At 47.8% G+C, this 70,511-nt stretch overlaps 2 protein-coding genes across 2 annotated transcripts; both read right to left on the bottom strand.

The window, feature by feature from the left end:
* Positions 1-14,479: 14,479 nt before the first annotated feature.
* Positions 14,480-15,016, bottom strand: NEUROG1 (neurogenin 1). The gene has a single exon (XM_049829835.1). It carries the CDS (start codon positions 15,014-15,016, stop codon positions 14,480-14,482), a length of 537 nt encoding a protein of 178 aa, XP_049685792.1.
* Positions 15,017-33,486: 18,470 nt separating this feature from the next.
* CXCL14 (C-X-C motif chemokine ligand 14) lies at positions 33,487-42,725 on the bottom strand. Its single transcript, XM_049829836.1, has 4 exons — positions 42,461-42,725; positions 41,481-41,586; positions 36,829-36,939; positions 33,487-34,594 (listed from the first exon to the last, which is right to left on the bottom strand). Exons 1-4 carry the CDS (start codon positions 42,522-42,524, stop codon positions 34,579-34,581), a joined length of 297 nt encoding a protein of 98 aa, XP_049685793.1. The 5' UTR covers positions 42,525-42,725; the 3' UTR covers positions 33,487-34,578.
* Positions 42,726-70,511: the final 27,786 nt, after the last annotated feature.

The raw sequence follows: 70,511 nt of genomic DNA, 5'->3' as shown, positions 1-70,511 counted from the left end.
GCGATGGGCATCCATCTCGGCTGCCTGCGCTTCCTGTAAGGGTCAAAATAAGGATCAGCAGTTGAAAACTTTAAGAAGAATATGGCAATCAAAAAAGGGAGCTGTATTCTTGTTGTCGAGGCAGCCCAGAAACTGTTGAAGAGCCACTGGAAAAGCCATTGAGCTTTTGTCTAATAACTCCTGTGATAATAATTAGCTCAGCCAAGGCAGATTTTAAAGGGCTTTAAAATTCTTGTTCAGTGGCTTGAAAGAAAAAAGGCAACCAGAGGCTCCTCTCATCTGAACATCAATGTGAATCCCACAAAATCCCATTATTCCTCTTTTAGATCAGCAGTTTGATCAGTTCAGCCTTTTCCCTCCCCAAGGCAACAACTTTCTCCTTCTGTGCATGTTTTCCCCCTCGAGATCTGAGCGCCTCACCGTGCACGCAGGCGATGCCGCAGAGCCTGGTCCCCATCTCCCCCGAACCCTTGCAAGTGGCAGTGACTTGCTGTCCCCACCATGCCAGCAAGGGTGGCAGAAAATGAAGGGTTGGAGGTAGAGGAGGGAATTCTGTTTGCAGGAGCACCCACATTCACCAGGCTATTTTTTCTTAACTGAAGAAGAAAGAATTTGTTGCATTTCAAAGCCTGCTGATGCTCTCAGGCTTTGCTTTCAAGATGTCAGCGAAGCTTTAGCACCTGACAGCTGGAGGCAAAACTTGATGCTCTAAAACTCACGTCTTCATCCAGAGCTAGGTCTAGCTACAGTGGACGGTAAAATTCTCCTAAAAATCAATGGTTTGAGTGATTTTTTTGAGTGAGCCAACCACAGAGGAGCAGGAGAAGAAATGCTGACACCAACCCAGATCTCCCAGATAACCGGAGCCCTTGCTGTGCTTTGCCTCTGCTGGAGGCTTCCCACATGTCCCCCTTCCCAGGTTCACTGACATTTAGAGCAGTTCGTGGGCAGCTCTAACTTGTGCTCACCAGGATTAAGCAGGGACCTCTGGCCACAGGACTCCTCCACCCTCAGAGCCGACGCACTGGAGAAGCCAGCTCACCGCGATGTGTGTCTACTGGGAACGTGCCAAGTTGGCTGCACTTAAAGACAGGGACTTAGAGGCGACCTGCTGCTCTTTTTGGACTTCCAGGGGACACTAAGGCAGCTTTCTCAGGAAAAAAATCTGTAAATCTGCAAAGATCCACAACTACCAAAAGCTCTATCAGCACAGCTGGATGCTAAGGGGTATTTCAGCAAGATCTGATGGACGAGAAGGGATGGGGAAAGGACGCTGACTTTCAGTTGGGAGATGGACGCACAACCCCTGGGTAGCTGATTTTCCCCCTGGCTGAGTACCACCTGAATACATCCATCCCGTGCAGATTTTACACCAGACCCTCATTCCAATTCAACACAACCTTGGGCAAGAATTATAGAGGCAAAACAGGTCACGAAGCAGTTAGAGGAGGGGCGACACTGCGGTGCTCAACAGTTTTACACCGTGTGCCACGGTGTAAAAGTCTTTCCAGGCTGGGAACTGGTGCTTCAGGTGTCCCACTGGCTGTAGAGCCCCAGCCAAGCCATGGTCCTGCTCGCCAAAGAGGCTTCCCAGGTTTAAAACCAACGCAAAGAACAAGAGTTTGGAGCTGAGCAATAGCCCCTCCAGCAGGGAATACAAACCCTCCCCCGGGCTGGAGCAGCTCAGGTTGCAACGCCACAAGAAAGGGCGAGTTCAAATAAAAACAAATCCCATTTTCTTTGCAAAATTTTCTCTTTTGAGTTGACTAGAAGTGCCGTTGAGCTGAAAGCAAGTTTTGCTAGTAAAATATACTAATAAACTGCTTTGGAGTCTCATAAACTGTGTTGGGTTTTTTTAAAGCGCAAATAATAAAGGAGTCTAATAAACTGTTGGTTTTTTTTAATGGCAATTTTTAAGCGGCTGGAGCAGAGATCAGGAGTTCAGCCTCTTTCCTTGTTCTGTTTGTGGTATATTTATCTTCATGAAGAGAATGGTAGCAGGGGGATTTATTTTTCTGAATGGATGTCTCTAAGCCCCCCATACCTCCAGGGCTTATAGTAAGGTTGGATCCAGTGACAGGAGAGTCAACATTATAAGCCCTTAGAGAGGGCTGAGTGCCTTGTAGATAGTCTCAAGTGGATGCGCTTTCAGTGCGCCGTTACCCCGGCTTACATTAGCGGCTGAAGAGACTTTGTCTGTCCCCGATGCCCTCGGGTGACCCGCGACCCCTGCGACTTCGCTCCGCTGAGATCTGACGCTCGCGCGAGCCCCCGGCCGAGGAAATGGAGAGGTGCATTGTGCCGCGGAGAAAGAGCAACACAAACACGGGGTGTTCTCAAAGGAAACAAAAACCCAGTGGAAAAAACCCTCCCCAAACTGGCAGCGAGGGCCAGCCGGGGAGAAAAGCGCAGGCACACGCGCTGGCGGGCAAAGCCACCCTGGAAAATTCGCTGCTGGGGGGTTTGTGGAGTTCCTCGGGCTCCTTGTGCCGTAGGGTCTCTGCTGGGTTTAGGTGTGACTGAGCAAGCTGGGCGGGGGGGGATGGAAAGTGGATTTCTCTGTGGGTTCTGCATTTCTAAATATAAAAAGAAAATAGGCTTGTTTTGCTTTCGGGGAGCACTTGATGAATGTGGAGGCAGAGATGCAGCGTGGAGATTACATGCCCCAAAGGAAAAAAGCAGAGCTAAACCCTCCTTGTGTCTCTGCAGAAAATGCCGAAACTTCTTTCAGAGTTTCAAATGTCAAAAAAAAAAAAAAGGCTGGAGCAGCCTAAGCCCCTGCGCCGCGGAGGATGCCAAGCCCTGACCTGACCCCCCCCGGGGGACGCAATCACCCACGCGTGGGTCAGACGGCCGGGCTGGCACTGTCCCTTGGGCTGGCACTCTCTCTGGGGCCAGGGCAGGTAGGATGGGGCAGGGGTCCGTAAGCGAACCCGGGTCACTACCGTTGTGGTTATGCAGAGCCAGTGCCTCCCTTTGAACAGCTCTTAATGCCCAAGAGAGGCCACCCTGTCCCAACCAGTGGCTCCCCGCGGGGAGGGATGCTTGTGCAAACAGCCACATCCCTCCCAGGGACCTCTGGGCTGATTTGGGGTGTTGAGGGTCATCACCTCGCCTGGCCCCAAGCCCGTGCCCAGCTGCTGCTTTCAGCCTAAGCGAGACAGCGACATCTTCATACAGCCTCTGGCTCCTGCACAGAGAGCCCCAAAGAGTGTGAGGTCTGCCTTAAGTCACACGCTGGCAGCGACGGCATCGTGTTCCCATCTCCTCTCGTGAAATCTGGGCTTCCCCTACCTGTGTCCTCCAGCCCCGCTTGGCTTCAGGCCTTGCTGTTTTGGCTTCAGGCTGAGATCCTGCACTTTGCAGCACCTCTGAGAGGGCATAGGACCTGTCCTCCCTCTTTAAATAGGTGCTGCAGTGGGGTGGGCGCAGCCGTGGTACCCAGCGGGGCAGGGATGGGGAGGAGGTGACGGCGCAGCATCTTCCCCATCGCCTTGGAGAGGTGGGACGTGTCCTCTCCCAGCCCACCCAGCGGATCCAAGCCTGGCGCACGCATGGGAACATTTTCCAGATGCCAGTGTGAGTTTGAAGGTTAAAAAGATGAGTGGCAAAGCCCATGTCATGGGTGCCTGAGCTAGCAGGAGAATTTCACCGGCATGGGGGAGCGTATTGTCCCCGGAGTGGCGGAATGGATTTGCACGCTCGATTCCTGCTAAGCACTTTTGGAGGAGTAATCTGATAAAATCTTCGACCTGCTGATAGCATAACCCTTAACGGGGTGTCCCTCGGACTTCCAGCTCCCAAACAAACGTGCAACCCACTACCAAGGGATCTGTTCACCCGTCGTGGCCGGGCTGGGTGGGTGCCCAGGCCAGAAGCCAGCGCTCGCAGGGCGCTGGTGGGGCAAGAGCAGCGCAGCCCCTCGGAGGACAGACGGAGGAGAAGACGACTTTTATCCCATTGTTTTTCCCTATGATTAATCCATCTAAAGTGCTCCTCCGAGCGTAGCCAAGGGCAATGTAAGAAAGAAGCAGTTTGAGCTTTGTGGGGCTTTTTTTTTCTCTCCCCCTCCCTTTCCAAGTGTGCTTTACAAACATCCTCTCTGCTCGCCCTCTGTATTTGCAAAACCGTCTCCTTCTGGCCATGGCTCCTGATGAAGTCCTTGCAGAGCTCCTTGTCCACCTCCAGTCTTTTCAGCACGTATTCAAATTAACCCTTTTGTCCCATTCACACCCCCTTTCTTTGGCGGATATTGTGGCTTTGCCAGCAGCGATCCAGCAGCGGCTATTCTAATGTAATTGCATTCTGGCAATGCCTTGAGAACCTGATCAAGATCATCCCGCAAGTTTAATCCCTCCAAATTACAAAATGTTTACTATCAATCACCTTTATGCAGCTTTATTTCGTGGGCTTTCTTCAAGGAGCGAGCGGGACGTGTGTGTTGCCAGAGATGCCCCTTCACGTCTCCAGCTGATCACCTCAATGGGACCAGAGTCAAATGGTCAAGGCCATATGCGTATGAAAGCCCGGGCTGCTCTGCCAGCTATTCTCTCTAGCTCTGCATGGATTTCACACTTTCTATCCTGTTAGGGTGCCGAGCATTTACTTTAGCGTCGAAGTTTTTTCCATTTCTGCGTCCTGTGTCATCTGGATTTAATCTAGTTAGCAGATTTTATGCCTAAAATTGCATGGTTAAAGGGAATTGTTTAAATAGGGACCGGGGGAGAACCCTGAAACCCTTGAAACCGGGGTGTCCCCCCACCCAGCTCCGACAGCACATACCTCGAGTGCTGCGGCCCTTGGCTGGGTGCGGAGGGGCTCGGAGGTGGCTTTGCTTTCTTGAAAGCATCCACTGCTATTTTCAGAAGCACAAACAGATGCAAATGTCTCCGCAAACATTGCACAATGAGATGCAGGGAGAGGACAGCCTTTCAAAATCTCTGAATAGCCCTTCAAAGCAAGTCTAATTAGGGTAAGTAGAGGTAATAGGCCCACTTGCGTTTTTTACACTCGCATTTTTTCCCCCCTCAAAGCCTGCAAGGCTCTTTTTCCCCTATGGCTGGGGGGGGGGGGGCGGGGGGGGAGGTATATACCCTCGCTCGTTTGTTTGCGCTGACAAATGTAGGGATGGAAAGAAGGGGGAGAGGTGGGGAGGGGGCAGAAAAATCAATCATTTGAAAAGTCTCCTCTGTTAGTTTTTTTTGTTTTTTTTTTTTTTTTTTTTTTTTTTGTGTGTGGCTTTTCCTGGTGAGATAGATAGCGGCCGAGACAGCAGCATCCCGGCTGGGGCCGGGGTGTGGGGCAGGCACCGCAGCGGAGGCTGCAGCTCGTGTCATGTGGAACTTCAGTAAGTGAAAAAGAAAAGCAGAAGGTATGGGCTGAATACTTGGGTAAATCAGTAATAGAGCTAAAGGGCATATGCCTGTAGGGAATATGTTGGCATAAAAGAGCTTTAAGAGGGGCCATTCATACTGACAAAGGGAGATTTGAATTGCTGCCTTCACAATAGCATGAAAGGATGGGCTTGGGGTGTTCTGAAACAAAGTGGAAATCATACTGCCCTGAACGGCTCTAATAAGCTTTTAACTATTTTACATTATGGCATTACCTCTTTTTTTTTTCTTCTTCTTCTTCTTGTGAGCCGAGTGCCAGGCCCACTTAAAAGTGTGATTTATACTTTTTTGCTTCATGGTAACTTTGGAGGAAAATAGATGGCGACTCAAAGGCAGTAATTCAGCTTTTGCAAGATGAGGAGGGGGAAATGCCATCATTTCTGAACGGCCCAGAAAGCACACCCGTGCGCTGAGCTCCCTCACCGCAGCCGGCAGCACCCTCGCCGCCTCGCTCGCCTGGGCCGTGGACGCTGCCTCCTTGCACCCACCACCCATCCCACATCTCCCATTTACTTGTGCTCATTAGCAGCCACGCAATCAGGCAGATATCGCCGTTCGCCGCCACTTGCGTTACTTCACTGCACGACTCAGGTGGCCTTCAGCGTGCACTCCAAAAAAATGCAGGAATTGCTTGGCAAAAGCCCCGCTTTTCACCGTCAGCAGAGGTTCAGCATCTCGGCTCGTTTTTTGGGGGGACTCGGGGAGCTCCCGCTCCCACTGCCTGCCTGGGAAGGAGGCAGTTGCCTGGCCTGCGTGTCGAGAAACGCACGCTGGCTTTGTGTGTGCTGGGGCTCCCTCCCCGAGCTCCCCCCAGATGGTGCGATCGCACGACTGCACTGTTAAAATAGAGCTCGTATAGACAATTAGCCAATTACTCACTCTGTCATTGCACTTTCTTCTTGTAACTGAGATGCAAACTGGACTATGTCTTCTTTGGTAGCTTCATTCATTGGCAGCATTATTTAATGACACTTTTGTCAGCTTTGGGTCTGCCCAAAGATTTCTGAACGTAGCTTTATGAACCTAGAAAGGGCGCCCCGTGGAGTGAAAGCGGACTTTGAACCTACAGACGATGCTAAAGACAATGAATTTCCCAAAGTCAGGGAAAGAAATCCAGAGCGTGGCTACCACAGGGCATGTGGCTCAGCCCCTCATTGTCAGCAGCAGTGGCTAGGGAGAGAATAGCCCAGTAGCCAAAAGGGCTTGAGCGTATGGATGCACGGGCCACTTTCTCAGCTAAAATATCTCAGGAAAAATACTACTACAAGTGCTGCTGGGCCCTTTTTAAGATGGGAAGGTTGGGTGGCTGGAACAGCCATCCTGGACCAGTATCTCACCCAAGATCCTCTCTGAGAGTGGCCAAAATTAAGTTTCCTTTGCTTTGATGGGTGTTTGTCTCGGCCGCAGTTTAGCTTCGGTACAGCTGTGCGGAGCTGCAGCCGGCGGGACTAATGTAGTGGAAACCGTGTGAGAGAGGGGTTCGGTTTTGCTCCTGGCATTTTTCAGGGAAGAACAAAAACTCGCCTACTGCCTAATGAAGGAAACTCCATCCTTCTACGTATGTTTCTCTGAAACGGGCTAATGCTTTTATTGTTCATAACTTTTGGCACCAAGCATCATTAGCGTTTCTTATTCACCACTGACGTTCGGCCCCATACAGGTGCAAGGATGGCTCCTGAGTTATCTTTACATACACTTGCAAAAAAAACCCCAACAAAACCCAGAAAGAAAGAAATCCCATCTGTTTCCTTCTGGAGGGTAGAGTTTCTGTGAGATTTACCTCGTGGCTCCTCTGAGCTTGGTTAGCGTGAAGCATGCGTCGGACACACGCGCACACTCACACCCCAATCTGGAGCGTGCACAGCCGTCACCACCTTCCCTCAGCTGACAATTCCCTTCCCTGCATCCCATATGGCTCCACGGATCTCCCGGCATCCCAACAAGTGCTTCCCGGGAGAGTGGCGCAGGTGACAGCCACGGCGGGTCAGGTAGCCCGGGCCCTCCTTCCCTGGGACCACAGACCTCATTAGCTGCCACTTGATTTATCAAGAGGGCATTATGGCTTTGGAAGTTGACATCTTTTTGGATTGCAAATAGGAGAGGAGGAAACTGTACCCTGTGAAAAGATTGATTAAATACTAATTAACCTCTTTTCTTAGATAATGAAAGCACTTCAGTGAGCTGGATAAACACGATGCGCATCAGTTGCTCTCCTGGCGAAGCAAGGGGTAATTGAGAGAGCAATATCCATTACTGATGTTGTGACAGGCAAGGTTTTCCTTTCAGATTACAAAAGGCTTGCTGCAGGAGAGATGGTACTCAAATAGGAAAAGAAAAAAAGCTATACTCTTTTATCTCAGGAGTTAAATCCATTCGGTTTGAATACTCCTACCAGTGGACTAGAGAAACAACTTGTGCATTTATATCTAGGGATAGCCATGTGGGAAAAAAAAAAGTAAATCAAGTTACTTAGGCTTTGGAAGGAGGGATTGACTCAGCTGCATATAGTTGCTGGTCTTTACTGGTAAGGCCTCTAGCATTTCCAGGTTCTGGGCAAAATAATCTATAAATATTGCTTGTTTCCCATGAATCCCAGAGACCAAACTGGAAAATCACAGGGGAAGAAGAGATGCTTTTTCTGGTCCATGTTAAGATTTACATCCTCAGGCCATGTGCCATTCTTCCACAAGGAGAGCAGCCTTGCCAAGGAGGACGTTTGCTTTCTCAAAAGTAGGTATTTGCAAGGAGAAATTTAGGTGGGAAAGGACTGTTTAGTGCAGTTTGTTCAACTTTTACCTGCCGCTAGTGATTTTCATTCTTTCTGATCCTGCCTTTGAGACTCTCTTTTCAGTGCATTATCCTGCAGATGAACATGGGGAATCCAATGTGAATATGACCATGCTGGGAGTTTCATCTTCCTCCCTTTTCTTTCTAACATTTGCCTTCTCTGTATGGCCTCATTTATGTAAACTGAAGGGTTCATCAAGGACCCCTTAATCTCTTCGTCCCCACGGTAGGGACAGGGACAAACTACTGAGTCCACAGCATCCCTTGGGCTATACGTCCCCTCTGCTGCCACCTTCAAAAGTGGACTAACACCACCTTAGGCATGGGATTTTGTATTTGCATCTTTCGTATTTGCAAATGTTGTGTTTCTTCAGGCTTCTCATCTCAACGGAAACCTGCAAGTTGGAGAAGCACGATGATCTGCCAGGTTTGCGCTGGGCTACAGGTGCCAAATGCTGCTGTAGACGGTCCTGCTGGAGATACTGCCGGCTATGATTTTATAAAGACTGCTGACATCTGCCATACAGAGAGGAGCAGAACAAGTTGTTTGTTTGTAGAAATAAGTCCAATTAACTCCTACAGATGGAACTTAATCCGTTATTTGTGCAACAAACCATTATGGTGCGTAATCACTTTGGACTGCCATTAGACAGCTTTAAATGCTTTCCTAGAAGGCAATTTTGTGAAATCTTCAGGTTAGAAAAAAGATTATCCTGGAATGCGCAGAATGTAATAATCCAAGAAAGAGACAGTGAAGTCCTGAGCACTCTGCCAAATCCCTGTTTGGGAAATAGAGGCATCAGTCCCCTCACATGCTCCAATTCGTAATTAAGCACATCTCACGGGCATGAAGCAAGAGTGGAAAGGAGGCCGTGTGCTGACACAGGCTGGTCTTTCCCTGAAGCACAACGAATCTCCTGGGTGGAAAGCAAGGGAGCAGGGGGGTGAATAGTGCAACTAAATGAACGAGCTCAGAGCAGGGATGTCAGTGAGACGCTCTAAGCATTTTCTTTCCAGTTACAGCCTTAGAAACGCCACTTTCTGAACTCGATGTCGACGCTTCCGTTGGCACAGTGCATGCAAGGCCGTGTCCGTGAACCCTTACTCACTATTACTCAAAGAATAAAGCTAATCTCTTTTCTAAAAGTCTTGCTTCAGCAAGTTTTTACTCTATGCAGAAGTATGCTGCGCACTCCGTCCTACCGACCCTTGCCAAAGTCCCATTGACGGTCCACGAGTCAAACAAATGGGGTAGGAGCCGAGGGAGCACGATTTCTTGCACCTACGGCGTCATGCACATGGCAGAGAGAAGGGTGGCACCTCTGTCCCAGCCTCTCTAATGTGATATTCTTTTTCCTTTTCGAACCGTCAGAGTTTCATAAGATTTTCAAACAGCGAGATGGGAAATACTAACAGCTGCTGCTGCAGGTACAGTCAAATAGAGGCAAAAGTGGGAGACCTGAATAACAACGAGTGCTGTGCCGCCAGCATTTCCACGCTGACAGAGAAGAGCATTATCCACTGGGAGGAGTCTATTCACTCTTGTCTAGTGGATCTTAAACTGGAGGGTTGACAACTGAATAATATTAATATTAACAGTAACAGTAATATTATTATTATTATTAATAATCATAGTAATAGAGGAGCATTGCTCGGTGTGCAGAGCCTTGGTTTGGCACCAACAATGCTTCGTGTGAACCGTTTGCCACCTCTCCCGAGAGGACAGTAACCCCAGCAGAGAGGCGGTGGGGAGGAAAACCCTATTTCCAGGGGGTACAGCTAGCTCACCCCTTCAGCTCAGCCTTACGCTCCTCATTGCCCTGGTGATTAATAATGGGCCTGGGTCCCACAGGCCTTTTCAAAGGATCTGTTACTTTGCCATGGCTCTAGGACATCTGTGATGTCTTTGGTATTATTTTCATATTGATCATTATGCCTTTTGGTTGAGGAGGAAGAGAGAAAAGGCATTAGTTGATCATGAGCGCTATTACCGGGCTACTGGGCATAAAACTGGTTTTAGCAAGTCAGTTAATTTGTCAATCTGGATTAAGAAATGCTTCAGTAATGTCCTTTGAAGACTATAAAAGTAAAAGTTTAGCAAAGTATCAGCTGCAAGTATTTTATGCAGTATTTTGGCATCTCCATTCTGCAGTGCTCACGTACAGTACAGTCAGTAAATCTCCTTGGTCCTTAGCAGCTCTGCTCCTCCAGATGATTTCTTTTAATTGCATATGCCACTAGTAAAAGAGCTCCGGCAAATTAGTTCTCACCTGCTTCTGCTCTGATAATCTCTACCTACTATACAAATCAGTCTTAATGGAGCATTTGAGCCCCAGAGATCTATAATTATAGTATTAAGTTTCATGTGCTCACAGGTAGTAGGGCAGACTGTATTTTACAGACCATCTACAGAGTAAAATCAGAATCTACACCAGACTGACACCCAATAATGAAAATCCTTCCGAGGATGCTCTTGTTAATAACTAAACCCCAAGCGTTGTTTGTGCCTCGCTCCAGCAGGGACGACAGTAAGTAGGGCACCACATGGCACGGAAATCGCAGAAAATCCTTGTTATCTAAAACACATCCAGAATTTTGGATTCGCAGCTATTTGCTCATTTTTCGAGCCCAGGTAATCGACAGAGACTCTCTAGAGCTTCAAATCAGTTGGAAAAGGCTGGAACAGAGTAGTTCCAGTGCTGTGAGGCTGCTGTGGGCCTTGTCACCAGAGCAGACGAGCATCTTGTAGTTAGTAGCAGACTGTTTCCCCACGGTAAATCTCAGCAGAGCGAAAGTGGGATAATCTCAGCTGTGTTTTGAGAAAGTCTGGGCTGGAAGCACGTTTCCCAGCTAGCAGGGATGCCCTATCTATGGGGCCATCTCAGACTTTCTCTCCTAACTAAAAGGGGAATTAAGTGAGACCTAAGGACTTGCAGAACCTCCTGGCAGAGGGTCCCTAATGCTCGCATGTCCCGGAGGTGGCTGTTTGGATCCAGCAAGAATAAAGGATTACCAACACCTATCAGCAGACATATGCAAAAATGCATATACATATACGCATATATACATATATGTGATGTGGTGCCAAGATTCAAATTCAAGCTATTTCAGTTATTTCTGAAGTCAGTAAGGGTCTTGCCGCTGATTTCAGTGGGACTGAGATTGGTGTCTGTTTATGGAATTTTTTTACCCCATAACTATCTGGTATGTCCAAAGAATTTGCCAATGATTTCAGCAGTCCTAGCATCCGATTCACCTATTTTTTCTTCCCCTGGGCTAGCGCAAGGAGATGATTGTAGTGCAATTAAAAAAAGCCGCCTGTTTGCAATCGGGGTAGCCTGTTCCAGCTCCCTGTCAATTCACCAAACTGTTCCTTTGATAAAAATAAATACAAACCCTGTTGTTGTAAATGGGGGTGCAGGTTGGTACTGCAGCCTCTGAATGTAGGCATTCCATCTGTCCCGGCGGCAGATTTGTTCAACTATGTCTGAACCTATCACTGCTCGGGGGAAAAACTGTTCTCTGACTCATGTTAATGTATGAATCTAATTGTACCCTCACGCAGTTTGCAGCTTTCATTGCCCGTTAGGAACATTAACATCATACACTGAGTCCTGGTAGATGTATGGTCTTTATATACTGCATAATGTCCACAGATCTCTGCTCGCAGCTAAGAAAACACAAAAGAATAGAGGATATTTTGAAGTTTTGTGGAGTTTTTTTTTTTTTTTTTCTTTGAGATTGAAGTCCAGTGTCTTGGGACCCAGTGACTTTAGATGACCTTCCGTCTCCATGGACTGTACTAAATTTCAGCCCCTGGAGGCTACTCCATACAAAACCTTCTGGCTTTCAAGGGCAGGTGCAAGCAAAGCTTCACTGCGTCACAGATCAAGACCTGTTACTGCCAGAATTAGATTTCACAAATCTCTTTTATTTAACAGGACATCATTAAGGAGCTGGCCTATACTGGTTGCCGGTGCCTTTAATGAGTGTAAGTATTATGCTGCTATTAAGATTTCCAAGCAATAATATTTCCTTTTCAGCACTTATACTTGCTGAGAAACAGAGCTGGATGTATGTGTATAAACAAGCATATGAAAACCGTGTTAAAGAAATGTAAGGATTGCAGACTCAGGCACTCAAAAAGGAGGAAATGCTGACACTGAGGTGTCTGTGTAATCTTAATTTAGCGCCTCTCCTTCCAATTTTTGTGGAAATTATATGTCCCCATGTTAAATTTTTGATAATACATCCACCTTCTTCGTTACATAGGAGGGTTGATTTTCAGGCATAGATTTTGCCTGTGTGATGAGCGGCTTCTCGGCGTTTTGCCCGATGCTCTCCCTGTTTGCCCCCTGCCTTTTTCCCTGCACAGTGTATGATCATGTCCTGAAGACTGACTTTCTTCTTGGGCTTCTACAGCAGTCCCGAGCATCTGAGCGCTCTGAAAGCTCTGCTTAATGAAATCATTAAATTCACTGATTATATGAGGGGATGGTGGGACCCCAATTTTACAGATGGGAAACTGAGGCATAGAAAAATGAAAGCCAATTCATTCCACTAACCCCGGGCTGTCCCATCTGAGATGTGTAGGAGCTGACTTTTTTGGGCTTGTACAACACCATATACCCAAGCATGCACCTCCTTTCCCCACAAACACCATTAACTGCCCATACAGCTCTGATTCACCCGTGTTTTGGAGCTGGCTGGAGAGACATGGCTGAGCTGCCTCATTCCTCCCATAAAACAGGGCAAAGAAGATAAAACTGTTGCTTTTAAGGGTGTCTGTGTGTGCCTAGTGCGATGTGGGAGTGTTGAGCAATGCTGAAGGGGCGGAGGATGGAGACACGAAGCGTAGAAGCAAGGTACCTTCAGCAAGGTAGGATTTGGGGCGTCAGGGGGCTCCCCCATCGCACACAAACGCAGCAGAAAGGAAAGGTTGGGGTTTCCCAACAGTGGGGCAGATTTCGTGGAGGCGAGGGCCCCGCTTGACACCCCCAACCTCTAGCTGAGAGCCAGAGCTGTGCCAGGGCTGGTGCCAAGCGTGTGCCACGCACCTCTGGCCACCCTTTGCCCGTGCCCTGCGTGGGAGCGAGCAGGGAGAGCCTCCATCCCACCGTGTGATTTGGGGAAAAGGGACAGCTCATGCCAGCCAGGTTCTCCCAGCGCCGCAGGTTTAGGCAAAGCTGTGAGCTCCATACCCTGTTCAGGGGTGCAGCATCCTCACCTTGTCCCAAATCCCCCAACACCTTCCAGCTCCCCTTACGAACCACGGCAAGGACAGCCCCGAACACCAACGCCGCTGGTGGCACCGCTCCGCTCCCGCTCTCTGCCCGCTTATCCTGAACGGGTCTCTAATCCCTTCCCTGCGAGACCCGGGGGCCAGCTGATGTTTTTGCAGGTAGCCACAAGTGTCCGTGACCAGCGTGGCGTCGGAAACGCCGGCTGGGCCCGTGCCGACTGTCGCCTTGGGGCGAACCCTTCCCTTCCACCCCAGGGTCCTTCCGAGGAGCGGACGCCCCCGAGCTTAAGAAACAAAAACTCCAGAGGCACTGCTGAAATTCCGTAAAAACGTTAAAACTTTTATTTACAGGGTAAAGTACAATTTCTTAAAAAAACCCAAACCCAAACCAAACCCCCACTTTGATAAGAGGCATAATAATAGAATAAAGCTCTTTATGTACAAAAATACAATTTTCATATGAATGAACATCTTGAATAAATTAAACCGCTATCTGGCCCAGTCGCTGAATACGCCGTGTCTGCTCCTGCTCTAAAGCGAGACCGCCGCGCTGGGGGTCAGCATCTATAATGCATGAGCCTCTCCGCTTGTCCTTCGGGCGCGGGGTCCCATCGGGGCCGGTGCTGGGCCCCCCCCTCTCCCCGGGCGCAGGGCAGGAGGGATGCGCTGAGCCCCGTGCTGCGCCCCGGGGCCGCATCGGCCCCTTAAGCCTTTTCATGGCATTGTCAGGGCGTTCAAACCAAATTTTCATGCTCGTTTTTCTTCGCTGGAGAGCTACAAATTGTAAAATTGACTTTTCACCTCGTCTGCGGCAGCAAATCTGTCGCTTTTCTTCCCGGTTTTCGGAGTCGTGAGGAGGCGAGGGGGGTGTGTGGAATGGGGGGTGGGGGTGGGTGTGGGGGGGTGCTGGGTGCTGAAAAGTGCAACGGGAGGAGGACTCCCACCCCCCACCCCCCACCCCCCCACCCCCCCCCCCGGCCCTCGGGCGGGGAGAGCCGGGCGCCCTGCGCGGTGCGGTGCGGTTGCAGGTGCGGTGCGGTGCGGTGCGGTTCAGCCCTTAACGACAAACCGCTCCCGGCCCCGCGGAGGTTGCGGGCAAGGCGCGGAAAGCCCGCAGGCTTTCGGCGGGCGCGTAAGCGCAGTCCTCGGAGGTAGCGGGGCTGCTGGGAGCGGAGGCGGAGGCGCAGAGCGAAGGGGCGGACGGGGAAGCGCTGGAGAACCAGGACCCGGCATCGCTGCCGGGGCTGGGGGGAGCGGCGGCCCCGCGGAAGGTGGGGGGGGGAGGGAGACATTGCTCGGCCAGGCGGAGGGTCTCGGAGAGGGCCCAGATGTAGTTGTAGGCGAAGCGCAGGGTCTCGATCTTGGTGAGCTTGGTGTCGTCGGGGAAGGTGGGCAGGACGCTGCGGAGCTCGTCCAGGGCGGCGTTGAGGTGGTGCATGCGGTTTCGTTCCCGATCGTTGGCCTTTACCCGCCGGCTGCGTTTCAGCGTGTGTAGAAGAGCTTCGGTCCGCGCCCGCGCCCGCCCGCGCCTCCGCCGCCGTTCCCGCGGAGCGTTCTCCGGGGCGGCGCCGCTGCTGGCCGCCTCCGCGGGCATCCTGCGGGGAGCGGGGGGGGGGGGGGGGGGGAAACACGGAGCGGCCGTCACTGGCGGCGGGGAGCGAAGGGGAAGGTGCGAAGAGGCCGGGGGAAGGGGTGGGGGGAGGGAGGAAGGAGGAACGAAAAAGGCAAAAAAAAAGAAAAACCGACCCCCGAACGCCCAAACCCAACCCAAAACCTAAGGGGGGGGGGGTGGGGGGGGGTGGGGGGGTGGAGGTGTGGGAGTGCTTGACACGCGGCAGGTGCCTGCGGCCCCCCCCCGTACTCACATGGAAAGGCACTCCTGGGGATGCAGTTAAGGAATAACGGGGTAAAAATATAGACGGGGGAAAAGCAAAGGTTGCTGCTGCAGGGGAGGGGAGGGAGGAGGGGAGGAGGGCTGCGAGCCCTCTGTGGATGGGAAAAAGGAAAGGGGAAAAATCGGGGGAAAAAAGGAGGAAAAAAAAAGGGAAAGAAAGGAAAAAATGGGGAAAAAGGGGGGGAAAAGTGGGAAAAAAGGGGGAAGAAAGGGGAAGAAAGGAGATGGGAGGGGAAAAAGGGGGAAAGAAAGGGAAAAAAGGGGGGAAAAAAGGGCAAAAAAGGGAAAAAGGGCGGAAAAAGGGGAATAAAGGGGGAAAGAAAGGAAAAAAGGGGGGAAGAAGGGGGAAAAGGGGGAAAAAAGGGGGAAAGAAGGGGAAAAAGGGGGAAAGAAGGGGAAAAAAGGGGGAAAGAAGGGGAAAAAAGGGGGAAAGAAGGGAAAAAAGGGGGAAAGAAGGGGAAAAAAGGGGAAAGAAGGGGAAAAAAGGGGAAAGAAGGGGAAAAAAGGGGGAAAAAGGGGAAAAAGGGGGAAAGAAGGGGAAAAAAGGGGGAAAAGGGGAAAAAAGGGGGAAAGAAGGGGAAAAAAGGGGGAAAGGGGGAAAAGGGGGAAAGAAGGGGAAAAAAAGGGGGAAAAGGGGAAAAAAGGGGGAAAGAAGGGGAAAAAAAGGGGGAAAAGGGGGAAAAGGGGAAAAGAGGGCGAAAACGGGGGGAAAAAGGGAAAAGAAAGGGCAAAAGGGGGGAAAAAAGGGGAAAAAAAGAAAAAAGGGCGGAAAAAGGGGGGGGGGGGGAAAAGGGGAGGAAAAAAAAAGAGGGAAAGGCGGGGCGGGGGGGGCCGGGGCCACGCGACCGCTCTTGTCTTTGAAGTGCTGCGGGCTGCGATCCGCTCGTGTGAGCGGCGGCTTTGGCACACGACGGCGCGGCCGCCCGTACTTATAGCGGCGGGCGGACAATGGCCCCCGTGGCCGCCCCGCGGGGCCGCGCCGAGGCGGCAGGTCGGCCCCGTGCGCCGCGCCCTCCGGAGCGTGCCCGCAATTACCGCGGCCAGCCGCGCATCTGCCGCGCCCCCGGGGGGAAGGGGAGGAGGAGGGGGACACACACACACACACACACACACGGACCGGGGGTCCGCTGCTTACACCCATCCCGCTTGGGTCGTCCCCCCCCCCCCCCCCGGGACCGGACAAAGCGCGGGTGGGGGCTCCGGGGAGGGGTCACCGGGGCTGGGTGTTTCGGTCGGGGGGAGTTTAAATCGTAGGGGATTTGGGAAAAAAGAAAAAAGAAAAAAAAAAAAAAAAAAAAAAAAAAAGGCGGTTTGGGTTTCCACAGGATGGGCCGTGCTTTCTTTTTCTTTTTTTTCTTTTTACCGCCCCCCCCCCCCCCCCCCCCGCCCAGCCAGAGCCGGCTGGAAGATTTCTTCAGGTTTTCTTTGCACCTCCAGCTTTTTCTACCCCACCCCATCCCCCCGTCAAAGCAAAAATACTCTGGAACCATAAAACTTGAACTCAAAGCAGGTCTTTTCCCTCCTGCACTTCAGAGGAGGATATCTACACGCGCTTTGGCTTTCACGCGCTTCGCTTGGAAAAGGGCTTTGCAGGTGCTCGGAAAGTTACAAATTCCAAATTACGCTTATCTTAGAAACTTTGGTGGTTGTGAAGGTACGGATAGAATACTTCTTTGTCTCTGGAGAAAAGCCAAGAACTCTGCTGGTTTTATTGTACAGTTCTCGCTGCCTCTGCTAATCCCCATGAAGTGCCCAGGTACCACTACTTAACACTTTGGGAAGCCACAGTTCCGTAAGCGGCTAAAAAGTTCCCCAATTCTGACGTCTGGCTTTTTGCATCCTGCCTCTCGGTGCTGTAAGGAAGCCCCGTTGTCAGCGCTCAGGTACTCGCCTGTCTGGAAGGTTTTCAGTTTCACTGTCCATCAATAGCCATTTTTAGACTTCTATGCCTAAACTCACATTTATTTACACGATTGCCCCGTACATTAAATGTAAATTCACTCCCACTCCTCTGATTTTCTTTCTCCTATGCCTTTGATAAGCAGGCGTAGTTATTGTCTTCACCTCTGCATTTCGAGTTCGTAGCAACTATTCTTTACTTGAACCTGAGAGAGGAGTTTGCTATCGGAGTTATTCCTACCGCTTTCCACCCTCCTCGCTTTTGAGGTGATGCGCGACACCAGCAAACTGCCACGGCCGGCCGCCTTTGTGCCAAAAAGATCGCGCACAGAAGTGAGCAATCCGAAAAAAGCCCTGGGTGATGAATATTAATGAGTCTCAAACTAGAAATAGTTTTCCAGCGGCCGAGCTTGCAGGATCAGCTCGCTTTCTGCTTTTTAACATCTTTATACGGCCGCGGACCTTCGATGCGCAATCTAACCGCGGAAGGCCGGGCGATGGGGCCTGGCTGTGCTGCAGGAGGGACTGAGCTCTCTCAATCACCAGACCTGCAATCAGGCTGATGTTTTTAGGGCCCGTGCATGCATAAATGACTTTCGGCGCTAAGTAGTTCCACCTCACTGAGTTACTCATGTCCTTAAGTGACGGCAGGATTAGAGGCCTCGGTCGGCAGACGGACATCGGCGGCCGTGGAGTTTCCAGCGTGAACCGGGAGAAAGTCAGAAGGGACCAAAATTTAAAGGTTATGGAAGCATATGGCAAAAAATGTTCAACTTTTGTTAATGTGCGCTCTGAATGTGGTGATATAAACTCCAGTGTTGTCTGCAACACTTTGATTGTCTTTTGTTTAGGTGTCTTTGAGCAGTCAATAGTTTATTCATTAAAATGTTTATGATTCCCTAGAGTTTCACAGACTTTGGCACAACCGATCACTTGTCTGAAAGTTTGCAGTGAAAGCGCATTATTCATTAGTCCTTATCCATCATTTGCAGTTTGTCATTTGTTATTCTCTTGTTTTAAAAGTTTGTGCTCCAATCAAGGAGGGGAGAGAGCACCATGTGTCTCTGTGATCAGTCACAGCCATGAATAGCCAGAGCTGAAGTGAATGTTTCACAAACAACCCATAGGCTGAAATTTGTTTGCATAATCTATTCACTGCGTACTTATGAATAACGAATGCATTCACAGAACCAGAATTGTTTCAGGAAGCCTTCGCAAACAGAAAGAAGTGCTAAATATCTTGGATAATTTATTCCCGATGAATAATTCAACCAGTTCTATCGCAGGCAGTCTACTAATTTTGCAGATAAATTATTCAGCCAACACAGATAATAGCTCTTACACCTTATGGGCCTGCTCCTATGGAAGTCAGCTGCTAAAGTTTCATGAAGTTTTCTGGGATCGGAAAAGAAAAAAATCCCAAACTGAAACCGGATTTCAAGGAACACGGAGCGTGTTCCCAGCTGATGGCCTTAGTCTGATTTTCATTCTTTGGTAGTCGCTTCTTCGCCTTGACATAATAAGTGCAGCTAGGCTCAGATGGACTCGTGGATGTGATTAATTTCATATTTTGAGCTCTAAGGAAGCTTGCCATAAATGCCATTTGCTTTGAGACAACCTACAGCACTTAAAAAAATAAAAGAGAGGAAAAAAGATTCAAATGGCATTTTCGACTATGGGAACCGTAAACGCGCAGCTGCATCGGCCCATCCTTCGCTACGTGGGATGGCAAACTGCTCATCCGAAATCGGAGCAAACTGTTGTGGGCAAGTTTCCACGCAGCGCATTTATCACTTGGTGGGCCGGGGCCTTGAGCACGAAGCTCGCTCCTCCGCCTTTGTGTTGAGATGTCACGCGTGGGGTCTCGCTCGTGGCTGGACGCCAGTAAAAATAGAAAAAAATAAATAAAGGTGGAGGAAAGGCTGTTGGAGAAAAGGTGCCACAAAGCTCCCAGGTGCTCGCAGCGAAGGCTGTCGGTGCTCGGTGCTGCTCTCTGAACGTGCCGTTTCCAGCAAGGAAAAAGCCGGCCCGTGAGAAGATACTGTTCCCTGGTAAGTGTTCGTTGTACCTTGTAGAGGTGAATAAATCTCCACATTAGGAATCGGCCACACATTTCAAAAATGACCAGAATTATGCTCATTAGAGCAGTGTTAGCATCGCTCTTCTCCACAAGCTTGGAAATGAGCGGTTGACAGTAAAACCACAATTGGAAGATGCCTCGGAGAAGTTAGAGGTACTTCATTGTTTTTTTAAGGCTTAAGATGCACATCAATAGAACAACTTGCCACACTCTGTGTTTTGTTACATTAGTACGTGAGGGCTTAACTAATGTTGCGATGAGTGTCAAAACCACATAGCAACCAGGAGAATACTGCTTTTTTGCTCCCTCGTCGATTGAAAGCATGGCCAGAGCGAGAAGGCAGAGCTGTCTGCGGAAGATGCTTTCAACTGCATTTGGAAAGGTGACGTGGCTGGTGGCAAAGCCATCACCCTGGGAGCAGAAAGCTCGACCCCGTGCCTTGCAGGAGTCAAGGGAGGGTCATCCTCGCTCATCCCTGGGGATGCCCAGGTCGATGCAGCAGGGATTTTAAAAATAGATGGAAAACCAGAAGATGGCTCGATGGGGGTGCACGAGCATGGTGCAGGGCATGGCGGCTGCTCATCCAGCCAGGGCTGGGGACAGACGTGCGCCATAGGGATGGACATACGGCGCCGGGCTCCTGGGACCGGAGTCAGCTTACAGCTCCCGACCCGAGGCTACCGGAGGGCTCAGGGGTTCACGCCTTGGCTACCGACTAATGGACAGCCCTGGAAGTCCAATATTTGAAAGGGATCTCAGCCTGCACCGAGGCAGCGTTAACCCCTTCCGCAGCAGGAGCCGCTTCTCCTGCTGGGGAAACGCCTGGGGAGCAGCTCGAGGGCTTCGTCCGTAAAGGATTTGAGCTCAGATCCGACCTGCCTGCGGCCAGCGTGAGGCCTCAGGCCGCGTGCCGGGGACAGCCGGCGGGAGCGGAGCACGGGGGCATCGCAGGGAGGGTCCCCGAGTACCGGGGGGGGTCCTGGCCCGGAGGAGTCGAATCCACTCTGAAATCCCGCACAAGTGCCAGGGAGCCGCCGTCGGGACTCAACCCCCTCCCAGGGCCTCTGCAGAAATAGTGGGGATGTTTTATTTTCAGGTTTTAAACGCGTGATGTAACTTTTTCCTTCTTTTTGGAAGGGGGGGGGGGGGGGCGAGTAGGTAAGCGATTGTTCCCTGCAAGCACAAATGTATTTTGTTTGTTGTAATTAAAATGTTTTAATGAGACAACCATAAAATCAACCATTAATTATTTTTTTTCAAACACTTCTGCTTCCTTTTGAGCTAGGTCTATTTAGAAATAGTTTAGAGAGTAGCCTGCAGTTTTATTCTTTCTTTGGTATTATACACAGGAGTGGAGAAGTCATTTATAAATAATTACACAATGTTTTGGGTCTTTGGGTTTGTATAATATATCAAAGCGATTAGTACACGCATTGTTCCATTGTAAATGGTTTTTTTCCCTTCCTTTCAGTTTCACTTGCCTTGTCTTCTATCTAAACCTTTTTCGTGAAATCCTTTGTCTTCCTCATTCTTTTAGCTTGTTACAGTGCAGGGACATTCTTCTTATTCAAACACTCACAGCATGAGCAAAGAAAGCTACTTCTGTCGCATCTTAAGTTTTACCATAACTTTCTGGCATTTTCTTTTCTTCCAATTTTCCCAGACTACTGATAGGGTAATGAAGAATTATAACATACATCAATTATTGGTGCTCACGGTGTATTATGCTCCTGAATTCAAGGGGAGATAAAGAGGAAAAAAAAAAAAAAAAAAAAAAAGCACCACTTTCTGTGGTTTTGAGGCACATGAGAGAGGACTCGGCGCAGATTATTTATAACATCTTTCTGAGCATCAATTATGTTTGACTCCTACAGCCACTTCCTTGTCCCACTGGTTTTACGGCCAGAAGGAGTCATTTTTGTGTGTGGTAGCTGCGGCATTTAACTTGTTTCTTTTATGAGAAGCCCAAACAATGCATCTTCAGGCCAAACAATCTATCTCCCCGAATAATAGCCCAAATGTCAGTCAAGCGCTCAGGGCTGGGAAATATATGATCATGGTAAACGGCCACGGGAAGAAAGCGTGGAGATGGAGGGGTTCGCGCGGGGTCCTCGCGCGGCTCCACAGCGGTGCTGTCTCTCCCAGTTTCGGCACTGGGTACCCCCGGGGATCGGGGCTGGACCCGGCGTGGGGCGCAGGTGCCCGGCGATGTGAGCGGGCTGCCTGAGGTTTCGACAACCCTAATCTGAGTTATCCCAGAAAAGTTATCCACACTCTCCCAGTGCGGTCACGCTGCTGGGGCACGCTCCCTGCCTGGCCCTTCCTCAGTCTCCCGGCTACCACATGAACGGGGAAAAATGAGATTAGGATGTCACCTCTGAGAAATGAGCCCCTTTTTTCCCCCACCTTATTGTGCAAGGGGTTTTTCTTCTCTTCCCCCCCCACCCTCCACCTTCTCCCGCCCACAATTCCCCCTCTTTTGTTGATTTGTGTTTTCTTAATTGAAGCTAGAACACTTATCCTAAAAGAAAGGGACAAAATTCATTGACCGCCCTGCGGATGAAATCCCCCCAACAACGTGCAAAGCAGGAAGCTTAACTCCATGCTGAGATGCTCAGGTTTTCTTTTATACAATCCATATAAATAATTCTACTTAGGAGTGGCTTTTATTTTTATTTTCTTTTAAGTCCGATGAAGATAACCTGGAAGAATTGAAGCACTGTAATGGTGGGATGAAATTGAGCCTGAGCATTTGGGGGGGCTTTCGGGGTCCCCCTCCCCAGCTCTGGGGATGGAGTCCTGCAGCCGGAGGAGGATGCTCCGGGACCACCGGCAGCCCGCAGGTCCCCACCGCCCCGCCGCGGGGGCCCGGAGGATTTGCTGCCATTTGCATAGCAGGTGTTGGGTCCTGGGCCATTCTTCCTTAAGGGAGTTTTAATACGGGATAAATTACTGGGAATTAGGAGGAGGCAGGCGACAAGAAAGAGTCTTCTCCCAGCCACGGCAGGGGAAACGGAGAGAATGGCTAAAGAAAAGGAGAAAAACCCAAACGCAGCGGCTCCTGCCCCAGCCCTGGGGAGTTTGGGGTGCGCAGGGGTTGGGGGGCAGCTCTCACCGACTTCTCCTGAAACTCAGGTTTGAAGCCAGGAACGCGGTAATCCCAGAGACAGTAATATGATTAACCGGCCTGAGGATCTTTGAGGCAGTAGGTCTGGTAAGGGAGTTTAAAATGTTAATCCCTGGTATAATCCCTTCCCTGGCATTGTACGTACAAGGGTTGCACCCGCAAGAGAATTGCCTGTTTCCTTCCCCGGGCTTCAGGGTGGGAGGGCAAGGCTGGGGAGCGACCCCCCCGCTTCCATGCATCCGCACGGATGTGCGCATCCAAACACGCGTGTGAACACGTGCACACCTATGTGTGCCCACCACGTATGTGCATCCACGCGCACCCAGGCGTGTACCCGCAGGCCCATGCACACTCACGTGTGCGCACACACGCAATCACACGCGAACACGCGTGCACACACGCAGCTCCTGTGCGAAACTTCACCGCTGTCCCAAAGTTGTCTCATTTGCCGTAAGAACTGCAGTGACAGCATCCAGAGATATTTGGAAATACCGGTGGCTGTCGTGCTTGGGATCACGTAATGGCTTGCTCGTAGTGTTTTTGCAATGCCTGGCTCTGGCCATGGCTAAGGCCAAGACAAATGGTTAATAACAGCGATGCTACAGACTTTTCTGTACATCTAGATGGGTACACGTACATCTGCACACAAAATGGGAAAGGAAGGCTGGGACACTCATGTTCCCAGGGGGGTCTTGATGAAAATTTCCTATCACACCTCAGTCACTGCTTAGCCCTGTCAATTAGAGTACACACACATAAAAGAAAAATTAGGTGCTTCACATGTTTTTAAGCAGAGAGTCATTTTGAAATGCATCCACCTGTAGGCTTTTGTTGCAGGTAGGAAAGGGGTTGCCTGTAATTCTTGTTTTGGCCCTCTGTAAAGGGATGTCAGTATGAAACCATCCAGATGCTTTTCACATCAAAGGAGGCTTGATGTTTTATTTATATAAATAGAGGCCATCTATAATAAAAGATTGTATCAGTGAGGAAGAAGCTGACTTCTCCTCAACTAATAATAATAAAAAAAAAAAAAGCAGGTGAATTCACCCCAAAAGAGATGTGAGAGCTGGGCAGGGACCTGCTGGTGCTTGCAGGAGCCCCAGCGCCCGGGAAGAGCTGGGCAGGTGGAAAAAGCGAGGAGAGAGCTGCAGCCACGGGCCTTGGGCCATGGCCCTGCACCCATCCCAGGGATGGGACCTTTGGGGTGCTGTTCCCACTGCCCTGGCCATGAGAGGGCCGAGGGTGACACCCCAAGGCACAGCGCTGCAAACTCGGCCGTGCGGAGCTGGAGGGTTCGCAGCTCCCTGGGCTCCAGAAAAGCTCCTGCGAATATTTAGCAAAGCAAAACCTGCTGTACCGACGGAAAAATCCTGCTTTCCTTTGGGCTTATGCTGTCATTTTATTGCTTTTACTGTATTAGTAAAAAAAAATAAAATTAATTTTCTCAGTAAAACTTTTACGTGACCTTGAGTACAATTGTAAAGATTTCTGAGTGAGAAAAAGTGATACAAAGAGCTTTTCCTGGCTGAGGTTTGGTGGTTTGGGGCTGTTTTAGATGCGGTGAGAGCTGAGTTTCGGAGAGCTGGTGTCAGGCCCTGGGGAGGTAGGCAGGGCTGGCTGGGCAGCGGAGAGCTGGGTCGAAAATGGATTTTGCAGTTCAGAGGTCAAACAGTGAAACTGGGCTCTGGGCAGGGCAGAAGGAGGAGGAGATTTAGTTTGGCTTAGAATACAAATTTTAGAAAATGTCAGAATGAAACACCTGGTGGCTGCTGAATTAAGATGCTTCAGTGAAAACACACTGAGATGGCACCCTGACTCTTGAAAGTAACTTTTTTTTTTCCTGCACCAACTCGGCCTTTTGATGGATGTTCTACTGTTTTTCAAACAGATTTCATTAAACTTAGCTGAAAGCAAATGGTAAATACCTTGTAGATCTGCTCTGCTTTCTGGAATTTAAAGGAGTACTTTGCACTGACTTAAATGGCCCCTGGCTATCCATTTAACTGGGCTGCTTTGCAGTTCATTACCTTAGTATTATATGTGCAATATATCTTTTAAAGTTCCCGTTCTTCAGGGACAAACCCACAGGTATAAACATCTTAAATTCTAGCCTGAATCATCTCACTGTTAGTGTAAGCAGCTGCAGTGAAGGTGAGGGACCCACTGTTGCTCTCCATCACCCTGACAGCCAAGTATCATCTCTTTCAGTATCTCTTTATGATAATGTCTCCAGGTACAAAAAGAAAAATAAAAGCATAGCGTTAAACTACGGGTATAACAGCCCTTGAAAACTCCCAGGCAGCATATGGGTCCAAAGCGCTGAATTTGCTGGGACCAGTACCTAATGATGCAACTGCTGGGACCAGTACCTAACGATGCAGCCGAACTGGGCAGAGAGCGATGGAAAAATTCTGCAGAAGACACTGCAGGTGCTGTGCTTTATGCCCGGAGCTGGGCTGTGGGGGATCGGAGTGCGCAGGTAAGCTTGACCCCCAGTTAGGTGGCAAGAACAGTTTTCAAGGTGTGTATTAGCCCTTGTAATTACTGAACGTTTTTCTGCTAAGGAAGCTTTAAGTTGTAGGTCTGCTAATACATATTTGAGAATAGCTTGAAGGTGTAAAATGCTAAATAAATACAAATTCTCATTTTAGTAGTCAGGGAATTAGAAAGACAGTGGAGCAGTGTGATTAAGGGAAAGTTAATGTTGTCCTAGGTGAGGTGTTTTTTTTTTTTCCTTTTTTTCCTTTTTTTTTTCCCTTTTTTTTTCCTGCACTCCCACAGTAATGAGCTCCTCTGAAACGAGTATTTGGCTAATGAGGGGAGACAGGTTTGGCTGATCTGTTTCTGCTGAGCCTCTGCTGCAGGGGTGCTGCTTTCTTTCCCAATTTAAGCATGTATTAAAGGGCAATAAATTCTGTGTTCACAGATAAATAGTAAAATAACTGCAATTGCTAATTATGAAGTGAATGTACTTCTTCAGACTATAGATGTCCTTTGGATAAAACCCAAAATATTGTGGGTTTTTTTCACCTCAGGTTTAATGCGCTGCAGGGTTTGAGCCTGTTTCCACTTATTCTGGTGGGAATTAGAGACAATTTCTCTGGATTCGGTGCAGCTACACTTCTCCGAAGCAGTTGTCGGAGTTAGGCAGGGCTCTGAGCCTCTTACCCCACTGCACAAACAGGAGGGGATCCGATGGGGCTGCAAAATCACAGAGAAACAGCTTTCACAAGATTGCTTTTTTATTATTTGCCTTGTGGGCCTTATGTATATACAGATGGCTCCTATTCCAAAGAAACTTTTTTTTCTTTTCTTTATTTCCCCCTGAAACAAATAGGGTATGACTTTGTTTTTTATAGTTTTCAGTACTTGGTGCTATTTATCTTCATTAACCTGTTAATGACCCCAGACCTCCACCCCACACATTACACACCAGGTGCTGGGAATTTAGCTCTTGATCTATGAGCTCCACCCACAGCCTTCGCCGGAAAAAGAGAAAAACCCCACTTTCCTGACTTGTAAGTGATGGAAGTAGCCACAAGATGTCAACCTTTACCAAGCTGCAGTTTGGAGCCAGCTCTGCTCACCCAGCAGCAGCCGGGATGGACAACCCTGCGCGGAGGCTCTGCTGGAAAGCTCAGGTACCTGCTTCAAGTAAGTGGGCAAAAGTCCCCTGAGGCTCTTCAGAACATGGAAAATTGATTTTTTTTTTTTTTCTACCAGGCTTTGCTTTATGATCATGCTTTATTTCTGTTGGTTTTCCTTTATTATCTTCTGCTATAAGCTTTAGCCAAATTGGGCACTGTTGTGTGTGGAAAAGGGAAAGAGTCTTGCTACAAAGAGCATGTTATCCAAAAAAGATAAGGTCAAAAACGGGTGAAGGAAAGGACTATTACCAATTAAATGTTATATTTGCATGCACATAAATATGTATATGTAAGTAGTGAGTCACTGCGGTGAGTTACTGCAGATCTTGAGATCCTTGTCCAGTCGCTGGAGCTGTGTACCCAGCACTCCATTCCTGTGGGTTACAGCGTGCTGTAATTACCCTTAAAACAAAGCACCTGGCATTCAAGCAACTATTTGGATTATCATGACACAGATGGCATACAGCTGAAACTCTAGGAAAACAGGAAGGAGGTTGGTTTTCCCATAGAAAACCACATCTTTCAATTTGTGTTTCAGCTCCAGGTTTCAGAGCTTGCTGCTTTCCAGCTTCTGGCATCAACTCTTAGGATAAAAGCAATCAAGCCCCAAAGTACTGGCTCTTGGCACACGTGGCCGTGCCCGTGTGCTGATGTGGGGCCAGTAGGACCAGCAAGGGGCTTTGGGCTGGGACCTCTGATATGTGTGCTCTTGGTCTAAGCCAAGCACCTGAGATCAGATAAGGGTGCTCTGATCAGTAATGCTGCTGACTTTGTGTTTTCCCTTCTGTGTACTGTGCTGGTTTTGTCCTCTTCCATCCCATTCTTTTTTTTTTTTTCTTTCCTGATTTTTAGAAGAACATTTCCCAGGTGTGATACAGCCAAGAAGACTTCTTTTTCTCTTAAAGTTATATTTGACATTTTCCCTCTCTAGATCAGCGTTTCCAGGCATTGTACCCAGTATTTTGCTCTGTACGCCTGAAGTGTTGAGATTTTACCTGCTGGGCAACACCAAACCTCTGCTTCCTCGCAGGTGCTCCCTTTGGGGATGCAGCGGATGGTGGTCCTGCTCTCAGCCTAAGGTGGACTGCGCTTATCAAGTGCAATTGCTTGCTCCAAAAAGATCTTTCCAAGCGCCCTCAGATTCACAAGTGGTCCCAAGAATTCCCTGCTCTTTTATCCCATAGGAGTCCTGTAGTAGCTTGTGGGCTGGTGGCATTGCTCAGAGCCAGGCGTGATCACTTGACACTGATTACTGTAACGAAGAACTGGATTTCCCTGGCAGGACTGTTTTAGCTGTTGCATAAAAACGGAGAGGGAACACCCTGCCAGCCACTTACGTTTTAAATTTGAGAGGTAGCACTTGGCAAACTGGTTCTTGCTGGGGAGGAGTGGAGCTTGACTGGGAATTACTGGTTCAAGGAGGGAGCTGAGGAGCTCCAGGCTGATTTGTTTTTCCTAATGTGGTTGCAGAAGTGATAAGTCTTCTAGACTTAGAGAGGAAGCTGAAGTAAACCCCAAGGAGAAATGTAAATGGTGCAATTATGAAGGTAATAGAAATGGAGAAGTATTTTTATGCAACACAATGGAATGGGCAGTAATGAGGCAAAAATGCCGAGGGATAAAGACAAAAGACATTTCTTCCGGGATTAGAACTGAGCTCAAAATTGCCAAAGCCTACTGGAAGAGGAAAAAAAATAAGCCTGTTGTAGCATTTCTTTTCCTTTAATAAGCTTCTTTTTCTGGGAGTCCTGAGTGTTCAGATGTAGCACACTTAGTGCCTAGTAACCCAACAAAGCTTTGATTGGTGGCTCTGCAGAAAGATTTTCTTTTCCTTGCAGGTTTCTAACCATGAAAAGACACAGAGATCAGTTGCTTCAGAATCCTTAATTAAACACAACAAAGAAGGGCAATTAGAGCTGTGTTTTGCTTCTGTCATCCAGCAAATCTTGCAAACCTCAAACCCCTTTTCTTGCCCCAAGATTTATGATGGGAATAAATCATAATTATTCCTGTAATTATCAGCCTTAAGTGAACATCAGCAGGATTAATATTTTTTTTTCTTGGAGGAGTTTCTGAAACCCATCCAAGAGGAATTCACTAACCTCTTTTGTTGTACAGGAAGAAAAACAAAAACACAGGCGTGGTGATTTTCCCAGGCCTTGGCTGCCTGCCTCCCTGTCACTTCATGTCATGTCATTCCTCCCTCCCAGGTCCCGTGTGCCTGCTCGCAGCAGAGTAGCTCCTGTTGCGCTGGATGCTCTCCATGTGTGTTGTCAGAGCGATCTCTGCCCAAAGAGCTGGTAATAGACACGAGCAAAAGATAAGAGAAAAATCTGAGAGGGTTTGAGTGCTTCAGAGGTCGACAAAAGGACCAGAAACACAACTTGGTGTTCAGAAAATAAATGCTCGTGCACGTTGCAGCTCTACAACGCATTTCTTCCAGGGGTCTTGGCTTTGTTTTGATGGTTGGATGAAGTTGTGCTCGTACCCAGCGAGAGCGAACAAGTTCTCCTCTTCAGGCATTGAAGGTGATAACGTGCATCCGTGGGTTTTGCTGCTGGGAAGTCAGATGCTCCTGTCTGAGGACAGGACCCAAATGCAACACCTGGGGAATGGCAACTGCATGGGGTCCTGTAGGTCCGGGGCTTGCTGGAGAGCTGGTGCCGGGAGGGAGAACCGCATGGCTCGGTGTATTGGGCAGAAATTCCTGGTGTTCTTACAGGATTTTGGGCAGGTGGTTTGGGAATGAGTCTTCCCAGGCTTGTGCTGCAATCCAGTTTCCCGTGCTGGTGTGATGTATGTGGCAGCCAGGTGTCCTCTTTGCCCTTAGTGTGCGTGTTCCGTGTTAATGGGATAATATGACTCTCTAAACCTCTGAGCAGGTTTCCCAAAGTACAGCTGCATTTTCTTTCTTTTGGAGAGGAGGGGGTTTCTCATACCTGGGTAAGGAAATGCAACAGTTGAAGCTTTTCTTGCAGGGCTGGGGAAGAGCATTCCCAATTTCAGCACTGCAATGAGCAGGGGCCAAGCTGATTTATAATGCAGATGGCCGGAGGGCCGTAGAGGTGTCCCCAGGCTGTCTGAGAAGGTTTTTGGTTGCCACTAGATGTCCTTTCAGCCCTGCTTTCTCCTACTGCTCCATTAGAGCAACCATCTGGGCTGGGATCTGCTGGCCATGGCCCAAGAGCCACCGGACACCGAAGTCCTGTGGTGTTGATGAGAGCAAGGAATGGGGCTGGAGTCTCCCAAACATCCCTTTGATCTCGCACAGCTTTGTCTCGTGTAGCGCTGGCTAATAGAAATGAGGATGCTTTGGATGCTCAAAACCCATCTTCTGGATCTGTGCTGGGTCTTAAATACTTTAATACCTCTAGTATGAATCGGGGACTGTTGCTGCATCACTGCCTGGGCAGGGCCACTGATTAGTAGAGGTGATGGTCCAAGGAGGCAACCTCGGAAGGTAAAAAAGACGATTCTATCTTAGTTTTGCATGAGATATAACGACCAAATGGTGGTCTGATTTTGTGCAGGTTTTTAGTTTTCTCTCTATGAATTTGCAGAGGCAGTCTGTAGAGATGGAGGGGTCAGTCTTTCCAGAGGTACATGGTGTCAGAAAGCATGACTAACAGTGGGATTTTCCAAGTTGCCTGGATGCCCAGAATTCAGCAAACAATTAACATTTCTGTAAGGTGTACATCGATACCTACGAGCACCAAAAATCACTATAAGCATCTGGAGCTCTGTGCTCACAAACGCAGCTGCAGCCGCTGTTCCTCAGGCAATGGCAATCCCAGTTGCTATTCTGGGGTGGGTTACGTCAGGTAAAGGAATTAGAGGCAAACTGCTTTGGGGTACTTTGCCAGAAACACGTGCTGGTTCCAAGGATATCTGGGGGCTCACGGTGTACAGCCTTTTAAGACAAACCGAGCACCTTCCAGGAAGCCCTCGGCTCTTTGTGGTTCAGGATCAGAGGGAAATCGATGAATAACAGACCCAGAGGGTTTCTGATAGAGCAAACACAGAGTCAGCGAGAGCTGCAAACAGCGATCCTCAAAAATACCTATATTCCCATTTGTGACCACGTGCTCCCCAACCCATTGAAGGGAACGAAAACTGAGCAACAAATCCCAGCACGAGTGCAATGCATGGAAGATCTACACAGTGCCAAAACTGCGAGCTGCCTTGGCATGAAGTCGGTGTGGCCAGGGCTTTCAAGATGGGCTACCCGTCCTTCTGGACCTGAAGCCCACGCTCAACCAACAGCCAAAACCAGCCTGCCTTTTTCCAAAGGTGCTGAGCAACTAGGAATAAGTGAGGTCTTCAGATGCTGTGCACATCTGGATTTAGACGCCTCATTCTTGGAAGCTGGCTTTGGAGGAAAAATATCCAAAATGTGACTGGTGTTTCATTTGACCTAATGGGAAGTGTATTTTGGAGAGTGTGAGCTCTGCCTGGGCTTATATAAAGCCCGTTAAGTGATGTCAGGTTGCACGGGAGGCCCTTTCCCCGTGGGCAGGCGCAGCTCCCTGGCTGTGGGTCTCGGTGGGATGGCGAGTCCGGTGGGCAGTAGATTTTTATTCACATTTTTTTCCCCATTCCCTCCAAATGTGGGTACAGAAGGGACCCAGTTCTGACGTTTAATTAGCTCAGGGAGCATTTGTGTTGCTGTAACGCTGCCTTCAACTTCCCACCCAGGGTCCGGGGGTGACTTGCTCCCACAGCCCTGATGGAACCTCGTTAGTGCGGAGCCAGCTCTCCCACCGCGTGGACGTGGTCAGGAAAGGTCCCCGTGCACGGAGCAATCTGTCACGGCCTCGTGCCTTGATTTAGGGAGCTGGGGCACAGCAGGCAGCTGGACCCACGGAGAGCACCGTGCTGTCTCGCACAGACCACCAAGCAGCTATCGCTTCTTAATAAACTTTTTGGCCATTGCTGACCTAGCCTATATATGAACAAGTGAAAGGCAAGTGGTGAAAGGATCTGTATAACATTACTAATCCCACGTAACGCTCTCACTGAAAAGGCAAGGCAGGTTTCCCTGCTGTTGTGTCCTTTCACTGCAGCTGCCTGGTTCACCCTCCTGCTTTTATTAAAAATAAAATCTGATAGCGATCTTTGTGAGCGGGTGCAGCCTGTGGATGCCCAATGCCCAAGGGAGGGATGGGGGGGGCCAGGGAGGTCTCGTGCGCAGGGTTTGGTGCTCTGTCTTTGTGCGCTCCTGGCTGCGGTGAGCCGGGGAGCAGTTTTGCAGGCTGGATGGGGGAAAGCAGTTGCCAACTGCCCTCCTTGGAGGCTCCGGTAAGGGTTTATATCCTTGCGATGTAGCATCGGTTCCGGAATAAAGGAGCTGCAGGGTCTGCTTGTGCTGTTCCTGCACCCCAGGATGAAGCAGGGCTCCGGCTTTTCCTGCAAATGTTCAGGTTCTTATGAAGGTAAATTGGTAACTGGTGAGCAGTTGGGGCTGGCTGGTGTGTGCTCGGACCGTGCTTCAGCAGCTTAATCTTTCAATCTCCAAGCACAAATGTGTGGTCTGTATATTAGGGAGGTGGGACTGAATGGTCTCCTGTGGCTTCACAACCTGCAGTCTGCTGGGGAAAACAAAAGCAAACCTTAAGGCTGCTGCCAAATCTAGGTGGAGGAGGTACCCTCGTGTATATATATATATTTAAATGTTTTGGCAAAGCTGTGTTAGTCTGAAGGAAAGTGGTTGATGTTTTGTGTGTGGCAGTTTCCTTCTGACACAGTATTTCCCTTTACACCTGCAGTATCGGGGATGGCAAGGGATGCTCCTCCTGGTTTTGGGAGCTTAACAAACCTGCCTGGAGATGCAGTTTAACAGGCTTGGGAAAACCAGCTCAGAGTCACAGTTTTTTCTCTTCATGGTTTCAATTCCTGTTTCCAAGAATTGTTTTGTTTGAAGCACAGATTTCAGGTTAAAGGGAATACATGTACTGAACCAAACAGTTCTTTTTCTTTAGTCTCCCATTCCAGCAAGTGGAAAAAAAAAAAATAAATAAAATGGGTTTCTTCTGTGCCCAGTTTTTGCTGGTGGTTTTGGTCTGGCAGATGACCCCAGAACTAAGAGTCATTTGTACAGGCTATACCCTGCGAGGTGTGAGTCACCAAGTGCTGCATTTGGGCAACTGGAGCTGTGCATAGTGTTCCCAACGGAGCATTTACCACCTCTTGTGCAACCATATCGATACTTTTCCAGGAAATGTATTGTCCAGTAGTCACTAAATAAGCATAAACTTTTTCTTGAAGTCTGTCGGTGTGTTGAAATCGAGTCTCCTCAAGGCAAAACTACTGGTTTTGTTAAAATGTGCCTCAAGAAAGGAGAGGGGCAGCTTGGCTAGCCTACAGGTCTGGGTTTGCCCAGAGATCGGGTTCAGAAGCTCAGCCTGAGGCAGAGCTTTGTGGTCTATATCCCCAGAGGTTTAATTTCTTAAACACTCTGGGATCTTTTTCAAGCTTTTTAATAATAGGCATCTGAAGCTCGTAGCTCCATCCTTGTGCAGAATAGGAAAATACTTTGAAATCAAACAGCTCTTTTTCCTTCAGCTTTGCCAAGGTATTATCACAGTAAATAAGTATATATAGTGTGTGTGTGCCTATATATAAATGTATTTATTTTTTTCTGTCTGAACTGGAGGCAACCCTTGAGCTGAGGTCAGGTGTTGCCTTGATTATACAGTATAAAATCACTGTCGCGGGAGTCGCGCCGATGTCGGCAGCAGCCCCGTGCTGGGAGCAGCAGGGAAGGAGAGCGGTGCTGTTCAGGGAAAGCAGGAGGTTTTAATGCATTTAAACTCTTGCTGGCTTTACCCTTCCTATCTGTTGCTTTCCTTGTTTAGCTAGGCAGGGGTGCAGGAGCCTTGTTGGGTGCAAAACCCCTCCCTTTGGACGGGGGCAGAAACTGCACAGAGAGAGGAGGGGGTCGCTCACAGGTTTTTGTTGCCTGACTTTCATTGTACAACCTTCCCTAATCTGAGATGTTCTCTAAATCGCTGCATCTTACTTGTTTTACATTTATTTACATTATTACATTTACATCTTTATATTTATTTAATATAATACTAGACTAATGGCTACAGGCACGTGGCATAGCCCTTCTTTATGTAACAGGATTCCTTAGTGTTTGGGTAAAGTCCAAATCCTAAAATGAGAAAGGGAAGTGAATTGGACTGGAATAATGTTTTCTGACTCCAGTGTCATCAAGATGCCATATCTATAAATCAGCTTTCTGATTCAGTGTTTTTCTTCAAACCAATTCATCCACCAAAAAAAGTTATTAGAAGCGTCCAGAGTTCCCTGATGGCTTAAGGAAATTTAAGAGCAATTATCAGCTTTTTTAAATATATTTTTTATTACTTTTTTCATTTGTCTTAGAAAGAAATATGAAATCTGCATGCAACCTTCTAAATATTTCAAACATTTAAATAGCATATGATAATTTAGCAGTACAGTACATTATACAGAAAGATAATATAGGGATACTTCCTATAGTATATTTACAAATGAAAAGGTAGTTTTGTTATTTTAAAAAGAGGAATGCACTGCTTAACATTGAAGTATTACATTCAAAATAATGAATATGTTGTATTGTGACTAAAACATATATACGTATTTATATGTTTGCCCTATCATATTTTTCATAAAAAGGTGCCTTTTAAAGGCTTTTTTTGTTGCTACAAATCTAGGAAATCATACACAATAGTCTTGAAGCTTAAAATGTCTCAGTACTGAAGCCATAAACTTTATGTAAGAACTTCAGGTGGGAAAAAAACCAACCCAAAACAAACCAAACCAAAAAACAAACCCAAACGTTTTCTTAGTAATAAAAATGACCTAGGAATGCTTTCTAATGCATGAGACATTAAACGGGAGATACGGTACGCTTCACCTTGCAGCAAGACCTCAAGTCCATCAAAGAGGTACACAGGTGATGTTCACACTCCTCTGACGATGTGCTGAGGGACCTCACTTCTGCAGTTCCAGCCACGACGCTTCGGTGGCATCTTCCCCAGCCAAGTCCTCTTTGGTCCCCGCTTTGCCTGACTAAGGTGGAGGCTGCAAACATGACAAACAACCACAGCACCGAAGCTTTCCCACTGCGAAAGGGATGAGGGACACGGCTATATAACACCTTTACAAACATGACTGTTTGTCTAATGAGCTTATAAAGCTCGATTGCAATCATAGTGAAGTATGAATGAACGACGATAAAAAAACCCCAACCCCCAACCCAACCTCCTTAAAATGAAAAGCATGAGTTTTCCCAATCTCGGTACAGAGCAGACGGGTATGAAATCTGAAGTGCAACAGATGCTTGTGAAATCTGGAAGCCTTTTGCACGTGGCTATAAAATGTAAAAACTGACCCTTGGTAAAAAGTGCTTTATAATAATATAGAATTTGTGTCTTATGTCTGTGAGAGAGAAACAATCTTCTGCAGAGCCTGGTCCTACGCCAGCCAAGGGAGTCTGCTCCATTCCTCACACCGCTTCCTCCTATTCTTCATAAACCCTAAACAGAAGGAAAGCCAAGAGCAAGGTGTTTAAACTATGAACGGAGAACAACTCCCTTCCAAATAATAAAATAATAAAAACCCCATGAACAACACCCCCCCCCACCCCAAGCCACATTTTTAGCCTTTGCTTAAGTAAATTGGAAAGTAAGTTATTGACTTCAGGGATCACTGGATTGCTGTCCATAAAACACCTGGGAGGAGGGTTGGACTTTGACACTGCCGCATCTTGCAGGCATGTGGGGAGTAACGCACTCTGCCACGATTATCAGGATACATTAAGATGAAGAAATCCACATATGCTAATACACTTTAACTGCTGAAAAATCCCCACCTCGTATACAAATATTGAAGTATATAATGAGCTGTATGTAGGTAATAAATTCACAGTATCTGTTATGTTTGGAATAATATTAGACTATAGGTGTTTTTTTAATCTAGTTTATGTCCTGAGAAGGCCACTTGACAGGCTTATCTGCTGAAAAATCCTAGTTGTGCAGGCTCTTTGGGTGAAGGTGGTCTTCAATGGCATGGGGAAAACTAGGGGAAATACTGTTTTGTGGAAGAGATTGTTTGTACTGCATAGTCCTGGCTTTTCCTGGCGAGAAGTGCAGTGGACTTGGTAGAGCTGGCATTGAAGGCACTTAAATTTTTATTTATTATGAGGACTTGGTTTAAATCGGGCTTTTTACATCTGAAATAGTCACTTGATGCTGCTTCAGCTGCAGTTCAGCTTGGCTGCCCTGCTTGCCCAATTAGCAGCGTCGGGGACCCACTGGGTGCGATGCAGGGGTGGCACGCCGCAGTGGGGCAATGCCAGCGCCGGGCAAGGCGAAGCAAGATAAAACACCAAAGGATTCATTGCATCCCTTCTGCACGCCCCAGGCCGACAGCCGAAGCTGTGGGGATGCTGGTGTTGCCACCCTTCCTCCTCTCCCCGGCAGCAGGGACAGTCTCCCTCCCTTGGTTGGACTGTGGGAAAACCTTGAGCCGACCCTTATTTTGGGCTGCGGAGGAGACCACGAGCAGCACTGTTGTCTGCAGCACGTGGACCCCGGTCCTCACAGCCTTGCGTGGGGCATCCCTCCTCACGGTCTGCTTGGGGGAACCCTGCGTGTTTCCTGAATGCGTGAGCCTGGGGTTAAGCATCCTTCATCATCTTAATGACAGCCTTATTAAAAAAGTAAAAAAAAAAATTGGGGAAAAGTGTAAATACGTGGTTATGCAATAGCCAGGGCTTCCCCACGTGCTCTGTTTACAGAAGAGCCGCCGGGAGCTGGCAGGGAGTCAGGGGAGCCGACCGGGGGGCTCGGCACCCACTGTCGCTCGCGGTGCCGTGGCGTCGCCTGTGCCATTGGGCGCCGTGTGGCTGCACCGGAGCTCGCCGGCACCCTTGGACCTGCTGAGAGTTTGGGCTTGCTGCTCTTTGGCCTCATTTGAGCTCAATTTTGGGGAGCAAATTCCCCATCAGTTGAGGAGGATCAGGGTTTGGTGGGACTGTGCTGCCTGCAGAGGCTCTTTCTTGGCCATGGCTGTCAAAGTGGTAGGAGTTGGGCAGCTCCCCTTAATTCCAGACGGGACATCACCACTAACCATCGGGAATTCATGTTTCTCTCTTGCTCTCTTCTATCTATGATGGATGGCTTGCAAAAAAAACCAAAACCCAAAACCAAACCCAAACAAAAAAACCCCACCCATAAACCCCAAACCTCTTTGCAAGGGAGAAGGTGGCAGGGCATCTTGCCAGCAAGTTACTGTTTTTCTGGGAATGGTACACTAGTTAAAACTGGCAAATATCTGCGTCATCAGATATTGATGATTTTAAGGTGGTGTGACAGGGCATTCTTTTCCCAGCTCTGCTGACTGCTTTTCTTGTGACCGTGTGGAAGTAATTTAGCTTTTCATCTTGGCTTTTTACCCATAGAAGGGAGGTGAGTGTATGTAAATAACTGAGAAGAGCAGCTGATGAATAGTTTAACAGAAAATAATTACTATTTATAGTCAGAACAGTGTAATCCTAAAATAGAAGTGAGGACTGCATGTGGCAGGAAAGAAATAACATCAAGAACATCCATTTATAACCATAATTTTGGTAATGAAATACATCCTCTGTGCTAGATAGAGCATTTGCAGCGTGTGTATTTTCCTGGCCTCGCTATGTCTGAACGCTGCTTGTTGCCTGACTTGCCACCAAGATTTCTCCCCCTTGTCCATCGAGCAAATCCATACTTACCTGCCTTTCTCTTTCCATACTCTGTACCACTTCAGCAGTCTCACTGTGTTTTGGCGTTTGGGGTTTAAGCAGTGCTGCTGCTCCCCTCTCACCCGTGTCCACAGAGTCACGCTGCAAGGCAAGCGAGCACAGGTTATGGGAGTCGTGGGAAATACCCGTCCTCTGCTCCCACTCCAGGTAAATGTCAAAATAGGTCGGGGGCTCTCGCCCAGGCAGGCAGTGGAAGGGTTTTCATGCTTTGTGTTTTATGGCAGATATTTTAGTTTATTGTAATAATATCGGAGCAGATCTTCAGCTGTTATCAATCAGTGCGGTGCAATATTGTCCACCATTATACTAGGTTGTACCAGATGAAGACTTACCTGCTGTTTTTAATCAGTGGGTTTGGTTTGCCTGTCTGTTAGATATTGTCTTTTTAGCTCTAATATCTGATTTAATTAGGGCCTATTCAGGCAACCACAAGGTCTTTGCATGAGGAGATGCCTCCCTTACACTCAACAGTACTGCATCCAGGAGAAAAGATCAGGCCTGCTTCATTGATTTTTTTTTTTTTTTTTTTTTCCCCTTTTTTTTTTCTTTCGGTCCACAAGATTTTAAATACTTGCACATGGCAGAGTACCTGTGTGCCTGACAGACTAGCTCTGAGCCCCAGCATCCAGTCCTGGGGGCTTCAGCCTCCTCTGATCACAGGCTGATCCCGCTCTCCTTGCCAGCAACGGTGCCTTGGTGTCCCCTTATTGTCAGGTTAAAGTGTGCCGGGAGGCAAAACAGCAAAAGTCTTCCCGTTGTTTTAGGTTTCCTCCCGGAGGGCTTGGTGAAACCATCACCGGTTGGTCTGCCACAGCTGAGGTGACAAGAGAGACCTGGAGCTGCTTCCCAAGAGGATGGCTTTCCAGAAACATCAAGACTGCCATCTCTTCTCAGAGCTCAAAATCAAGCAGTTTTTGGTTTTTTTTGTTATTAATTGTGCGATTTAAAAAAACAAAACAAAACAAAAAAAACCAACCAAAAAACCCGAAAAAACAACCAACCCCACAATTTATATTGGAATTGTTCATTTTCTGGAAATACCATCCATAACAGGGAAACACAGTTTTTGGTTTAACTAAAATATTATAATGGCATTATTTAAACAGTGCTGGAAACGCGAGTAAAACGATGGCAGAAAATCAGAAATATCTGTGTGTTCAAATAGTTCTTTCCATTCAATTAACCTTCTTCCCTGCTCCCCTTTCTGCTCTATCTTCATCAGGTGTAAGCTAAACTTACAAAAAGATAAGGTGTAATTTTCAGGTTGTTTTCTGGGAGGATGTGGCCCTTTCCTGAATGTGTGGGAAAGCGGTGGAAGATCTCAGAGAGCCTCTCTGGCTGCAGGCATCAGAAAGGGAAGGCTCACTGCTAAAATCTATGGACTATCTCTGTCTAAGGGTGTTCTCAGCCAGCCCGTCCGGTGATCAGTACGTATGTGAGAAGGGGAGTTTTTCTGTAGATTTGAACTGGGAGTGAAACCAAACCTTTGCCACAGGCCCAAGGCATGCAAGTTTTAAGGGACTTGAGGTAGGTGAATGTTCCTCCATCCACCTTCTTGGCTGCGCTGGCTGATGTCAGACGTTGGCTTGGATTTTTCTTCTGACAGACCATAGAAGGTATTTCCAGAAAGTGATAGATGAGCTGAATCACAGCAGGAGAAGAGCAGGAGCACCTCTGAAAAGCAGCGAGCCCTACATCTGCACCAGAAGCAAAGACAATTCTGGATTTACTAGAGCCTGCAGTCCGAGGAGGAGGAGATGCGTGGTTTGCTTCTCAGGTGAACTGGCTTTCTGCTCAGGCTGAGATGTGTTGCTTTGACATCGCACGTAGGTTTTCTGTGTTGATGCTGGAGACTGGACAGCAGAGGAGAAGTTCCCAAGGCAGCCCCAGGGTCCTCCGTGGTTCCCGCGCAGTCCCTGATGCTGTGGGTGCAGGGTTGGGGTGGGGGGGAGCGTTTTTGGGCACCCTGAGCTGACCTGGTCCTGCTCTTGGGGATGTTGGTCTGGCAGATGTAAGGGGCTGTGCCTAAGAAGAGGTGCTGTGGGAGGTGATGCCCTGAGCGAGGAGTTGTCCGGATGGACTGCAAGAAGAGGTTGAGAGGGATGGAGAAGGGACTGAAGCACCAGAACCTACACCTCCAGTGGGATTTGGGACATGAACTTGCTCCAGGGGTGTCTGCTGAGCTGTCCTTTAGGTACCCAGGACTTGGTGGCTGGAGACTTCACCCATGGTGTCTGAGTGCCCCTGTGCCAAAATCCTCCCCAGTAAGTCCGTGCCTCCAGGGCTGTGACGAGCACCCCAGGCCAGTCGGTGACCCCCAGTGCCTTCTGCCCCCAGGCATCTCGTCTGCAGGGATGGTGGGGCTGCACCTCTGCCTTCAAACACCCTGGTCCCAGGGCCACAAGGGTCCTGGCTCTGGTCCTTTCAATCCTAAGTCTTTCATCCTAAGTGCAGGGACTGCCGTCTGCCTTGGCCGTCCTTTGAGAGAGGCTCCCAGCGGTGCCCGTTTCCCATCAGCTGCTCTTGCCCTGACACATCCCTCCTCTTTGGGATGGGGCAATATGTGGAGAGGGGTTGGATCCTTTCAGGCAGAAATAGTTAAACCTCCCTCCTATTTTGTGTTGCTTTTCCTCGTTCCGGGAGACAGATACACACACGATTACTGCTAGGTGTATCGTGAACCTGGGTGGGTTTTGACTAGACTTTAGACTCGGTTTAGCTGTCTCTTACCCTGTACCACAGCTCTGCTGGGGGGGTTATGGCCAAAGAAAAATTCCTTCCTAAACCGCACCCCCATACCTACTTCTTCTCGGCCAAACGTCATTTATGTCATGTTTTTGCTACATGAGAAGATATGAGAGCATTTGAGGATGGCAGGAGGGGAACCAGATTCCACGGCTCGTTTTAATGATCACTGCAGCAACAAAAACTCAGTTGCAGGAATTTAGCTCTTCTGTGCCTTGTCCAGAGACTCCTGGATCAATTGGTTCTTGGAATATTAATTTCAGTTTGCTTTCAATGCTGACTTCAGACTGCATTAGGGTAGCTGGAAAGGTGGCAGCAGTGATGGGACAGCTTTGTCCCCGCAGCCGCTGCAAACCCAGGGCAACCCTCCGGGCTTGAATAGCATTGCTCGGCATCTGCATAGCTATCCAGCTGGGAAAGCAACCGCTCGTGCACGCCGTTCCAGCTTTCCCGACTTCCTGATTAGAAGTCAAATGTTGCATTAATGAGATTTATTTTATACCCCCCCCCCCCGGCCACCAGCTGCTTTTGGGCAAATGCCTGGAGCGGGATGCGAAGAGTTACTGCTCCTCTACACCATTATTTTGCTATTGAAAGGTCAAAGCAAACAAAGTAAAAGCCGCAAGGAACCGATTCAGGCAGTGATGCTCTGCATGCGTTTTTCTGTTCAGGTCACCATCAGCTGATCTGGGCTTCAAAGAGGTGGGTCTGATGTTCCCTGAGCTGAGCATTGCTCACAGTGATGTTGGTGTAAATCTGGAGGAAGCCTAAGGAAGCTTGGCTCTCCATTCCTCCTCCATACACCCTCCGCAGAGTCTGGCAAGCCAATTCTGCATGGGCAGGATCAGGCTCCCATGGTACCTCCTTGTTTGTGCCAGTCAGATGAGCAGGATTTGGCCCCGTGGGCATTACAGAGTGCCAGAGGTGGTACACAGCCTGGCAGGACAGGACTCGGATCCTGCTGTTAAAGCACCTTTCTAAGATTAAGCGAATGGTATATGTTCAGTGTGGGAGCACAGACAGCGGAGTAGATCAGTCCTGGGCGTCCTGGGGGGTGCAGCTGCTCTTGGGACCCTTTTTCCCCCCTCTCCGGTGACAGAGGGGCTCGGTGCAGTCTTCTTGGTTAATCTGTCCCTCTGTTCCTTATCCAGCTCCATGTGCTGGTTGGATGGTGCTTTGTGGGGGGAATCTTAAGATCTCTAAAATAGGATTGGGAAAAAAAGCCCACAAGCCACCCGTATTTAAAATCTAAAAAAACCCCCTCCTTTGGAGCCAGTCATCAGAGATATCAAAAATCCCCATACCTGCCTCAGTTCAGTAAGTCTCTACATCACTTTGAGATTTCAGGGCAGCATTGGTCACGGCTTGCAGTGAGACTAGGAGGAAAGCATTTTCTTACATGCTAGGTAAGCCCACTGAATGCAAGGGGATGGCTCTGATACACTGCAGGAGAAAATCTGATTCTGGTTGGGATAACTCTTCCTTGCAAAAACCACCACGGACCAAACACTGCTCGTGTTCTTATTCTGCATGCCCAGAATAACTTGAGTAAATAGTTCTGGATTTTACATCGGGCAGCTTGGAGTAGGATTTGTCCCTGTCTTCACTTGAACTTCACTTGAATGATTGATTATCCTTTTATCACCACCTGTTCTGTAAATATTTCTTTGAACAAAAAAAAAATGTGTCGAAAAACGATAGCTGGGGTTTTGGTCAGAATTGCATAATTTATTGCATCTGATACAGCAAATGACTATTCCTAGAAATTAGCATGCCAGGGCATGAGGAAAACAAAGAACAAAGAAGGAACTTGCAGTATAAGGTAAAGCAATTCAGCTGACAGGGAAACAGAAAGCAATAAATGAAGGAAAACTTACATAATCATCTCTTCCACGCAAAATGGGTACCTCGGTTTTATTTCCAGCTTCCGTACGTTAGAGAATCTTATTTTTGGACCTTTTCTTGAACATTTGCACTTTACGCCTACAAGAGAAAGCATTTTCTCATGTGCCTGCAAAGCCTCCTGCATACCAAGCGTCCCTTCCCTGCCAGCCTATATGCGCACACAAACTTTGCTTTGGTCTTTCAAGCCTCGGTGGGAAAAGCTGAATTTTGCAATGCTTTGAGCTTAAAAAGAGTAGTATTTTCTTTGCTATATCCCAGGAAAAGGTAGGGACTCTCTGGGAAATATGTTTTGGAGCGCTATATAAGTTCTGAGGATTAGTAAATATGAGATTTTTTTTTTAAAGTGCACCTGCTGTGATTAAATGTAATTGTATTTAACAAAAGGAAAGGGAAGAGTCAGAACTTGCTTTAAACTGAGCAAGCAAATGCACATCTCGGCTACTTTCTCATTCACTCGCTTCTCTCCTGGACTTTGTGGGACTTTCAGTCCTTTCTCCTCGCATGGATGCTGTGGCGCATTCGCAGCCAGACAAAAGCGGAGAGGGGTTTTTAACCATCGTTTCTGTGCACGGCAGAAAACACACACTGCCACGCTGGGTAGAATTTGTGCTACCACATCAAACCCAGCTCCGCTCTATTTTCCCCGTGAAAACCACCCTCAATCTTGAAAGGAGATATTTGAGCTGTATTCCTGAATAAGGGAGAATCCCCCACTGCGAAGCCTTGCACTGAAGACGCAACTTTGTCGCGTGTATTTTACCTTTACTTCCACCTTTAAAAAAACCAAACCTCGCAGCTACCTTACCCCACAGACACAACACATCCCTTTTCCCAGCACGCAGGGGACAGCTAAACCCACCTCGGCGCTAGCAAGAGGCAAACGCAAATCGCTGGAAAAGCAACCTCCCGAAAAAGAGGTTTACGTGGGAATAAGCAGAATAAACCCACTTACCTTCTGCGCTGGCTAAGCACATGGCGATGAACAGCAGGAGCAAAGCTGCTGTCAGGAGCTTCATGGTGAGGCGGCAGGTACCTAAAGAGACGCTGAGGATTTGAATATATTTGTTCGCTTCGGCTTCGTCTCCTTCTTCCCCGGGGCTGGATGTCACCAGGGAGAGGCGAGCAGAGAGCAGCTCCCTGCCCTGTCTCTCTCGCCTGCTCTCTCCGCCGCTTTCCTCCCCTTGTCCTCTTTTAAAACACCTCCCGCTGCCCTTGCTCCCGGCTCATTAATATGCAAAGCAACTCCACGGCTTCCTCAGCCCCGGCGGGGAGGGAAGGGACCGGCCCCGGGGAGGGGAGGACAAGGAGAAGGGGGGGGACATGGGGACACTCCGCCCCGAGCATCCCCCCGGGGTTGGGAGCGCAGGCGGTGGGGCGGCTGGTTCTGCCCGCCGGGGGTATTTCTCATCGGGAGGAGGTTTGCTGGGGGTGTACGGGGGGATATATTTGGGTAAATGGGGCTGCTAGGTGGAAAAGAACCCACCCCCCCCCACCTCCGTTTGTGAGTGCTCCAGGGAAGCCGGCGCTCCGTGGAAATTCCCGTGCATCTTGGAAATAAGATTTGGGGAAGTCTCACCTGGGAAGGGGTGTTGGCTATGGACTTTAATACCGATTTTCTAGCTTTAACAGGTTTCTGAGTCGAAGGGAAAGCTTAGTGAATTAAACGAGGCGGGGCGGGGGGGGGGGGGGGGAATATTCCTCAGAGCATTGTTAGGTAGGTTTAGCATGTGGAATGTTTCAGGAAATAAGATCAATTTTCGGTTGCTTTTATGAGCGCTCCAACAACGTTCTGCTCCGTGAAGAACAGGGTAGCAACACACAGGAACTTCATGGATGTAAATACACGTTCCCTCTCCCTTGCAGGGTCTGTTTCTGATTTTGGCAACAGCTAAAATAGCATCTTTAAAATCCAGATCCCAGATTTTTGCCTGTGTAACCGGGTGAAGATCAGCATCGGGTCTCTAATCTTCCTAGTACTCTATTCAAAACCCATCGCAGATAAACACCTCTGCTGATCCCCGGTTCATCTCAGCCCCTTCTCCCAGCACCGCTGCCCACGCTCCCCACTTGCGCGCTCCAACCGACCCAAACCAGCCACCCTGCCAGTTCAGGCAGCGTTTGGGAAGGACACGCCGTGCGCTCCCGGCTCCGTTTGCATTTTAAGTTTCCCACATGGCTTCATTCCTGCCGGCTCCCATTGGCAGCGGCCATCCCTACCGCGTTCCCGGCCCGGGTGTTGGCAGGCTGTGAGTACAGCCCTACCACACACAGCCTGCACGTTGCGCACAGGCAGAGCAGGCAGCTGCCTTGTTCCTGGCCCTGGGTTTCATGCGAGACGTGCCGACGCTCCGGGAACAGCCTGACTCCGCTGCCCCGCATGGGATGGGGGAGCAGGGGTGGGCGGCCTGGCTGACGTGGCAGGGAGATTTTGGGGTGAAGGATCCGTCCCCGGGCAGGCTTGTGCGGCTGCTGCCGGTGTAAGGAGGTAGGGGGGATGGTATGATAGTTTTTGTTACGCTTTGGGCATTTGTGCTGCGCGGCTCTGAACCAGCTCCTGAGGCTCTTGGTGCAACCCTGCTAGGGATGTTTTGGGGTGTGTGTTATTAAATGCTAACAGGACTAAATGCTAAAGGGCTAACTAAGGTTTGTTCCGCAGCCTGGTGATAAAAACAGGCATTTGACATACGGCCGATCTCAGTTTAAACCTTTGAACTCGGTTGTCGTTATCCAATTCCTTATATGAGGAAGAAAAAAAACCAAACCTGCAGGAGAGTACAAAAGGCTCGTTTCAGAGTCACTATCGGCTGGGTGGTGAGGATGCTCGCTGGGCACCAGGGAGAGCTGACTTAAACTGATCCATATCCCACCCAGGGCTGTAATCCTGCCCTGCTGCGGCTTGGGGTAATTCCCTGCTTGCAGCCTCTTCTCCGCTGTACGCAGGAACAGTTCTGGGGTAACTGTGGGAAGGGAAAGCCACTTTCCCTCCCCCTCTGCTAATAAAAATTTGGGTGCAGCTTTAGCTGATGGCAATTTGAACTTCCCCCAGAAAACTGAAGGAAGTTCTCAAGCTTTCCAAAAGCAAATCCCTTCTCCTTGTATGACTCGTGCTCATGTTGAAAGAGCCAAGCTTATTAGCTATTGAATAAGCAAAGTGCTGCTTTAGTTCCAATTTACATGTAGAAATGGATGTATTTGAGGTGTGTGTGTAAATACGGTAACTGCTCACTATGAGCCCGAGCAGTTCGGTGTCTTTATGCCAAGCGCTGGCTTTGATAGTAATTATTTCTGAGAGCTCAAAGGTGTCTCTTGCCTGGTGTGACAGATTTTGGTGGCCATGTACAGCTGTCTCTGACACCTGCTCTATCTCAAAATGACGATCACAGAAGAGGAAGAAGTTTTAGCAAAGGATTTGAGGGAAAGCAAACATAGATGGAATTCACCGCAGTCTGCCCCAGAAGAAACCCTGGTAATCCAGATCTATTTTCTTTATGCGAGCATATGCCAAGCTGCTCAGCATACGCTGGTGCTTCGTGCGCCTGCAGTATCTCCAGCAGATCTGCTAAGCCTCAGCAAACGTGTTTCGGCAAGCAGCCGGTGTTTCACGCGGCTGGGGAGGGCTGCGCAGGGCGAGCGTGGGTCGAAGCATCCGTTGCGGCCCTCACAAAGCTGCCCGATCGCATAGTAATTAATCAGGGTTTGGGTTCCCCCCCCCCCCCCGCCCCACAAAAGGAGCGTTTCAGACCAGGCGTAGTCATCGAGGTCTAGCTGTTGTCCTCGGCTCTGCAGATGGGACGTGCTCAGAGAGCCGGGCCAGTCCCCAGGGGAGCAAAACCATACCTGTGCACGCAGCGTATCGCCGCTTTGTCCGGCTAATTAGAGCGGCATTGTTGCTGGTGAAAGGTCTGTCATTTCATCTCATTAACTATTCTTTTTCAGGTCTCTGCCCCAGCATAAAGTGTCCTGGCAAACTAAGGGTGAGGTCTGAGGGTAAGACCTGGTGGGACCAGCGGTGATTTGCCAGCCCCAGGAGGGTGGTTTGCAGCATGGAGGGTGGGGATGGGTGCTTGTCTCTCCCTTAAATAAGAAAGAAGACTTTTAGCAATGGGGTTACTATTTGAAGCAAAATCTTCACCGTTTTTGGCCACCTGGAAGCAGAAATATTCCAAGCCGAGCACAACACGTAGCTGAGCTGGAGCAAAACATTTGTGTTTTAAGACATGGAGACAAACCCCAAATGCATGCTGCCCTTTGAAGGAGGAGCATTGGAACAGAGCAGCTTGCCCCCAAAATAAATAGTGTCGGTGTGAAAATGGGAGGGCTCCAGACAAGCCGTTGTGTCTGCCAGGGTGAGGATATTTGTGTCTTTATGCCGAAACAAGATTTGGACGGGGTCCATGCCCTGACCTGTTCCTCAGGTGAAGCTTTTCCTCCTGCTGTGGGTGCACATGACATCCTAAGCTACCACACGGAGAGAGCCCCTTAGATATTTCTCTGCATCCCAGAGACCAGAAGATATACTATTACAACTGTTACCATTATTAGAAATATTTCAGTATCGCTGGTTTTCGTTATGCTGGATATTTTGAGTGCAGGGTGAGCTACAATTTGGATTAACTGTCCTTCAAAATGTCATAGTGTTTCATACAAGGAAGATGAAGGCGCCAGTCATTGTGAGAAATCTTTGTAAAATGGCCGTGAAACTGAAGGTACTTACTGCTGTTGAGGCAAACTGATGTGAATGGCTCATCTGAGTTTAATGTATAAGAATATCCCAATCAGCCTGTCAAGGAGAAGATTAAACACTTGAAGTGACATGACATAATCCCTGCATATCACGTCAGGAATTTGGGAGAGGAATTACACTTAAATGCTCACTAGAAACTTCAGAATTAAGGTGGAGGTGCACAGAAGCGATGCGTGTTGTATGTAGCTTTTTTTTTTTCCTGGGTGCCGCACTTCATTTCTTATGCCTTTTTGGTGGTGTTACCATTTTGTGTTCAGCACCAGATGCAACGTGTTATATGGGAGAGATGGTGTGAGCCTCCTGCAGTGCACGGGCCCTCAGCCCTTGCAACAGAGTGAATATAAAACTCCATCCCAAGCTTGAAGTGAGGGGAGAATTGCCTCAGATTTTGGGAGGGTGTCGCAAGCCTGCTCCTGCGGTGCTGTCCTTACTCAGTGGAGGATGTGCTACAGGCTGTGGTCAAGTCTGTGTTTTCACCTTTAGCCCTAAATGGCCTTTTTCTTTCCTCAATAGCCCTGAACAGTAGTTGTGTCATCCTTGCATGTGTCTGTCTATCGTAAGTTGAAAGTCAAAGCTTTAGATTTCATCTTTGGTCTCTGGAAACATGAAACATATTTCAGGGAAAACAGCTGTGTTCCCTTCTGTGGAGTTTCACAACGGATGAATTCTGCAAAATAAGGCTTGTATTGTTGTTGCAGTCGCTGCCTTCTTTTGATATTTTCTTTTTATTTTTATTTCCATGATGAGATTAAATTCTAGACAGTGCTCCTTCTCTTGGGAATAGTTTTACGGCAGCTTTCTTCATAGACCTAAATTATTCACCAAGAAGGATTTTTTGCTGAGATGAGAATGAGTAGGTCGGATGCGGGACTGTCGTCAGGGCTTGGAGCTCTTTGAAGCTCTTCTTCATGAATCATTAAAAAGGGCTGCAATAACATGGCAAAACAGAGAACTGGCTCTTTGTGTAGGTGATCCCAGAATCACCTTTAGATATGCACAAAAGGATTAATCCCGCCTGTGGCTTTGAGAAAATAGTAAGTTGTGTTTAATTTCCTACTGACTCATTTCCTTGCGTGCTACAACTTACCATTGGTTTTCATGTGCAAGTACAGTTTACACTTTATACAATTTTCTTAATAGGCATCTAAGCTGAGAATAGTTGTAGGTATTTATTTTGTGCTTAATCACGCAACGAGTTGGATGGTTTTTTTTGCTATGCACCCCGACGCTTGCTATAGTGTAGAGGAAATAATGCGAAGGAAAGAAAGGCAGTTTGTTTGATCTGACTCGCCCACATTCCCGATAGTGCTGGCCAAAGCCTCGAGAAGTCTCCATGGTGTTGGGTGGGACGAGAGCTGCTTGGGACAGGGATGTGGATGGCGCCAGCCCTGTCCTTGTCACTGTGTTCTCCTTTCCCCATTGTTTTTTGATCGTTGGTGTTGGACCGAGACAGCTCGGGCGAGGATGCTGCGTTACTCCCCAGATGTGCAATCAGAACGTTACACTGGCTGAATAACACAAGGGCAATTGGATGAAAAACCTTTCTTATTGCCCCAGGATTGGAAACAAATTTGCCGTCCTGATTTGCTCATCACATCTCTTTTTGTGTGGGGGTAGTTTTGGGTAATCTGTGGGTGCCAGCTTTTCAGATGAAAGGCTTTTGGGATAGAATAGGGTGTTACTGTATGTAATAAACTACAGGCGGCCTCTCTCTGTGCTATTAATGCCACTTCTCTGAAAAGAAGCAGCTCTGCTGCCAGCCCATCCACATTCAAAAGCCTGGGGAATCTGAAAAGCGAACCGCAAGGTGTTTTATTTTTTGCAAAGAATAGGACCAAATGAGGTCGGCACCTGAATAAGTTTCTAATCCGGTCCCAGGTGAGCTCTTACCAAGCTGGAGGGCTGTGGCAGCAAGAACCACAAACATTCAGGCATGAAAAAACCCATTCCTGACACTTCTCCTTTTTGCAACTCGGCAGAGCTGTGCATAATTTCAAACCCTTCCAGGGGTGGCAGGAATATGCTTCAGCATCTGCCGCAGGGACTCAGCATATCCACCTGCAGTGCTGGTCCACGCAGGACAAAAGTCCTTTGGGAGAACTGGCGAGCACGAGCCTGCTGCGGGTGCCCATGTTGCAATGGTTTTATGGGCCTTAATTCAAGGAAACTGAGATTACTGGGGAGAGGTGGCGATGCTTTGAAGCGTTGGTGGTGTAAAGTATTCACCGTGAGTTACGGTGGCAGGAATAGCACCCATGTGCCCCATTGGCACCCTGGACGGGAGGTGCAGTGCCTGGTGGTGACAGCCCTGTGTTGGTGGATGCGGTGGCAGGGACGCATTTGTGGCTATTTGAGGTCTTTTGCAAAGCCCTGGAGGCGTGGGGGCTTTCCTGGTGTCTCTTAGGAGGGCTTTTGCATCAGAAAGATGAAGACATAAAATGTTCAATACGTGCAAAATTGCAGAAGCAGAGGATGCCGCAGGGGTCAGGTCCACCTCGCCGCTGCCCTCCCTGCCTGCCCGCTCGCAGTCCCCTCCTCGCCGGGGGCCCATCCAGGTCTCCCCCGTGCTCTGCACCTCTCTCCAGAGGTTCCCCACCTGCACAAAACCCCTTTGCGAGGCCGTGCTGTGCCGTGCCTGTGCCAGGAGCACCTCGTGGCCTGGTCCGTGACCTGGCTGGTGGCATCCAGGCAGGGAGCTGCCCTGGGGACCCCACGTACGAGGGAATGACTTGGAAGGGGATGACTTCCCTGCTAGGAAGAGGCCATGACTACCATGATGTGTTTTATGGTTATTCTGTCTTTGGTGGCTCCTGGCTTCTTGTTTTGGACTTGTGGCTTCATGTTTCCAAAAAAACCCAACCAACCCCAGACTCTGCGGGTGTGTGAATACAGCACTCAACAGAGGGTGTCTTCTGCAGATTTTGGGAGGTTTCTTTCTGAGTTTCCTTCTGGGTAACTGTGAGCCGTTTACACTTGCCCAGTAATCACAGCAACAAAACTCCCCAGAACCAAGAATTAAAGCCATTAGATAAAAATGCCCATAATTTAGAGTGATTATGGAGGTAAATCATCTCACGGCCTCTCCTGTGACGGCAAGCAGAAGAATCCTGCAGAAGTGCCCGTGGTGCAATCGGAGGTAGGTGGATGCAGGCGCAGGAGTGCCGGGACCAAGCACCGCGGCGGCACAGAGTCTGGCTTGGGCATGAAGCCACAGCATCTGTAGGTGCCTATGGGGCTCTGCAGGATTTCGCCCACTCCCTTAGTGTTTTCTGTAACGTGCAAAAAGCCCTTGCCAACTTAATGAAGCCGTGTCTTCTGCAGGCAGGATGGGTGCTCCCCATCCCTCTTCATTTTCTGCTGAGCTGTGTGTTAGTAATGATGGGAATTTTTCATATGCTGATTTTTAACCCCCCTTGGGATAGGAAACATGTGTAATGTCTTGAAAAATAAACAAGATGAATGACCTAACAATGCGGACTTTGAATATGTGATGGAAGATTAGTAGGCTGCAATCAATCATAAAATGAGGGTTTTCTTCTGAGTAATAAATATGTTAATTATTTTATCTACGCAGATAAAAGCTTAGTTACCATAGCACTTGGTGGGGGGTATACTTATTATGCCCAGTTTTCCTAAGAAAATCAGTTCTTTCCGCAAATAAATCAACCAGCATTTCTGTAAGTAAACCAAATGACTTTCCTGCTGGCACAGCCCGAGCCTGGCTGCAGCGGAGGCTCCTCTCTGGATCTTCTACCTCCCCCCGTCCGGAGGGCTCTGCAGCATCCCCCCTCCCAATTTAACTGGGCTCTGCACCTCTCCTGGCAGTGGTATAATCGGTAAGGACTTGGTGGAGAGTGCCTCATTGCTCTGAGCCCTTCTCAGGCTGGATATGCCCCCTTTTCACAGGTTTTCCACCTGGTTGCATGCTAAGGTGTGACTCTTCCACGCCACCCGTGTCTCCTTCAGGTGTGGTCTGCGAAAAATCCGGGCCAAGCACTTCACAGCCCAAATTGCCAGCAAATACCTTAAGTCCATCGCTCCCTAAATGCATGGTGGTTTGGCCAGGCTTGTAGCTCATCACAGGTTGAGACTGGGAAGGGAAACAGCAGGTACCGCTGTGCAGCATCCCCCTCCTCGCTGTACCCTGGTACCTCCCTCCTGCTTGGCCGGTGCTAAGGGTGCCTGCACCAAGAAGAACTAAAGCACAGAAAATTCATGCTGTGCTTTACTGCACTGTCATATCCCTGAGTAGGTAGATATGAGCTTTTACATTTTTTTATTGATAATCCCCCCCCCAAATCACACAAGGACTGCACGTTGGAGAACCGATGTGGTGAAGAAGCACTGGTTTTTTTTCTGTTGAAACGAAACTAGAAATTGGCTAGAGAATAAGGCAGGGTTGAGAAACTCTATAAATGCCAGGCACAACGACGTCGTGGGGCTGCGCGTTGGCAGCGGGACAGGGACAGGGACTGGCAAACTGGTGATGCAGCCTCTGGTCCCTGCAAGCCGCCTTAGGTGTCTCCCCCAAATTCAGGGCTTTGCCGCTTTCACTCTTGGGGACAAAAATATGTCCGGCTCGTGATTCTTTCCAAAGGTCTTTGGCAGCCTCTCCTGGCAGTTGGCTGTTTCTGAAAAGGCAGGCAGTTGTTGCTAAAGCGGTTTGGAAGCAGAAGTGGTTCTTTGGAACCCTAATGCTGCAGGACAGGATTAGCGCCCGAGGTTATCCCTGTTGCGGATGGGGCTGGCTTCGTGCTAGCAGCTCATCTTTGGAAGGAGAAGCCGGGAGGCTCATGGGTGTGCGGTACCCCTCTGTCCTTCCCTTCATCCCCTGTACCAGAGCATCGCTCTATCCCCAGGAAAATTTTGGAGAAACTCAGCAGCCAGAGCTTCTTTGGGTACATGCTAAGGATTATGCAAGTATCTGCCCCGTTCCTGAGAGCTCCCCAGATCTCAGTGGCTTGAAAGAGAAGGTTCAGAGCAGCTGAATTTTGTAGAATTGGACGTGGCTTTATGGATGCTCTCTGAGATTAGGGTACCTAAGAGTTAATGTGAATTTCAATCAAGAAGACATTAAGAAGGGCAGAGGGAAAACAGATTAGCTGTCCTCTTGCCTTGCTCTATAAGATGAGACAATGAGAGAATGTGATGAGATCAATGGAAAAATAAAAGGAAATGAGAAATCAAAGGAAATGCTGCTTTACAGGTTATTTCATATGGTGAATTGGGAAATTTTCCCTTCTGGGGATCAAATATTCTCTTATATTTTTAACAGAGCTGGATAACTCATGACTGCAAAGATGCAACCCGTGATAGAGGCTGATCCCCTGCAGGGTTTCAAAAGGAAACGATCCATTTCAGGTACAAGCGGTGGGATGCTACTGGATGTCCCCTCCTTTGGTGTTCTTCAGAAATCATGCAGAGCCGTGGCATCTGCCAGAGCGTGGCTTCCCGCAGGGTTCGAGGTCCGGGTTATCGGAGCCGTGAGTCCGGGCACATCATAACAGCTACGTCTACTGATTGATATCAGCTTCTCACAGAGGCTGAGCTGTACACGCCTTCCTTCTCCAGGCCAGTTAACAAAGCAGCATTGCAGATGCTCAAAACCGAGATATAGAAAAGGATCTCCATCCTTCCCTTTCAACATTCCTGTAACGCTTCTGGAGTCACAGTCCTCATGCCTTTAAACAGATCCTTTCTGGGACTTGAGATTTGCTGTGGGCTTTGGCATTTCGTGTCCTAACTGACTTGCCCTCAGAGACAGAAGTACTTTCCGTGAGGCCTCATCCCCAGCAGTAGCTCTGGTCCCCACATTTCCCTGGAGGCCAGATGTGGTTTTGTTTCTTTTTCTTTTAAAGCAGATTGCTGTGCTCACTCCATAGCTCTGGGGCATTGCTGTGCTGTGCGTGTGTCATAGACTCCCATGGCTGCTTCTGCAACCACCAAACCTCTGCCTGGCTGGAAATCAATGTCAAAAGTCTTGCACTGGAGACTGAAAAAATAATCTCCGTGTCCTCAGGTAAAGGGGTCGTTGCCCTGTCCTTTTGGCACTGGCGGTTGGTGATCAGCTCCAGCCAGTACCAGGGTCCCATAAGTGAAGATTCAAGGTTTTTGCAGCTACGTGCTGCTGCCAAAGCCACCTCCTCTCCATGTGAGCACAAACAGTTCGGTTTTGCTCCTGCCCTGATGTACAAGCCCCTGGTCTGAAGTCTCGACCAGCTGGCTCGTAGCGGGCAAGTGCTGCCGGAGGCCAGAATGAATGATTTATCTTTGTGCTACTGTTGTAGTTTCCTAAGACTGAGGTCTCTCTAATGAACTCCTTTACCTTCATAAATTCTTCATTAGGATTTGTATCTCTGGTGCTTTGCACGTGTTTGCTGGTGATATCAGCTAGATTAGTCATGGTTTCCCTTCCAGGTGTCTCGGTGGGCTTTTCTTTTGCCTTAGCAATGACTTTGACCGTGCCTTGCCATAGTGAACTTCCCATAGATATGGCACTTTGATGACACAGGAGCCACGTTTTAGCAGTAAGAATACCTCCACTTCAATAACAGGCAGTTAAAACTCCCAAACTGAAACTCCCTCCAAACGCAGAGAACAACAGAAGAACAAGCTTTTAAACAGCATTGCTCTCCGCGCCTGGGAGCGGTGGGTGCCAGCAGAAAGGAGGCCAGCTCCAAACAACCCCAGCCTTGCCCCATGCTCAGCTTCCAGCGTTTGAACGTGTTTTGTTTTGATATCTTATACTTAGGATATTCTGTTCTCTCTAATTGCATTTAGTGCCTGGCTCGGGAAAGGCTGTTCTGCTGCGAATGCAGCTGTGCCCCCACTCCCCACACAGCCCACCCCTTCGCTCTGAAGCTGTCAGGTGGGACGACTGCCTTGCAGGGTCTGTTTTTGCCAAGGAGACGTTGAAATTATTGGCCGGTTCTTCAAAGGTCTGCAGCGGCTCTTGATGTTCCTCACCGGAGCAGGGCAGCGGAAGAAAGTCGCCTGGGAAACACTCTCCGGAAGTGAAAATTGAATTCTTTAATGTTCTTGAATAGCAAAATACAGTTCCTAAGTATGAGAAGCAGCCCACACAGCCTTTAGACATGTTTGTACCCAAACAAACCCACGTTGTACCCAGCGTGCTAATTTCTTTAGCACGTAAATAGCTCCAAATAAGCTATTGGGTAAGGCTGGCTGCAGAAAGAGAAAAAACCCACCAGGATAGGTTTGCCTTTCCCACAACATTAGCCTGATCTTGTATCCATGGTCATGCTCATTGGTCAGGAGGATTCTATCAGCCAAGAGCGGAATTGCTAATTTGACTCTTCTGTGTAGGACAGGGTGGCCTTATTTTTCCTGAAGAAGATCCTAAAACAGTCCAGTTCAAGCTAAGTGACTATTTCCCCCCCTTCCTTTCATCCCCATGATTATGTTCAAGGGTATTTTCAGTTACGCTGAGTTTCTCAGAAATTTCTCTTTTTATTTCCTTTGTAAGCTCTGGACGCAGCAGACAGCTGAGGATATAACACACCAATGTCACTTTTAAAGCCTCTTATATTAACTTCCATACACCTCTGGGCCTGCCTCTGTCCACCGAGTACAACTAACATCAGGGATTTCCATTCCAGACCTTTACGTCATCCCTGGCCTCATGTGTAATTCAGTTTGGTGTTACACTTGGAGTTGTAGAGATGGGAATTTGGCCGATGAGACCAGACGGGGGTAAAAGGTGCTGTAATTGTTTTCTCCATGTCAACAACCCATTGTTTTAAGGTATAATTTGTGCCTCTGTCTGCACAAATCCATCTGGATCTAAAGCATGATAAGACAAGTTGATCTTTGAACATTTTTTATCTTCTGTGTTGTGCTGCTAGGAGACAATTTCCAGGGCAAGGCAGCTGGATTTTGCACGTAGTCTTTTTCTAGCAGATGCAGCCATGATGCATATTAGGTCCAAATTTAAGCGATTCCCTGTCATTGTGGGGGAAAAAAAAAGAAGAAACCAGTAGAGGCTTACAGTAGCCTTGAGCTTAATGCCCTTTGCTTTGTTTTCTTTAGCCTCAAAGGCAAAAGAGCAAATGTTTTCTGCAGTGCATCTGTGTTTGCTGTGGCTCAAACCTGTACAGTGTTTGTAACATTAAAAATGAAAGCAAGTCTGTAGAGAGCCATAGTTCAAACATTTACAGAGAAAAGTCAGAGTGGGAAGAGAAGCAAAATGACAACCATGGAGCAAATTACAAGAATCCTAATGACTGAGGCAGAAATCAGATTCGCTTCTGTGTGTGCAGACCCTACCTCTGCAATGGCCCAGCGAGCCCAAGCCCTTGCTGCTTTGCAGGGCAAGCACGTGTTTTAATGTATTTATGCTTCAAAAGGGTCCTCCAGGTGCTCTCCAGGCCCAGCTCTTGCTTTGTAGTGTTCTGCTTTTCTGCTCTTGAACGTTTCAATATCCAGAACGCAGCAACTAAACTTCCAGCTACGCTGGCTTGTGATGGGCATGGAGATCACTCGGTACCGCTCCTTACCAGGACTAAACAAAAAGATGCATTAAAACCAGTTTCTCGTTCAGATATAAATATTCACCTCCTTAATGTCGCCATGAGTAGTCCCGCTCGCTTGAAAGCCGATGGAAGCCAACAAAGCAAAAGAAGTAGAAGCAAAAATAGCAATTTCTGCTCTCTGATTTCCGTGGTGGAGTTTGCTGGATGTGGGATTGACAGAGTACTGCACATCATTTGGGGAATGCCTGGAACAATATAAACCACATATCCAATCTACAGGACATATAAGTCAGTGTAACATTTGAAGCTCCACTACAGAACATTCTGGTTCTTTTCAGTGCATAGTTTTAACAAACTCAGTGGCCAAATCTTGCGTCTTTTTCCCTAATTTGTTCAAGATGTGTACCATAAATCGTCCCTGTCTTTGACCCATGAAGGAAAACTAACTTGACAAATCCCTTTCTGTATTCATTTTTGTCAAAATGTTATTTATGACATTGGGTAGGATGCTGATAGCTCTGGCCATTGTTGCCCAGGACCCTGTGGGTTTGATATACGTTCAGCCTGAGTCCATGCGGATGCCTTTCCTCAGCTGTTTGTTTCTCATGTTAAGACTTGTGTCTTATAGTGAAGAATTTGATTTATTAAAAAACGCTTTATAATCTCGTAAGACAGATGTCAGCAAAGTTAAATACCTCCATAAATTTTGCCTCTCTTGAGCAGATTAAACGTGCAATTATTTGAGGCATGATGAAGGCATCCTGCACTGAGGCAGCATTTGAGTAACCTGATAACGTGAGCAGTTTTAGCCGTGTTCTTACGGAAATGAAGTTAGGTGATTGCACTGTCCCTCTCTTCTCCCACAATAAATATTTAAACTTGGTAGCTATTTCCAGCTGAGCTTAACGGAGGGCTTATGTCACACAGACAATTTCTGACGGGTTGCAAGTGACAGGGTGATGGGGAAGGTCTGAAATCGCTGTTTAACCCCGCTGTGCTATGCACGCGGGTATTCACCTCTGCAGGAGTTTGAAGCACAGCCTGTGGCCCTGCCTGGAGCCTTCCTTTAGAGAGATGAGGGTGCAAGGGCTAAAAAAAAAAGCCCTAAGGACTTTTTCTGCATTCATTTATGGTTTCCTGCCCCTACAGCAAAATTTTCTCCTTCTATACCCAGGGTGATGTCCATGGCGTCATTCTTTGCCTGTCTCCACCCTGTCACTGCCACGTTCCCGAAGCTCCCGGGGCTGTTTCCAGCCCACACGATGCTCAGGAGCCAGGGCCCTGGGACAAACCCAGCTTGGGGCACAGCCCAGGGCCACAGCCTCCCGTCCCCAGCTTGCGGCTCAGTGTAGAAGTCACATGCTGCTCTCTTGTCTCGCTCTCCCCATCTGTAAATTAGCAGTGCCAATTAAGTTCCAAAAATAGGTGGAAGGTTAATGACTTCAAACAAAGATTGTAAACTATTTTAGATATATGTATAAAAAGAAATATTCAATATAATTACTCAGAATGAACATGAGCTTTCCCTGTAGTAGAGCAAGTAAACCTTTGTTTCCCAAGACATAGACTCACAATAATGTTAAACATTATATATATGCAGGTATCGCAGCTCCTTTCCAGCCTGTGTGCCTGGGTTTCTTTCCCGGTGGGAAACAGTGGGTGCACGGGAACAGGGAGGCAAAGGTGACGTGTCCCCGTCTGGGGCTGGGAAGTGCTCCTGGATCCTGTACCGTGGGCTTGTGGCGACAAAATCCCACGACTGGTTCTTTTAAAAATCCCATTGGGGATTTTTAAGGCTTTGAAATAATTTCAACAGGGTGAAATTTGCATAATCAATGCAATAGCCCAAATAAACATCCTTTTCCTCTCTTGGCACGCAGGAGTTGCACCCACTACGGGTTTGCCCCCGTGAAAGGCAGCGGCTGCAGCTCTCGTCTGTGGGGCAGGCACCAGCCAAGGGCAAAACCTAATGAGGGTCACGGGGGGATATGCTAGTCCTGGTGGGTGTTGACAGGCATAATTTATCTCCCTCTATTGCAGGTTGAGTGAAACTGGCCCCACGCCTCTATTTGCACGTCTCTAACACAACCTCATCCAACTTTTGCATTCTGTCCCACTGCCAAGTGCTCTGTAAACCAGTGCAGTGCCTTGCTCCCATTAATCACCAGAGCCTTTTCCTGGGCTGCACTGTGCTTCCTTATAGACTATAACTTCCTTATCATTCACACATAATCTTGTTACGGCGTTATACCTACTCGCATGATCCACTTATCAGCCAATAAATCTCAGCAAGACCAAATAGTGGATAATAACGTGAATTTGCTGGTTCCTGGTATTGATTTCCCAGGCACTGTCTTGGGCTGTGTCACTAAGGCAGTTTCTAAACCGTATATATTTGCAGCGATGCTTAAAGCAACACACTTTGCCCCAGTTATCCCCCCATGAACCTGGTTTATTTTTATTCCCCAGCCATTACTACTTGCTGTTTTCACCTTGAGACGTTTCCTGTACAACCACCCCCCTTTCATAAGTTGTTCTGTGGGCAGTAAAACACTCTGCCCTCTGAGCTCCGTGGGCATGGGCAGAGTGGTCAGAGCAACCTGGATTCCAGATCTGCATTTCTGAACCTTCTCACCTTCCTTTGCCTTGATATATTTATGCTGGATTTCAGGCCAAAGGTAGGATTTTAAGAGAAAGTTGAGCTTTATGCTGTGGTTAAGAAACATCCAGGTTAGGGGTGCTCTCTATCACCTGGCTCAATGTGCTCATGTTGAAGGATCAAAAAAAACCAACCCCAAAACAATAGAAGCAGGAAAATTCAAGTATGACAGTTTTCTATGGGCTGCAGGTGAGCTGTGAGCTAAGATTTAAGTGGCAGATGAAGAAGTTCGTTGCAATACTTTTGAAATATGGACCTATAAATCCCCAATTTTCTACATGCACAGCCAAGCATGTTCCTGTATATTTATTTTGTTGAAAGTTAAGTGGATCAATTTTACTGAGGTTGGCTTGATTTTTTTTTTTTTTTTCCAGAGCAATTTAATTCAACAATAAACCCTACTACTTAGCCTTTTGTTTGTATTTCCTCATTTAGATGCTTGTGCAAGGAAAGGTTGGGAGCAATCAGAAAACACTGGAAGCAAAATAAATGTTCTCTAATCTCTCTTCAAGCCCAGACTGAAATGTTGTTAGTACTTTTGGGCTTGTCTGGATTAGTTTCTTAAGAAGCTGAAGCTGAACAGATCTAAATAGATTATTAATTTAGTAAAACACGACCTCTCCAGGGGCTGAGCCAAATGAGTATCACGTTGCTTTGCTTTTCTCCCATGTACACACGGGTTTCTGGGGTGGATACGGCCCTCCTTTAAGCAGGGGATGGTGTGAGCAGAGAGCTATGAACGCCGGTCCCGTGGGCATCACGTGGCAGCAGCAAGCAATGGGTACCTTCAGCCTCTCCTCCTCCTCCTCACCGTGGTCCTTGCTGTGTATTTGGTTTAAGAAATATGGGCTGGAAAGAGCTTATGCCTTACTGCCTCTACCACAATGTCAGTTTGAATCTGAGCTTATGGTGATGAATATCATTACTCTTTTCAAGCAGAGTAATCCCTTAATTCCTCTGAAATCTGCCATCTTATACTTTTATCCAGTGAAGAGAAACTGATACGGAAGAAAAAGATGTTTTCCTGGGGTATTGGTTTGAATAGCCACAAGGGTATAAATGGGTTGGAAACGGAGGTGGACAGACCTGTGAAGATGGGGTTATTGGCTATCACTGACGTTGGTCCAGATTAAAGCTCCAGAAATTACCCTGCGAGGGATGGCTGGATGCTGGGAGACTCAACAGAAGTGTTCTCCCTCCCGCTCATCTCCCTTGCCGGGTCAGCAGCATCCAGCCTCCCCCGTGGGTGTGTTTCTATGCGTGGGCGGTACAAGCCATGATAAAAAAACAATCCGAAGGTGTTGACTTTGGCCATGGAGACTGAGTTTCCAGTGGGACAAAGCTGACCAACCCAGTGCGGTGCCCTGCTGTGCCTTATGCCCAGGAAGGGTATAAAAGGATTGATCGCTCGGTGGTGTTACATTCAGCAATACAGCTTACCGAGCAGTATTTAAACCACTTCCATCACATGTTGTAGGCTTCACCCATCACTTGAAGGAGGGCAGAGGAAACAGGGCATCGCCCAGAGAAAGCAGGCAATGAGCAATGTGCCATGTTGGAAGTTTCCCACACCTGAGCCATGTTTAAATTTCGAAAAAAGTCCTTATAGTCAAGGAATTTAGAGTTAATAATCAAATATTTAATAAGCAAGGAAGGGATATGACTGAATGGGTTTGGCTGCTGGAATAGCCCATAAATAAGAGCGAACTGGCCTGATGGCCTCCCACTTTTTGAAAGAGACAGGTGGCCGGCTCCTGCTCCGGCATCCTTGGTACGACTCCAGCACGGCTTCTAGCGGAGTCGCTGTGCCGGTGTCACCGGGAGCGCAATCTGGCTCCGTATGTCCTCCGCCTGAGGAAAACCAGCCTGTGAGATGTGGTGGGTCCTTCTCCCATCTCTCTGACCGCGGCTGATTGCAGCATCTGGTCGTAAGTGTGAGAGTAATTCCTTGTAGGCTTTAGTATTGGTGGTAGGAAAAAGACTGTATTTTGTGAGGTTTCCATAAGTGACACCTGCACTTCAACAGCTGAAATGCCCCGAGGCGGCTCGCTTCTCATTACTTGAGGGGTTTTTTTAACCTTTTCCCCATGCATGGCTCCCGTGGCTGTTGCATGGTGGCAACGTTTGGGATTTAGGGCTGGCCTTATGTGGGGATGAGCAAATCAGACTGAATTTATGGCCAGTTTCCCTCCTTTCCTCTCAGATAACTCCTTTAGGATGGATCGGTTTTTGGAGGTGTCTCTATCTCCCTGTTGCCCATTGAAGGACCCTGCAGGGGTAGCTCAAACGCCACCGTGCCCTTGTTAAAAAAGTCTCATTTAGGTTCCTTACAGGGCCAAAGCTCCCACTGAACAAGCTATTCAGTATGTATAAACAGGTCAAAATCTCAGGGGTTTAGGTCACTTTGTGGAAAACAAAACCTGCTCGAATTTAGGGATGAAATATTTTCACAATTGCAATGAATCTGCCAAAGAAAATACATTTAAGCTATTAGGGAGGAAATCAGAATGAAACTTTCTCACTGAGATCAGAATAGCAGAGCCTGGAAACGTGAAGCAATTTGTCTCTTGTACAAGCCATATCCAGAATCAGCAGCAATAAGTCTCAGCTTAAGCAAACAGCAAATTTTTCTCAGTTCTTTTTCTGTTTCCATAGTTTTTGAAAGGAAAATGGAGTTTACACATAACCCTGACATTGTTAGTATTCTTCCAGCTGCTTTCTATTTGTGTGAGCGTGTGTGTCATATTTATCTTGTACTCTTTAAATAACCACAATTTCATTAGTACCTCCTTATAACCTCTCTAAACATAGTGCTATTTTGGGAGGAACATGACAATTTTGCCTAAGAAAACATGGAGTGCTATACAAAATGTGAAAGGAAGGGAAGGGCATGAGGATAAGTGGAGCTGAGCAGAATGTTTCCAGATAGTTTTCTGAAGGAAAATGTCCCTTTGCAAAATCAACATTTACAATGGATACATTTCAGTGCAGTGAAGTACTTTTAATTTCCTTTTAGAAAAATTAAATCGATTTCCTAGTCTTACCGGAAAGGCACTTCTCAATTCTCTTTCTGCATACTGGCAGGAAGCAATGCGGGTAAAACTCTTCTAAGCAAGCATGTAAAAAAAAAAAAAGTAAAAAAATCACTCTCAGTGCTCCTAAATTGACTTGGTTTATTATATATTTTTTGTTAATGTTTCACTTTATGTCCCAATGTAGGATGAACATATTTAAACACTATACGTTCTTGTGGGAAAGGAGTTCTATGTTTTTGTGGCAAAATAAATAAATAAAAATGGATACTTATTTCCTATTTTTAATAATAATACCTCTGTATGGTAACAGGGGTTGGCTATGCCCTGGTCTATCTAAGTGTTTAATGAACCTAAAACTATTTCTGTGCTTAGAGCATCACAAAATGCTTACGGGGCTAATTTTGCCCCAGTCAAGTGCTTTTCTGGTTCAGACCGAAATGACCAACTTGATGTACGGAAATAGCGGTTTGATTTTTGCCTTCCCTTAATATTTCTAGGTATAGTAATGGGGGCACTGATACAACAAATGCAACAGAAAAATTATTGTCCAGTTTGGGACTTTTCAGATTTTTTTTTTTCTTTGATTTCTGAACAGACTTCCAGGAAAACACATCTATATTGCTGAAGGTATTGCTGTGATTCATGACTCCTTCATATTTTCCAGTAAAAAAGGGCTTAATCCATTTAAGTCCCTTCAAAATTAATTGGCATGTTTAGCAGTTTCCAGTAATAAATATTATTACATCTGTTCCTTTGTTTCCTGCTGAAAAGTTGTTTTGTTTTTAATTTGTTTCTGATGATTCCCCCCAGCCTCCATTTGGGGAAATCATTCCCTTTTAATTCATTTCGTTTGGAGCCTGGCTCCGCCGCCGGCATTTCCCTGCGCTCGGGCTGCAGCTGCTTGCACCGCATCTGCAGGGACGGCGGCAAACGCAGTTGGCGAAAAATGCACCTTGGTGCCATAACATGGTAGGACATGATGAGTTTCCATGGGCAACAGCTGAGCTGAGGGTTGTCATCCAAAACTGGTGCTCTTGGAGCAGAACAGTCGTATTTACACACGGCAGTTTTCTGAACTTTCTTGTATATGGTTCCTTTCACCTTTCCTGCATCCCTAATTGCTGGGCTTGCGATGGGAGCTGACAAAGCATGGCCAACATATACTACGCTGCTTGCAAAATATTCACAAGTTTTCTTTAAATGACGGCCGCAAGGTATTGCTCGGTGTTTTCCTTGTTGAAATACGGCATGGATGAAGGTTGTGTGTGCCGTCCCTTGGCTGGTGGCTGCGGGGTTTCCGACGGCGAGGAGGCACGCTCATAAATCCAGTAATTAATGGGCACATTTCTTGTGTCGAGGACCACCACAAATCTCTTCCCAGAGAAAAACAAATCACTGGTTGGACATGTCAGCTTTCATTCCCGATGCCTGAGGTTTGATTACCTGAAGCTATTCTTGATTTATATTTTTCTCATTCATGCAAGTGTGTAACAAATGACACGGAGGGACTTTGTAAGCTGCTTCATCCATATGAGAATGCTGCTGCAAACCTGAGTTACATAATGATTAACTGTTGGTTGTGATTGCTTTTATTTTAATACTTTACTGCCCAGGGCTTTTCTAAACTCGCCTTTGGTGAACTTAGAGCTGGATTAAAACACATACTTTGCATGGAGGGTTTCCTCCTTACATGTTAACATTTTAATTGTATTTCCCATGAACGCAGCCTACTGTGGAGTTAATTTTCATCTCAGGATTTCTTGTGAAATTGTGAATTGCTGAGAACATACTTGGGATGTGGTGGGGGGTCCAGGGACCAAACCGGGCAAACACACGGTCCCTGAACCGCAGAGGAATTGGACCTTTTCTCACCAACCCTGGGCTCCCAGTCTTAGCACTGCAGCTCTCTCTGATGATTTATTTTAGGTCAATTCCTGCTGGTGGTGACAAGCGACTTTGGGTGATCTGTGTGCTTAATATAACAAGCAGAATCCATAGGGAATGTTATTTATCTTGAGTTATAGATTGGTGACTTCTACGTCTTGCGAGGCACAACCGGTATATAGATTTGAGCAAAACCACATACACATGTATTGTCAGCAACCCATTTCTAAGACTGTGGTGGTATTACCTTTTTCCTTTACAAAGTGCAATACAGCTGAAACTATTGACATGGCAAAAAATTGAAGCATCTATTGAGGCTTTTTAGTTTCTTCTGGGATCCCCAGAATAAATTAAAAGATAGTTTATGGGAAAGTATCATGTGAATTACAGACTCCTACTCACACAGATGACTGTTCAGTCAAAGCAGTATGGCCCACATGCTGCCAGGGCTGTGCAGAAGATGTTTTGACTTTCATGCAGAGCTGGGGAACTAAGCAGTAGACAGAATTGGGAGAAAACACAGTAGGTTTTCATCCCTAAAAACAGGTTCTCCACTGGGACTAAACACCCTCAAGTCATCTGCTCGAGGGGGCACTCTGGTGACAACGTGCTGCTACTTTCTGCAAACCTAAACTCATCCGGTGCAGCTACACCTGAGCAAACCCACCTGAATCAAGTGTCTGATTTTTGCATTTTTGGAAGTCATTTCTGCTCCCGTGCATCTCCACCCCAGGATGAGCTGCACTGTCCCCGCCGGCTGCTCTGCAGCCTCCTGCGGTGCAGGGCTGAACCTTGGACGCTGCGTTACAGAGGTGCATCATTAGCCTTTCCCACTGAACATCTGGTCCTGCTTGCTGTTCCTATCCTCCATCCAAATGTTGCAAATGTCCTGAAGTATTTTGGAGCGCTTGTCGCTGTGCAGAAGGGACGAGCACCTTGATGAATAACATCACGTGCAGTGGAGCAGCGGAAATGGCCGGTAGATGAGGCGAGTTTCAGTGGGGAAGACAGAAGCAATCCGGATGAGAAATTGGAGGGGTGGGATGCCTGCAGATGCGCACCGGCCCCCGTCGAATAGCCGGGGTAGCCTATTGCCCATGGACGAGCCGAGAGAGGTTTCTAGGACAACTGCTGGGCTTTGGGAGCAGGGAAAGAATGGAGCCAAATCTTAAAGTCAGATGAGGAGAAAATGAGTAACATCTGCTGAGACGTGTGAAAGAGCCATTTGTGCTCACTGCAACCCGAAGCATTTTTCGAGCAGCCACCGCGGGCGTGGGCCAGGCTCGCTGTCCCCGCACACATGCCGGCCGGCGGCCGGCGGAGGGGGTCGTTAGGGATGATTTATGGGCTCGTTACAGCCACAGCTCCGGACACTGCCCTGTGCTTCGCCGGTGCATCCCCCGAGGCCTCGGCACCCGCACAGGGGCTTTGCTTCACCTCTGCGTATTTGCAGAGAAAAGCCGCTGTTTTGCGCAGAGGCTGCAGAGAGGTAAGGTCCTGGGGATGCCGCTGTTGTACATTTATTAGTTCTGTTCATGGGTCATAAATAACAGGTTTCTGCCATTCTTTCACTCCTGCCATCTGACAACTCGGGCAGGAGCTGGGGAACCATGGGTGCACAGAGTTGCACGTCCTCTGCATCTCTTTGGGGGTACCCTCTGCCTGCTGATGCTAAGGGTGAAATTCCCCTTGACTTTGACGGGGCAAATAACTCTCCCTGCTTCTCTTGGCTGGTTCCTCTGCTGTTTTAACAGATCAGCTTTTTGTCTCTAATTAGGCTATTTTCTGCAATGCAGAATGGAGTTGGAAATATTCGAGTCAGAGGTAGCGAATAGTCCAGAGGGATTGCACCTGTGGTAGCTAATCAGCGGCCGCTTCAGAGAGCTGAAATTAGGAAAGCACACAAAAGAGCGAGCAATTTTGAAAATGAGGATGAGCGGCCCTAAATCTCTAAGAGCAATTATGTTTTCACAGCTGTGCTGGTTGCCCCAAATGCATAGAAATCAAGTCAGAACCAACCTCCTTTAGCTCAGAGAAAATTAACCTTCGTATTTAAACTCAATGAGAAGTAAACTTACTTTCTCTTCAAATGAATAATATAGTCTTGAAAAAACCTAACAGCAAGTTATGTTGTAATTACATTCTTTGAATTAAAGTTTGTCAGGCCAAACAAAATAAATAGAAACGCAGGCAGGGCAATAGATATATTATACTTGGAATAAAATTTGGCCCTGGTATACTGTTTTCATGCTGAAGCTATGCCAAAGTTAATCTACTGTAATTATGTCTATCGCCAGCTTCTAGTATAAATAAAGGAGACAACCCAAGAGCTGTTGATATAACTCTTTCATTAACATCTTGTTGCCACCATGCAAGGAGTTGGCCAGATCTCGTTTCTCAGGGATCAGATCAAGAGTTACTGAATTACTCAATAACTGTAAATTTTGCTTTGAAGCGGTCAGTGAACATTTCCCCACCGCTAATAAACATTTGTGGGGAGGAGGAATGCAGGAGCGGTTCCCTTTTTCTCTGCAAGGAGCATTTGGGGTGGGCAATGGGTGCTGACGGGCCGTAGCTGGGTGAGATGGGCGTAAAGCTGTCCGTGCCAGGTGGCAGGGTTTGCTATAAGGGGCTCATGGGGGGCTAAGGGGGGCCCCAGGAGTTAGTCTGAGCAAAGGCATGCAGTGGATGCAGCCGCTCGGCACCAGGGCTCGGCTTAGGCTGGGAGCTGGGTTTAATTCGAGCTCTTCCTTTACCCTAACAGCATCCTTTTGGCTAGCAGATACGGAGGATTAGTAGGTATTTCTGATAGAAAAAGCTCTCTACAGAATGATACAAGGAGCGAGAGGGAGCTATTTCTTATAAGCATGGTATTTAATCCTGTGTGCTTAATCTTTAAGCATGCTTTTCAGGGACTTGCTTTCCATCCGGCTCTGCCCTGCCTGCTGCTTGCAGAGGGGAGGTGGCCCATGGCTTGATCTCATCCTGCTCAGCACCCTCGGGTGCCTGATGTGCTCCATAGTATCTCTGGGATACCCTCTGCACCCTCTGCACATGCTCTTTGACTGTCTTTAAGAGGTGCCAGATCTTTTCCGCTTTTGCTGCCTTTCTGCAAGTTCCTGCAGTCCCCTTCCTTCATACCCACTGCTTATCGGATGCTCAAGGTTTTTCTCTGAACAAGGTGTTAAATTGCAGTGGGCCAAACCCCTGTGCTGGCCATGGGGTTAGGAAGGATGACTGCCTGGCGGTGCCTCAGGTTTGTGGGATTCTTCTGGTTCGAGGGTCTCAAAGAACTTTTCAAAGCATGACCTAATCCCATGCCAGGCAGTATGCGACACTGGTTTGGGGGTTTCCCCCAAAAAGCTTGCCTTAAATTCACGCAATTTAAAAAGATGCTGGGGAACACGGCGAATGGAGCTCTCTAAAACCTACATGTGTCACTAATGTAATAGAAGTAGAGAGAGAAAGAAATAGTTTGACCCACATTCCTAAAGTTATTAAGCAGCAGAAGTGAAAAAAAATCCTCTCCTATGTTTGATACATTTTTCCCTAAGTGACTATTACTTGTTTCTTTGCATCCAAAATAGGAAATAATCAAGATTATGAAATCCAAAGGAAATAGAGAAAGTGAGTAGGTAGGACAGGGTACTGAGGAAAGGTTAAATCCTTTAGCAAACCTTGCCTCCTTACATAGACTGTGAAATATTCCAGGTTTGATCATCTGCAGCTTACTTTATGCTCTTTACAGTTCATTGCTTGCTCCATTGGAAGAAGGTTTAATTTTTTTTAGCCTGTCCCTATGTGAGATCAGATGTTCATCGGTGTTCTCCCTTCTCTTTCCAAGGGGCTGAGTTTACTCGGCTGTTTCCTGGGAACAGTATTGAGGGGAAACCCATTCATTTAAAGGCACTCTGTGGTTATAAATTGAAGGTTAAAGAATATTCCCTTGCCCATTAATTTTGTATGCATTAAAGTCTAACTTCTTGATTCAGCTGGTTCTCGGTTCTCTAGGGCATTGCCCATGTCACCCCGGCTGTGACTGTAGGCACATCCCTGTCCCCAAGGACACGCTGCCTCACCTCCTTGCTTTAGCAACTTCCCCAAGTTGCTTGGGGAAGTAAAGCTGGGATCTGCCAAAGCATCTCACTGTAGGAAAGATCCTTGAAATGAAAAGACAAACGTTGATGATGAAGGGAAAAATTGCCCATCTGTGGGTTGATGTCTAACCCTCACTCTCCCTAGGTGTTTACTTGGCTGATGGATGGCAAAAAACCCTGCACAAATGTACAAAGTCTTATCAACAGACTGAGAAAAAGGGAGAGAAACCAACAAAACCCACAGACATCAGTAAGGGTTTATTCTTGGGTCTGCGTCTTTGGCGAGGTGCCCATCTCCTGCTATCCTGCTGATTGATCTCCAGCTCCTTTGCAAAGCTGGAATCAGGAGCTGGGTCCTCAGGCATTTTCCTCCTGCCCTGTGAGAAGGGAGAGGAAAGCCGGGCTGATCCCTTCTCCCAAAACACCTTGGTCAAGCCCAGGAACCCTGGCCTGAGGGAAGGCTCATGGCACAAACCAGAGGGAACGGGATCCCGAGGAGCCACGTTCATCCCAGAAGCTCGCTCTGGCAGCCAGGCCGTGCAATGCACATGGAAAATATGCAAGCCGGGAAGTGTCTGCTGGCTCTGGCTCCCTTTATACTCTGGGCCATTACTTTTGTCCACATTTAATTTAATGCATAAGCACCTCATGAAAATATCGAAAGGATATGGTCCTGCCAATGAAGACCTGTTGCTCTGCTCTGAAGCACTGTGATGTGGATGTAACGGAAACCCAAGGAATGAAGCTGGGTAAAGCTGGAGCTGTACAGTCACATTTTGACTTAATAAATGTACAACTGGGAGCCTTTAATGCATTTACATGGCCACCGTTGGGAATGGTCCATGAGAGCTCCTCTTTCCTGCTAGCAAAGACATGGAGTCCTTGAATTCAGTTCAGGAGAATCAAACTGAGTGTAACTAAACCCAGGATTTGTCACCTCAGGTACAGATTTTCAGCTAACAAATGCTGCATATACACTTAAAAATGCCTTCATTTTGGGTGCTTTGCTGTGCAGTAAACAAGGATTTTGTGCCTGTTTTCCTATATAAATATTTAGAACAAAGTTGGTGGCTACTGGTCGAATGTGAATGTTTGTTGTTCTCAGCATTTTTGGACATAATCTACGAAAGTTTTACATATGTTTTTAATACACAGTAACTTTCTACTGCTGGAAGGCCTTGGATTAAGATCAACTACAGGAATTGCTTTAGACAGAGTCTGACGTGCAGAAGGTTTTATGTGGTTGTTGGTCAGAGGCTGTTTGATAAAGATGCTTGGAAATAGGCAGGTTGCACACAGGGACATGACTGTAACGAATTCGGATCGACTTGTGACTGTTCCCTTAGTGGGTATAAGCAGAGATATATGTAAGTACACCCAGTTTTCTGCAGATTTTGAAAGGGTTTGTGCAGAAATGGACTGGGTTTTGTCGCTGTGTCCTGGATGCTCTTTACCTTCACCTGTGAGTACCTAGGGTATGCAGAGGCCAAAGGAAAGATTTTAAAGGTGTAAAGAACAGTTAAGTGGCCAGGTCTCACCTAAACTAGGACCTGGAGTGGGAGTTAGTTGGTCAAAAACCAGCACCCACATTTGAGCTTGGTGTTTTAAGCTTGCTTTGTAATCGGGGAACAGGAGTAGACACTTCTGTGTGCAATTTGAGTCTTCCTAAGGTAGATACCCAGGTCAGACAGGTAAATCACAGCCTGGCTCCCATTTATACCTCTCAGGTGGGTGATCCTGTGGTGCATAACTGGTGCCAGGTGTGTGCTGGTATTGGCTGGGGCTGCTGCTTTCTTTTGTACATTTGTAAACGGCGCTTTGAGTAAATAATCCCACGTGTGGCCATCTCCCAGCAGCTCCCCTGCCCTGCATGCCAAAGCTTCACGCATCAGCGTTTTTCCTGTGTGCAAACTGAATGACCAGAAGTTATATTTGAAATGAATCAAAGTCAGTAGTAACCAGCAATGCGTGTGGGCAGAGCTACACGGCAAAATGCTGGACTCCAGATGAGGTGACTTAGTGACTCCCCAGATTATTCCCCTCAAGCCACAAGGAGGAGAAGGGAAGATGCCCTCTTCCTTCAGGAATATGAGCAACCTCTCCCCATAAAACCAATTTACTTGAAATGCAAACAATTATAAATTAACAATCCATGTTCTGCCAGTAAACAAAATAAAGAGTTCTTCTTGGTTTGTTAGTGAGAAAATTGGTGGAATTTATCTTAATCTGAACCAGATTCCCCAAATTCTGGAAACAGGAGAGTGGACTGTGTTGCAGAGAGGCCAGTGGGGGAGTTTGGGCAGGTGATGGCATGTCTGCATCTCACTGCTCGCCTGGCGATGCTGTGTGGGGACTGCGGTGAACCAAGCCCGAAGCAGCAGGTCCCCTTGCTGCTGCATGGCGTGGAGGTGATAAAGTGGGACGAGTAGCTTAAGTCAGGCTCGAGCACTGGCAGCAAACAAAATGTTCAACTCTTCTTTTTTTTCCCCCTTTAGTGGGAAAGTTACCATCTCAGCTTTCTCATAGCATTAACCCTCCCTGGGCATTTTGAAGGATGGAATGTTGGGGAAGTCATGTTTTAACTGTGCGGCCTCACTTGAGGCATTTGAAGTCCAGAGAGCCTGGCAAAGCTGTCTGGTTGTGTCCTTAGCATTTGACTTCTGAGAAAGTCTTCAGAAGGGCAGAAGTCTGCAGCATATGGAAGAAGCAGTGTTGGTCTCGTCCTCCAAGAAGAAGCTGAAAAGGGGCTATAACTCAGGGCAAAACATGGCCTCGATCTCGCTGCTGGCCCAGGCAAAAATCCTTGTTATATTCAAAGAAAACCGATTCATCTCTACTGCATTTGTTCCTCCTTCCCCACACCTACACTCAGGACAAGTTGCTTTTTACAGCTGCAGCTTTAGGACACTCACTCAGTAACGTGTGTGATATCCTACTCGTGTGGCACCTCCTTATTCCTCCTTTTAGGCTGTGACAGATGTAATCCTGCCACTAGCAGAATGCAACAGATAATAAATTACACTGTGTATAAAAGCAGTCCTCACAGTTTCCTTAACTTGTTTGGGCTTGTTATGGTTGTCCACAGCCTCTCCACTACATTGGCACGCACACAAAATACCTGTTGCATTTTAAAAGGAGTCTCTGGAGATGAGAAACGAGCAGTGTGGAGATGAGAATTAATACTGGCCTTTCTTGCTTTGTTTGTTTTGCTATTTGTTAATGGACCAAAGAGGTACCCTTGACAACAGATGGAAAATTAGTCCCAGTATCGACCAGGGGCTCCAGTGAAGATCATGGCCCATTGCACAGGAAGGATGCGTTCACTATCCAGAAGATCTTACAGTCTAATTTAAGCCAGGAAACAGAAGGAAGGTAGATGAGGAGGAGGAGTGTGGGGGGAGAAGAGATATAGCCTCCAGGAAAGTCATTAAGGAACACATGCCTTCCTGACTTCATGTCTTTTTAAAGTGTATTTTATCTCTCTCTGTTGGGCTTTGAACCTTTTGGAGTTTATTTAAGCTATTGCAAACTTGCTGACTTAGGGAGCAAATAAGCCTTTGGGATCAAAGCAGCTGGTATTGTCAGAGGTATTGAGGGTGAAATAACACATTAGCAGAAGGAGAGCTGAGAAAAAAAACGGAAAGAAAATCCAACTTGATATTTTGTTCTCTTTTGCTTTTAACCTCTTTCCCAGCTTGATCCTTTTCATTTGAACAGGTATTAATTTTCTTTGCGTGTATCCCAACAGTATAAATATTTAATGGTCCTAGATCACAGAGTTGAAACATAAGATTAGTTCCAACCTTAAAGATTTGTGCAGAATCTGTCCCTCACATATAGATGACTCCCACATTGCAGGGAGGAATACCTCCCATCTCTGCGGGAGGAGCATCTCAAGCTCTATTTTGAGTTCATTTTCTTTTTTTGGTCTTGTTTGAGGCTCAGAAGACACAAACACCTCACCCACTCCCAGTCTTTCTGTTGCTATTTTCTGGTGACGTGCTATGACAAACTGAATGATAGCTCCAGGTTATCGGGGGGACTGGGGCACGCAGGCTCGTGAGCCTGAATGCTGCTTCCTACCCATAGTAA

Source organism: Accipiter gentilis, chromosome 26, assembly GCF_929443795.1.
Source record: "Accipiter gentilis chromosome 26, bAccGen1.1, whole genome shotgun sequence".
Lineage (NCBI taxonomy): Eukaryota > Metazoa > Chordata > Aves > Accipitriformes > Accipitridae > Astur > Astur gentilis.
The sequence above is the reverse complement of the archived record's forward strand: the minus strand, read 5'-3'. Positions and strand labels throughout refer to the sequence as shown.

Bases quoted from the DNA above. Each gene is read 5' to 3' on its own strand.
- NEUROG1 (XM_049829835.1), bottom strand. From the start codon at position 15,016: ATGCCCGCGGAGGCGGCCAGCAGCGGCGCCGCCCCGGAGAACGCTCCG.
- CXCL14 (XM_049829836.1), bottom strand. From the start codon at position 42,524: ATGAAGCTCCTGACAGCAGCTTTGCTCCTGCTGTTCATCGCCATGTGC. The intron at 41,587-42,460 runs GTAAGTGGGTTT...TTTCTCTTGTAG, and splicing joins GTGCTTAGCCAGCGCAGAAG to GCGTAAAGTGCAAATGTTCA. The intron at 36,940-41,480 runs GTAAGTTTTCCT...CTTGCCTTGCAG, and splicing joins TGCGTGGAAGAGATGATTAT to CGTGACTCTGTGGACACGGG.